Source organism: Lygodium microphyllum, chromosome 6 (assembly GCF_053477565.2).
Source record: "Lygodium microphyllum isolate KBCC chromosome 6, Lygodium_microphyllum_v1.1.10, whole genome shotgun sequence".
Taxonomy (NCBI): Eukaryota; Viridiplantae; Streptophyta; class Polypodiopsida; order Schizaeales; family Lygodiaceae; genus Lygodium; species Lygodium microphyllum.
In genome coordinates, this window is record NC_141140.1 from 99,919,631 (window position 1) to 99,991,719 (window position 72,089).

The 72,089-nt window shown below is 41.4% G+C and overlaps 1 pseudogene; it reads right to left on the reverse strand.

Annotated features, from left to right (window-relative positions):
- Positions 1-8,561: 8,561 nt before the first annotated feature.
- LOC148034865 (germin-like protein 8-2 pseudogene) lies at positions 8,562-42,797 on the reverse strand (annotated as a pseudogene).
- Between the last annotated feature and the right edge of the window lie 29,292 nt (positions 42,798-72,089).

The following is a 72,089-nucleotide window of genomic DNA, read 5'->3' on the forward strand; positions in this document are numbered from 1 at the left end:
TATAATCATCGTCCTCAATAGGCTCTTCAACATAGTGGACACGGGGATCACTAGGTGGGTGAGTTATGATAGGGCCCGGAGGCCGTGGGATGCTAGATGGGTTAATGTCAGCTCGAGGAGCTACAGGTCTATGGTCAGGAGGAGCAGGAAGAGCCATCTGCTGAGGTCTGGGGTATGGAAACCCACAATTTGCGTAGGGTGCAGCATAGGGAAGCCGCCAAGGTGCTCTACAAGTAGAAGCTTCGTGACCAAACCGCCCACAATTTGTGCAGGTCCTACTCTGTCGAGAGCATTCGGATGGCAAGTGATCACCGCCGCAATGTATGCACTGCACGTTTTGTCGGTACGGTCGAGGCTGCCTGAATGAGTCGATCATTTTTAAGAGCTCTTGCTGTTGTTTCATCACATCAGCCATGAGATGCTGAGTCTGGGTGTTTCCTATCTCAAGTTTGCCTCTACTAGATTGGGATTCAAATTCTAGGCTTTTTCCTTTCTTGTCGCGAGTTCTCTCCTTGTGTAGGTCTTCTATGCGGATTGCTTCATCTAAGACTCCATTGAGATTTGCTCGATCTAGCACGGAATTGCTAGCCAGTGCCTCATAGATCTTTTCATCACGGATACCCTTGATGAAAGCCTTCATGACTGCTTTAGCAACTGGTTTTTCAGCTAGTGGGATTCTCTTGTAGAGGCCTTTTAATCGAGACACATAGTCTCTCATGCTCTCTTCGTCGTGTTGTTCAATATTCATGAGTCGGACAATTAAATTGTCCCCGTAGCCTGCCTTGGCAAATCACTTTATGAAGAGAGTCTTAAGAGCTGCGAAGGAAGCCTTCTCAGCTGGATCGAGGCCAGTAAACCAAGTACGACCCTTCTCGCCCATGCAAAGCCCAAAGGCTTGAGCCTGCTTGGCATCGCCTATAAGGTTATTGGCCTCGCAAACTTGCTCAAATTGCTCTATGAAGCTGTATGGGTCGTCGCCAGCACGATACTTATCAATTTGCTTGGCCACTAGGGGAACTTTGGCTTGGTCTCGTTGGGCAGGTGTATTACCCATCCCAGTAAGCAGTGTTTGAGCCATGTGAGCTCCCACAGTGAGCAAGTCGGTATGATCAAAGAGCCTGCGTTGGACGAGGTCCGTTAAAGTATTAGTGGATGATCTTGATGTTCCAACATTCAGCAACATGTGCTTGATCCCATCCAGTTCGGTTTTCATGTTCAAAAGTTCTTGCTTTGTGTCGATGGTGTGTTCGAGGATCTTGCTAAAAGTACTAGTTCCTTGGTCTTTGAGGATCATGAGTTTTTCCTCAAGGTCTGCTGGGGAGAGTCGAGCACGATCAAAGCGTGCAGCTATTTGGTAGCTATCCAAGGACTCTCGGACATCTTGTGGAAGAGAGTTTAAAAATGTTGCTTCATCCATTGTGAAGGTTGTTGGGACAGTAAGAGTCTCGGGGCTAGGGCTCCGCTCCCTAGGAGGAGAGAGGATCACCTTGCCGTTTTGCAAGCGCATACAACTAAATCAATGAGAGGTTAACCTAGGTCTTAGCAATGGTCCTCAGTGAATGATGGTTCAAATGTTTCAGAACGTCCGAATTGGTTGTTTTGTTGAGTTGTTGAGTGGGAGTGAAAAGTACCTGAAGGGTTCTCTCAATATTGGTCAAATACACACATTCTCTTCATCGTTTCCATTTTTAAAGAAAAACACACGAAGTATGAAATCAAGCTTTCTTCCTTTCAAATACAATGTGCATGGGGACAAGCAATTCCGCCAAGTATCACAACCAGGTCATGATGACAATATGGCAAGTAAGGACGGCACTTGATACCAATACTTAAAGCAAGAGGTTCAAATTTAGAATGTGAGTAAAACAAGTAGGAGTGAAGCTTAAGGCATAGGTTAAGAGACTATGGGTGGGAATGTCAGTGAGAGTTAAGAGAGGATGAGTGAGTAGGGATGAGTGAGAGATGAGTGTGGAGAAGTAAGTGGGGGATTAGTAAGAGAGGAGTATAAGTGAGGGGTGATTGGTGCAAGTGATAATTAGGGTTTGTGAGGGATTAGGATTGGGGTGGTACTAGTGAGTGATAAGAGGTGGTGCGAGTGAATAAGGTGCTAGGTGGGTGCGAATGAGGTGGTGCGAATGAGTATGACCTAGGTGGTGCGAATAAGGTGGTGCGAATGTAAATGAGGTGGTGCGAATGAGTGTGACCTAAGTGGTGCGAATGAGTGTGACCTAGGTGGTGCGAATGAGGTGGTGCGAATGAGTGTGACCTAGGTGGTGCGAATGAGGTGGTGCGAATGCGAATGAGGTGGTGCGAATGAGTGTGACCTAGGTGGTGCGAATGAGGTGGTGCGAATGCGAATGAAGTTGTGCGAATGAGTATGACCTAGGTGGTGCAAATGAGGTGGTGTGAATGCGAATGAGGTGGTGCGAATGAGTGTGACCTAGGTGGTGCGAATGAGGTGGTGCGAATGAGTGTGACCTAGGTGGTGCGAATACAAATGAAGTGGTGCGAATGAGTATGACCTAGGTGGTGCGAATGCGAATGAGGTGGTGCGAATGAGTGTGACCTAGGTGGTGCGAATGAGGTGGTGCGAATAAGTGTGACCTAGGTGGTGCGAATGAGGTGGTGCGAATGCGAATGAGGTGGTGCGAATGAGTATGACCTAGGTGGTGCGAATGAGGTGGTGCGAATAAGTGTGACCTAGGTGGTGCGAATGAGGTGGTGGGAATGCGAATGAGGTGGTGCGAATGAGTGTGACCTAGGTGGTGCGAATGAGGTGGTGCGAATGCGAATGAAGTGGTGCGAATGAGTATGACCTAGGTGGTGCGAATGAGGTGCGAATGAGGTGGTGCAAATGAGTATGACCTAGGTGGTGCGAATGAGGTGGTGCGAATGCGAATGAGGTGGTGCGAATGAGTATGACCTAGGTGGTGCGAATGAGGTGGTGCGAATGAGTGTGACCTCGGTGGTGCGAATGAGGTGGTGCGAATGAGTATGACCTAGGTGGTGCGAATGCGAATGAGGTGGTGCGAATGAGTGTGACCTAGGTGGTGCGAATGAGGTGGTGCGAATGCAAATGAGGTGGTGCGAATGAGTATGACCTAGGTGGTGCGAATGCGAATGAGGTGGTGCGAATGAGTATGACCTAGGTGGTACGAATGAGGTGGTGCGAATGCGAATGAGGTTGTGTGAATGAGTATGACCTAGGTGGTGCGAATGAGGTGGTGGGAATGCGAATGAGGTGGTGCGAATGAGTGTGACCTAGGTGGTGCGAATGAGGTGGTGCGAATGCGAATGAAGTGGTGCGAATGAGTATGACCTAGGTGGTGCGAATGAGGTGGTGCGAATGAGTGTGACCTAGGTGGTGCGAATGAGGTGGTGCGAATGAGTATGACCTAGGTGGTGCGAATGAGGTGATGAACGTGCTCTTAAATATAAGAAAAAGAAGATTTAAAAAAAAAAAACAGAAAATGAAAGAGAGAGAGGTAGAGAGAGAGAGAGGCGTGACCTGCCGGAACGCACTAAGAGAGAGAGAGAGAGAGAGAGAGAGAAACGCCATCAAGCTGCCACCCCTATTGCGTGCTGTTCCGCCTCGCCACCTGCAGTTGAACTGCGGTCGCCAGCCAGAAGAAGCTGCCGCCCCTCCAGCTTTACACTACAGCTCACGTGGCAGTCGTCCGTCACCCAGCGGCTGCAGCTACAAGAGAAAAGGACACCGCCCCATCAGAGCTCTCGTCGACTGCAGTAGATGCTGCCCACGTCTTGAAGCACACGTCGCCTTACAGCCACCCTATAGTTGACGTCCAACCGGCGTTCAAAGCTGGGAGCGCCCCACCCACATTCCACAATGGCAGCAGGAAGCACTCAGCACACGACTGCTCGCCATGTGGCCATAAACGCAAACAACTACAGTGTCGACTAGGCTTATGACATGTGTGAATATGATGCTGAATGCCAGTAGCAAGGAGCCAACCTGCAAACACAAACACTGAGAGAGAGAGAGAGAGAGAGAGAGAGAGAGAAAGAATATATATATATCTCTTTCCTATTCCCCTACCGACCCTTCTGGCCGACTTCCCTACTTATTCTCGTTAATCCGCTTCTCCTTCTCAACTGCTTCCACTTCCCTTCTCTCCTAGTCTTCTTCCTCAACTTCTCATATTCTCCTACACTTCCTCTTCTTCGTACTCTTATCTTCTTCTATCCCCTTCTTCTTATTCTTCTTATTCACCTTCTTCTTCTTACTCTTGGAACACTTCTCTTCTTCTATCCCCTTCTTCTTATTCTTCTTATTCACCTTCTTCTTCTTACTCTTGGAACACTTCTCTTCTTCTATCCCCTTCACCTCCTACTTACACCTCTTTTTCCCTTCATCTACCTCACCTTCTTCCCCTCTTTCTTCCACTTCTCTTATTCTTCTTCCTCACTCCTTCTTACTTTCTTCTTCTCTTGTTTTTCTATCCTCCTCTTCTTCTTCTTCTTCTTCTATCGTTCTTCTATTTCATTCCTTGCATCTTCTTCTTCTTCTTCTTCTTCTTCTTCTTCTTCTTCTTGTATTCTTCTTCTCTTCTTCTTACTCTTCTTCTTCTAGCTCTCTTCCTCACTACCTCTTGCCCTTCCTTTTTCTCTATTTCACCCTTTTTTTCATCTATCTCTTCTTCTTCCCAACCATATTCTATCTACTTCTTCTTGGCCTTCTTTGCTTTCTCCTTCCTCTACCTCACAAGCCAAGAACTTTAGAAGACGAGTACAAAGGCAAGCAGTATATTTGGTTAGATCTCAACCATAAACATGTATGTAACCAATGATAAAAGCAAGAACGATAAACCCTCATCTCCCAACGTTCCCACACAAGATGTCCAACAACAAGAAGAGCGCTTTGAGTTTTGAGTTTTGAGTTTTGAGTTTTGTGTTTTCTTGTGTTTTTGTGTTTTTGAGTTTATGGTTTGTGTTTTCTTCTATTCTACCCTATTCCAATCTCAATCCAACAAACCGGTTCCTTCCGATTTGGCCCTTCCTAACCTAGCCGCATGGGTTTCGGAAGCTAGCCACAAACACGGACGATCGGAACCACATCGATCCTATCCACGCCCATGCACAAGCCTCCTATTCCGCCACACGGTGGGAGTGTGAGAACCTCGGCGGTTGCACCATCCTAGGTCCCGGCAACGGAACCAAAATGTTGAGGCAAACGCACCAACAGTCGGGACTTTGGATGGACTTCTATTCTTTCAGAAGCTGCAACTCACGTTGGCGACAATCTCTCACCTTGTCTCTCACGCTCCACTCTAACTAACCAAGCATTCTCCTCTCCAACCCAAGGAAGCAAGAACACAAGACTAGCTCGAGTTGTAGTGAACTCACCTAACTTACCTTTCAAAGGCTCGAAGATAGTTCCACGACCACGATCAACACGATCCGATGCCGTCGCTTCTTCGCATCCACCACCAAGCACACCAACGAGTCGAAAAGCTAGTAGAGACGACGAGAAAAACAAGAAGATGACGAAGAGCTTCACCTTCCCTCAGTCCCTCGCTCAACACACCTCTCACTCTCTCCCTCTCAGTCACTCTCAACACAATGGAAGCAAGATGATAGAATAGAAAGATTGAATGGTTGCACTGACAGAGCTTCCGCAGCATGAATGTGCCAAAGGGTCAATACAACTGAGACCTCCCACCCTTATATAGACATAGAATTAGGGTTAGGGTTGGGCCCCTCTCTTTTAGGGTTAGGGTTAGGGTTTGCGCCCCTTTTGCGTTTAGGGTTTCCACAACTGTGAATTAGGGTTTGCACCCTCTTTGGGCATCCTACCCACATAGTGGGCTTTAGGCCGGTCAATCCTTGAAACATACTTGAACCTTAGCCTAAATAGACCAAGCCTACACTATTCTAATCACAATTACATGTGCGCAACCCACGCAACACATGTGGGTGCGACAAATACAACTACGGGTGATAAATACAATGTGCACAGGAGTGAGCCCGGCTCTCACAAAATAATACAACCATAATAGTCTGATGATGTCCATGAGTAAAAAGTAATACACAAGTGCCCAAAGTAATACAATGAAGCTCCACAAAATAGTAATCCACCAAAAAATAGTATCCAGCACTTGCGCTTTCTGCAGCCTTCTCAAAATACCGTTAACACTATTTTACCCCCCTTTCAGAGCCAATGGAGGCATCAGATTGGCGGTTTGAGCAGCATAGAGGAAGGTATTTTTTAATGTACTTTTTTGTCTACAAAAGATTTATATTCTCATAATGGAGAAATAAACTGAGAGGCTTCATCTCTGTGAGTATTCTTCTACATCTTCTATTTCTTTGAGCTCCTTCTCTTTCATCTAATCCTCTCCTTGAATCTCCCTTCACCCTATTGTCTCTTACCCCCATGGTAGAATTTCGACCCCAAACGCTCTAACACTGCTCCTAGCTCCCACATATGACTCCACCCATCATCCTATCCTCTATCATGCCGTCGTGCCACTTGCTTTTATGCACCAACATTGCCTCTTGCTCTTCATGCCTTCCTTGACCTCCCTCTGGACATCACTATCTCATCACTTGCCACCTCCCTATGGCCACACCCACCACACTCTTGCCATTGCTACTAGTTGTGGCCTTGTGCTTACATGTGTAAGAGAGCATCAATCAACCTTCTCTATCCACTAGCCTATTCATATCTCCTTGCCTCCCATGTCGACAACTCGCTGTCCATGCATCCCATCTTTCCCACCACTTGCATGTGGCCTACAACCTCACAGCCAAGGCCTTCCCCTACATATCTTATCCTCCTACCATCATCCATGTTACCTTCCCATTTTCCATTCTAGTTGGCCACTCCTACCATGGTGCCAATGCCACACTCCCCACTCTTCTCCATCTTTGTCACTTAGCATTCTCCACCACCCTGCCAACAACTCAATTGGTGGCCTAATGGTCGTTGAATGGCTACCAGGCCCTCCATAGTGTCCTTCTTTTACCACTCAACATCATCTCCTATGGCTCCCCCTTGCCACTATTGCCAGTCACCATCGTTCTCCCCATACCCATCTTCACCTCCCTCAATCTCCACCATGACTAGTGCCTACTTCTCTTATCCACCTCCTCCATGCTACATGCCACAAGCCACCCATCCGCTATCTCAAGTAGCCACTATCATCCTCCAACCTCTTCCCACCACAAGTTTCCATTGCCCTTACCACATAAATACACAAACACACTCATACCCCACCACCCATATTAACACATAAACACATCACACACACCACACCACATGAACGTCATCCCATGTACACACATAGAATACACGTTCCTTTTTGTAGGGGGATATAAAGTAATAACTCATTTCCTTGCAATCATTTTTAAATCTGCCTCTTTTCTCCATTTAAGGGGGGATGTTGGAAGAATATTCAAATATCTTATGTAAGCCTTCCAAAGTCAACAAATATTATCTATTCAAACTCTTCTCATTTATGATCATCTTATCATGTAGCACATACCAAGTGCATATCGTTTTCCACTAACTGCCCACCTTCCACATTGACCTCTTTATGAGGCACGCTTGTATATAAACACTACTTGTACAACAATGAATACAATCAAGCTTCAATCAAGTCTTTTGTTTTCTTGCACTCTTTCATTATTTTCTCCATTTTCTTAGAGTTGGTTTTAGAGTGTGAAGTAGCCTGTGGGGGGGGGGGGGGGTTTACCTATAAGTAATCATCTATATAATGTGCATTCAAAGGATATTAAGAAATACCCTTTCTTTATATGCTATAAGACCTTAAAACGACTCCTTTTACTTTAGTAAACTTATAGCTTTTTTTAAATTATAAATTAAAAATCTAAATTTTAAATATAATCCTGTAAATTTTACGAAATATAATACCCTTTCTTTTGAACTTATGTAGTATCTTACATGTTCAATAAAGGAATCCTTGAGGAAGCAACAAAGTTAAATATGCATTAGTGCATTTATTCCATACAATTATAATTGCCTTTATTGTTTGAATGTGTCTGTCTTTTCTATATGGTGAAATTATGCTCGCTAACATAAAGACTTGATATGTGCCACATTGGCTAGTGACACCTAATCTAGTGGCTGTAGCACAAATAATACTAATAGTAGCAAAGCAGAAGGAGAAATCAAAGTAGTAGTCACAATCATAGTAGTGGTAGTAGTAGCAGTAGCGATAGTAGTAGTAGGGAAGTTTAAAATTTCCATAAGGTAGTAATAATAGTGATTATTGTGATATTTATGATAACTATATTGCATAGAAGGGTTTTTCTTGCGTAACGTTATTAGTGCTTCCCATTTCGATAAATTTTTTCATAAACAAACTTAGGAAGCATGGAACATGAAACCTCATATTTTTGTGACTTCTTGATGGTTTATTTTTTATGATTCTCAAATTTGTAAGTGTTGTGTGTAAAAATAAGGCACAGTATTGAAGAAAGGTAATGGCAACAATATGGATTCTTTAAGAATAATGCCTAAGCATATTGATTTGTATAGCAATAATGTGTTAACACAGTGCGACATATATCAGGATGTTTTTGTGACCTCTCGATCGATGGATTACTTTTAATGATTTCCAAAAGTGTGGTAGCGACTCTTAATGAGGTTGTAAACCTCGACTGTGTAGCAACGATGTGTCGAGAGGGTGTGACACGAATTAACATGATCACGGCAGTGTGGTGGCGACGCTTTTAATGAGGCTATAAACCTCGTCCTTGTCGATGGCGAAGGCGGTCTGGAGCACGTCCTCGGGCAGCGGAGGCTTGGCGGCGAACAGAGCGGGGGCGACCTGGGAGGTGCCCGGGTTCTGGCTGTTGAGCGCGGAGATAGCGAGGGCAGGCTTCTTCTTGTCCGGGTTGATCTGGAAGTGGACGAGACCGCGGGGAAAGACGAAGAGATCGCCCTTGTACAGGGTCTGCTGGAAGAGGGTGTTGTTGGTGGTGGAGACGAAGCCTACCACAAGCGTGCCCTCGGCAAGGAAGAGAACCTCGGTGGCACGCGGGTGGACGTGTGGAGGGTTAAGCCCACCATTGGGCGCGAAGTCGATGCGGGCCACGGACAGGCCTTGGGTGTTGAGTCCAGGGAAGGTGAGGGCCGACGCCAGCTGCACAGCGGAGCCGAGCGCCTTGTTAAACTGGCCTTGCTGGCGAAGCAGAGGAGAGGCGAAGTCCTTGGCCTCCACTTGTTGGAGATTCTTGCACAGCAGACCGTTCACGGTTGTGATTCCGGCCGCCTGCGCCCACTGATCAGCCACGCAGAAGTCCTGCAAGGGGTCCTCATCCGCCGCCTCAGTGCGAGTTATCGGGTCGACGAGCTGCTGCGCCAACGTGATAGCTACAATTAGCATAGCAAGCTTTAGTGATGATGCCATGGATACAGTATTGCGTATGGTGAGTGCAGGACGGTAGATATGAGAAAGCAGGGGTCCGAATGGTTCTCTAGTATCTAGTTAACCTCTTCCGATCAGTGAATACTGTATAAACAGATCACGCTTTTCAGCAAGCACAAATGGGGGTTTCTAACGTCTAGGAATGAACAACTGCTGCGCCGGTGATCGAATGGTGGGAAGATCGAGCCTTCGATTCCATATAAGTAGTACGAGCTAGATGCGTGGATAATCGTCCGTATACCAGGTCATGAGCTTGTTTACCAGGTCCTTCATGCTCTTGTGGATCCAATCACGCGTGGAGGTTTTTCGTCGCACAGCAGGTTTTATCCGGCCTGCATAACATTAAAATAAGAGACTTTACGTTTCAACTAAGTTGTATGCAAAAAGTATTTATCTTATGTAAAATACATATGAAGTCGTCCTTCACTCGTTCATGGAATGCTTCCAGTCGCTCCGGCCTACGACTTGGTCGTTAATCGTTTCTCATCGGCTTTCGTGTGACACGGGTAGTTTATTGAAGTTTTCCAACGTCTACGATGTTTTTCCAAAACGGATACAAAACATGTTTTCATGAGCGTGGCCCGTCTATGGCAAATGGCCGCTACAAGGTGTGAGCTTGGGGATTTTCATATTTATATCATTAACCCATCTAATAATATGATTGGTAGGATAAACTAATGCTATTCTTGTAATGTGTTGTAATAAACCCAAGGTCAAGTGTTCTATTCTTATGGGCAACAATATTCTACAATGTAACAAGGTGATGTAATCATAAGGGCCTACCAATGTAAAAGTGGAGGCTTAGTTCAGATATAATAACCACACCGGAAATTTACATAGGAATAGTTATAAAGGTGCTAAAATAATAGAGAAATTTGGATAGATCTTAAGAAATACCACATATCAAGTTCTTATTTTGCTCAGTCTTAAGTTTTTATTTCACAAGTTAATAGTAAGATATACATAAAGATCTCTTAAAAATTTATATATCATGTTATATTATATATATTTGATTTGGTTTAGGAATTTTCTCAACAACTCTATCTATGTGTGTGTACACGTGTGCATAGATATGTGCAAGTGGAGGATGGGCTTGAGGGATTCACTACATATATATCCTCTGTATCACATGCATTCAAGGCTTGTTTATAGATAACCTTATCGATGAATTTTTCTTGGATAAAACTGAGGGAGTTCACTTAATAGAACATGTAAGGTACCATGTGAATTCAAAGGAATTTGTATTTTACTTAGTAACATTTTTAGGATTATTTTTACAAAGGGATTTTTTCAATTATTGTTTGAAAAAACCCCTAATTTTAGTAAAGTAAAAGGGGTCATTTTATAGCCTTACAGCATGTAGAGAAAGGGTACTTATTAGTACCCCTTCAACACACGTTATATAGATGATTTTTTATAAGTGCACACTCGAAAATAGAACACAACCCTTATTTATTAAATCTATAAGTAACTCTTTTTATATGACACCCTTCTATATATAAAAAATGTATAAAAATAGTATTGTTAAAAGCACTTTATTTTGAACCCATGTGATACATACATATATTCTAGACTAACCACCTCGAGGGAATGGGCAATACATGTGTAAGTTACACATATATTCTAGACTAACCGCCTCGAGGGAATGGGCAATACATGTGTAAGTTACACATATATTCTAGACTAACTGCCTCGAGGGAATGGGCAATATATGTGTAAGTTACACATGCGTACATATTTATATGTGTGTGTAGACATGCATATGTATGGATGTTAAAGATATAACCTTTCCAAATATTTGTGCATATAGGGATATGTACTCATACATGCGTACTAACAAAATAGTTATCAAGGATGTTTAAAAGAAGTTCAAAAGATTTCTATAGCTAAGTTTAACGCTTGCAAGCAGGCATCTTCTAAAATAGTAAAGTACTTATTGATTGTAATGCAACTCTATTACACTACACAAACAAGGTTATTTGAAAACAAATAAGGAGGTAGTTAACTTTTGTGAACATCAACCATGTGTGCATTTGGGAAAGTGAAACAAGCTTAATAAACTTGTTTTATAGAGATATTTGCATTGTAGACTAATTAGATATCTTTTTCCTTGAAGATGATGCATTAGAATGATGATAACTATGAAATTTTCTTTATAATATCATATTTACGAGTGAACAAGAAAAGTAGCACCACATTATCATATGCTAATGAGATCCTTTAAGACATATTTTACTTGCCCTTGTGTGTAGTGTATATGAGAATGTAAAAGCAAACGCATACACAAGCGAGACCTCCTCACTACGACATATCCTTTGGCAAGTAACTAAAAGCTTGAATGCAAGAACTAAAAGCTTAACACCCATACAATAACGGAAGTGTATTTGCCACCGGTATGTGGCTTCTATGTCGGTTAGATTTCCTAGATAAAAGACCAACAATGGTAGCTCCTTTTGCATGTTTTAATAGCACACATTGTGGCATGGCATTCATTAGGCCCCTTATATTAGCAAATACCACTATGCAACTCATGATCCTAGTAGCTACTACACTTGCATGTTTGGTTGGATGGACAAAGACCCACATAGACTACTATGGTAATCTATCACTACAAGGATATAGGATAATAGTGACCATCATTTTCGACGCAAATCAGCGGCGTTGTTATTTGAGTCGCAAGTGTGACGTAAATAGCGATGGTACTCAAATGAAAAAATGCGAAGCGCGGCATTTTGCACAAAAGAGCGAAAGAGGGAGGAAAAGAGAGAGTGAATTGCATCTTGCGTTTGAGAGGGAGAGGGAGAGAAAGAGAGAAAGAGGGAGAAGGAGAGTTTCTCATTGCCACTGCTGCTGCCATTTGCGAAGAAGATGAGGAATTGCACGAAGGGCGAAGAGAAGGCGCCTTCGTGAAGAGGAGCTACCGAATCCATCCTCGGACCTTTGCGGTGAGTGCATTGCTCCCTCTTGGTTTGTTTTTGTTTTTTCTCTTTTTATTTTGCTTGTTTTTGTTAAAAATGATGTGTATTGAGAGAGAAAGAGAGGAAATGAGAGAGGGAGAGGAAGAGAGAAAAAGAAAGAAAGAACGAGAGAGAGAGAGGGAATAAACATGAAACATAATAAAGAAAGAGAGAAAGAGAGAGAGAGGAAGGAGAGAGGAGAATGAATGGATAAAAAACAAAGAGAGGGTAAGATCTTGTTCTTTAATTTCTTCTTTTCTTGTTTGTTGTACTAGTAGTAATTCTTTAATCTCTTCTTTTCTTGCTTGTAGTGGTAGTAGTAGTAGTAGTAGTAGTAGTAGTAGTAGTAGTAGTAGTAGTAGTAATTCTTTAATTTTTTCTTTTCTTGTTTGTATTGGTAGCAGTAGTAGTAGTAGTACTAGTACTAGTACTAGTGGTAGTGGTAGTGGTAGTGGTAGTAGTAGTTCTTTAATTACTTTTTTTTCTTGTTTTTTTTTATAGTAGTAGTAGAAGACAGAGAGAGAGAGAGAGATATATATATATATATATATATATATATATATATATTGTTAAAGGTGTACCTTGGGTGCATTCGATGTTTCGGGAAGGAGAGTAGTAATAGTAGTAGTAGTGGTGGTGCTGATAGTAGAGAGAGAGAGAGAGAGAGAGAGAGAGAGAGAGAGAGAGAGAGAGATTTTGTTAAAGGTGCACCTTTGGTGTGTTTGAGAAGGCGAGTACTAGTAGTAGTAGTGGTTCGGTGCAATACCATGGGACGGAAAACACTCCGACATAGGGTAGCTACTCCCTCGTCCCCATGTATAGCATAATAGACTTTACATACTGTAGGCATGAGCCTCGGAATACGGGTGCTACTCCTCGCTCTCTTGTAGGCTCGAGAGAGCGTGGCTCATGTGGTTGTTGTAGAGGTACCGACGTAGTGTCTCCATCTTGTCATGCTACGTCACCTATGGGATTTATCACACTGGTGGGAACATCTACTCTAGTCACTCTAACATTTGCTCAGTCGTTCGCAAATGACACACCTATGGGTGCTACTTCAAGAGATACTATCCTTGTAGATACACCAGATCATGTAAGGGTCTCATAGATATACCCAAGAGCATAGTCGTAGGTGGGAGAGGGCTAATCTTAGGCTTATCCTAGAGGGATATGGATACGTTGTAGATGATAGGACTGAAGCCATCATCATGAATGATGAGGGGAGGAGAGTGATGGCCCGTATGAGAGAGTTGTGCCAATAATTTTTTCAGCACAACGTCTTTGATAATTGGAAGAACATACCAGAGGGGAGCAAGGACTACATAGTAGCATCCTTGGATGAGGAGTTTCGGATACCCGCAGTAGTAGATAGGTTTTCCATAAGATGGATGATGGAGTGCATGCATGCGTACATGTCACACAAACGATCGGACGTGTACAAGGCACTTAGGAGTGGGGCTTCAAAGCTCGAGTGGCTAGACATAGATGATTGGCATCGACTCAGGGAGGAGGCTACAAATTCTCCAAGACATTGGAGACAACAACACATGAGGTGGCGAGGGCATGATTGGAGGCACGAGTGGTCCATCATCTTGGGAGTGGTGGCCGTAGGACTTATCTAGAGGACTTTGTAAGTTTTTCTTTTGTTCTAGTTACTTATTTTTTTGCAATATCCCTTGTACTAACAATCGTGTTCTTAACAATTGTATTTTTTTTCTTTATAGCACTCCATTACAAACCGTGATTCCATTGGCCTAGAGACTTGATATGTAGAGAGACATGGTCTCACTGCATTGATCGACCGATTGTATGGATGCGGTGGCCCAGTACGTCACTCATCTTTCTTGTTCGTAGTTACTAATTTTAAAATGCATTATTATATGGTGGACTAATGTGTATTTGTTTTTTTTTTGCAGAGTTTGTTTGATGCTCCTTTGTAGTGGGATGAGCTTTCAGATGGCGAGGATCTATAGCTCACCCTTTGATCCATGGAGCGCACATCCTCCTCTTCTTTTGTCATGTGATTTATGTAGGCATTTTCCATACACTATCTTATTATCATCCTTTGTAGCTTGCCATGATTGTACCGTTGCTTTCATTAGGTGATCTTATATTTATTTTATGTATCAGTCTTATAGATTCAAGTACACTTTTCCTTCATGGAGACGAGCATTGTATACTTGACTATAACTCTTTTGTATGGCCCAAATAAAGCACATAGTGCTATTTGTGGCATGGTAGCTTGCTGCCCTGCCACAAATTTTTTTCCCCTTTAACCGTTACTATTAGCGTCACAAATTTACTACACACATCGGTATTAGTATCGCAGTTAGTGTTGCAAATCATCGCTATATACTTCGCTAACTGTGTCGCTATTAGTATCGCATATGCGATGCTGATAGTGACACAAATAGCGATGCATATAGCGACGATAATAGCGACTGCTCTATGGCATCGCTAATACCAATGTTTTTTGTGACGACAGGGGCAAATTTTTTTATGAACATTTTCGTCGCTTTGAACGTTGGTATGAGGCATGTATCTTGTAGTGTATATGTTCTAATATGGAGATAGTCATCCTTTGTTGGAGAATCTCTATATCCATAAAGTATGTAACTGCAGTTAGATGATTACCAAGGCTAATTACTACACCATATTGGCCAACTTGGCACTTGTGAGGTGAGCTAGCCACTTCTTCACTCAACATGGTTGGTCTCTTCTTTTCTCTCAACTTGGTAGGATTGTTGAATTATTTGAGTCCCATGATATAATGTAGCTTTATGGACTATTTAACTATGTTTTTGCCTTGTCCTATGGCTAATTTATTACACCTATTAGAGGCAAAATTAATTTTTCTAGGCCATAAAATTAACAAATGCTATAGGCCAGCAACCTTTCCGTAGGCCACCTATTAGTGTGAAGAGGAGGGAAATCAGGAAGTCCCTCCACCATCTTCCTCCTAGAAGCCCGGGAAGAGAATCGAGGTTCAAATGACCATACCGAGCATGCCAAAGCAGCCCAAGCTCATGGGAAGTCCGCGCAGCCAAGGCTATGAGCGTATAAAGCCCACCCTCTTGTGTACCTGTCCAAAGAGCATCACCTGTAGAAGCATCCTTCACTGTGACTGCATCCTGTGTAAAAATGACTCGGGTACCTAGCTGAGTAAGGCCATGCACAGATAATAGATTAAAACCCAAATCAGGGACATAGAGAACTTTGGCGGAGGAAGACCGCCTGTCAGAAAACATAGGTAAGGTCCCCACGCCTCGAACAGGGACTGTAGAATTGTCACCAATGGTGACGGTACCCCCTCTGGAACGAAGATCCTGAAGCCAATCTTGACGGAAGGTCATATGTGAAAATGCTCCAGTGTCGACGAGCCAAGGCTTCTCCTATGTGGTAGAAGCTAGGGCTGTATCCTCCTCAACAAAGACATGCACAAACGCAGATTCTATTGTGGCTGGGGCCGCCTTCGAGTCTTTCTCCTTAGGCTTCAGATGGGGATACTTCTGCGAACACTTCTCCTCGGGATGAGTGCCCTTTCCACAATGGGGACACTTGGGCTTCTCCTCCTTCGCATCCTTCTTGTCCTCCTCCTTCTTGTCCTTGGCCTTCTCCTTCTTTTGTTTCTTCTTCTTGCCGCCACCTGTGCCGGCCGTAAATGCCTTGGTGGTGCCACTGGCTCCCACCTCTTTGAGTTGCTCGTCATGCTCCAAGACAAGCGGGGAAAGCTCCTCCCATAGGAGTGTCTCAGGGGTCCTCGAAGTGATGAGGCTGGTATAGAAGACATCATAACGGGGTGATGGCAGCTGAGTCAACAGAATCATCGCCATATCCTCAGACGATATCAGACGACCAAGAGAGGCTAACTCGCCTCGCATATCCTCCATCTTTGTGATGTGCTCCTTTATGGAAGGAGAATCATCAAGACTGAGCATCTGCAACTTCTTCTCCAAGGAAATCTTGTGGGCAAATGTCTTGTGCTAATACAAAGATGCAAGCTTTGTCCACACTTCCGCCACGGTCTGTAACCTGTGAACATGTACAAGAACAGAATCATGGAGACTCATAAAAAGAAAGGAACGGGCTTGAGAGTTGAGCCTATCCCATAAGGCTGCACGGTCCATAGAGGTGCCATCGGACGAATCTGCGGGGGGACGGTCGATGGGTGAAGAAACAAGTCAAATGTATCGAGGATGCAGGCCACCTTGCATGACCAGAGGGAGTAGTTGGAACCATCCAACTTATCTTCTTTCGGAAAGGAAGGGAGAATCGGCACCTGAATAGAGGGAATCAAGGAAGGCATCCGCACATCTGAAGCAGTCTTCACTGAAGAAACCTTCGCGGTAGATGGAACCCTCTGAGATGCATGGATTGAAGAAGGACGAGTGCGAGGAGGTTCTTCCCGACGTCGAACCTCATGATAATCCCGCCTCCGCTCAGAGGAATGATGAGAAAGAAGTTCATCCTCTGAGTCATCAAAGCCTGAAAACTGGTAAGACATCTTTCAATCTGCAAAATACCAAAGAAAGTTGTGCCGATGTCGAAATATGACCAGCAATGTGGTCACCAACCACCAAGACGTAGGCAGAGAATGCCTACAAACACCTGGATCTGCAAAACGCAAAGATAACTGATGACGATCACCAGAAAAGAGACCACCAGCACCAGGAAACAGCCCGAAAAGAAGTTGCCAGCAGGAAATGTGCCGCTTGGAGTGGTAGCGACCAGCAGAACAACAAAACGCAGCCTGTAGAGAGGTCGCCCAGCAGAAGGAGGGACAGCCTGGTGGAAAACGCAGGGTTTCTGCGTCGCTGGATGACGTGGCAGTCTCTGTAGACAGCGTGGACAGGAAAACGCAGGCTGAAAGGCCTCTTGAAGAAGTCGCCTGGCAATTGTTGATCAGATGGCAGCAGCAGTAAGGTATCTCACTCCTGAGGGTATGTCCTCTGTGCTCTCAATCAGGCGATGATACCATGTGAGAGTGCGCAACGGAAGAGGAACACGAACACAGAGGAGAGGAGAGAGAAAGCAGAGAATGAAGGAAGAAAGTCTGCACTGACTGAGATGAATGCTGAATACACTGAAATGGACAGAGCAGTCCCTGCACGCAGCTTGGAGCGTCAGTAAGGGCACCAGAACAGACTGGAAGCAATGGCAGCACCAATGCCGGAGACGGAGATGATAGAGACAGTGCTGAACCTGCAGAGTACAATGCTGGAATGACTGGGGGGGCTGCTATACATAGCCCCCAGGCCAGTAAACTGGCCGACCTGCCAAATCTGGCCGACCTGGCCAGATTTGGCCGACCAGCCAGATCTGGCCGACTTTAGCCCAGATCTGGCCAACCTGCCCAGAAACTGGGCCGACTGCAGAATAACAGCCCAGTATGGGCTGTATGACTCCCAAAGGCTGCAGACTGACAAGGACAGCCACTAAACAAACTGACAAAGCTCCTCTGTCTCCTGTCAGACTCTGACAGGAGCTCACAATCAGGAGATGACAGACTGAGAATGATAAAGAGCAGGCTAACAAGATGTTTTCTTGGGCTCTGAGCAGCAGTAAGAAAACTGATGAGCTCTTGCTGATGATTGTCGGTATTTTGTTCATCATTTGATTATTCTAAATGTTTCTTTCTTCTAGCTGATTTTTGGCTCTTCATGCTACGTTTCATATCATTTCATCTATATTACAGCTAATGCGTTGAAATTATTCCACGCTTTGTTTATAAGAAATGTTTCGAGCTGATGGGATGATATTTTATTTCATTCTTATTTCAGCTGTTGAAATGTTCCAGCTGATGTTTCATTATTATTCCAGCTGTTGAGTTGTTCTAGTTGATGTTTCATTGTTTCCAGTTGTTGTTTGTCTATTTTTAGTTGATTCGTCTGTTCAAGATTATGTTTATTCTACTTAATGTTTTATCTATTCTAGCTAAGGAGCTGATGTTGCAGCTAATGTGTGCTCACTTGATGCACTTCTAGGGTTCCACTTCCGGTGTCTCGTGTCTCTCTTCTCTTCTCTCTTCCTCTGTTCCTCGTCTCCCTCGCGCACTGTTCAACAGGAAGTCTGTAAGATGCTTCAAACGAGAAGGAGAAGTTGGTGAGCCCATAAAAGTATGAACAATGAATTCCTTGTTTTCACCTGCTCAATTTACTATCAGATGGTGTAAAGAACACGGCAAAAAAGGTATGCGTGTTTTGATGTTTTGATGTTTTACAAATGCGTGTTTTGATGTTTTACAAATGTCTCTTATGTTTCTAAACTTTGGTTTATTATGTGTACATAAAGGTAACAAAATCACAAATGATGGTACAAGAGATAATGGAACAATGAAAGCTAAGGAGGTCATTGGCCCTAATGTCTCTTCAAATCACGATACATGTATATGTCTTTATTTCTACTAAACTTTGAAAATTAAAATTTGTACATATTTTACATCTTGCTTTATTAGGTGATTCATTTTGAGATTAACTAGCTTTAATTAGTCTCTTTGTCTAATTTAAAATGTTCATAGTTATTCATATTTTTAAACTTTGAGTAATTGTGTGTATATATATAAATATAGATTAAAGAACAACAAAAGGTGGGAAAAGAGGTAATGTAAGAAAGGGAGATCAGGAGGTTACTCGCAATAATGTTTCTTCAAGTCAAGATGTAGGTACCAACTTTAAGGATCAAAAACTTGTACAAATTTGGTGACCCAAATTGATACAAAATATCTAATTACTTTCTTTTGTGTTATTGAAATTTTTCATAACCTTGTATTATCGTGAACTTTGGTTAACTCTATGTATATATAGGTAAACAAGTTACTAAAGATGACACAAGAGACAATGCAAGAAAGGAAGACATTGAGATTGCTTGCCTTAACACTTCTTCAAGCCAAGAATCAGGTATTACCAGCTTTCTTATGTTGATAATGAGTCATTTTTTGAAATGGTTATACTAACTAATGATATTTGATCACTTGAGTATCAAAAGGAGTGATACGCATACCATCATATGATGATATCTATAGGCCACCCATGTTGAAATTTAGAGAAGAGGGTAGACAAACATTTATTACTTTGCAACATATTGGAGATTTAATGGGGATGTCCATCATCAAGGCATGAAGAAGAAGATGCTCATTGTTTTCCAAGCAGTCATTATTCACGAACGCATTGGGCTTGTGCTACAACAAAAACAATTGTTAAAGTGGGAGATACAAAGACGCCTTGCATAGCTCTCTTGGATCATGGTTCCGAAATCCATGTTATGGCGACAGGCAACTTGTATGACAATGGAGGTTGGCCGATTGATGTAGATCCGAGATGGCACATGCGGATAGTAAACAATTCATCAGGGAATCTTTATGCGGCTTGTTCGAATGTACCCGTGAGTATTGGAGATGATAGGGATGAATTTTTTCTGTAGGATTTATGAAGATATCTGGTGATTTTGGGGCAACCCTACATTTCTAAATCAACGCTAGAAACAAAATGCTTGGATGATGGTTCTTTATATGCTCGGGTTTGGACTAAAGACAATACAAAGGCAATACAATTTCTCACTGTTTGTGTAAATCATCCCCGCAATTGCGATAGGCTACGAGATAATCCTATGCAACCTAATGCACAAGAGTTTAAGGGTTTTTAGACAACACTGCTGTAAGTGGAGACTATGGCAGTGCATTTAAGAAGATAATTATGCCTCCAAGAAAGGGGAAAACTATTTTTGTGTCTGGATTGCAGAAATGGACAGCATGTAGTCTTGGCAGTTTTAAGAATATTTCAACCATGTGCAGGGCTGAAAATAAATATGTAGGATGGGTTGAAAAAGAACTGAAGATATATGGTTTGATGACTGCAAATGAAGGTATTTAAAGGTTAGTTTCAGGTGTGGTTGATGTTGATACGGTGGCTAAAATTTCTCTAGCAATTAATGCTAAAAATAGGACAGAAAAAGAGGTTACTTCTGTCGACACTTTAGAGATGTATGAAGTCATTCAAGAGTTTGATGAGCATGAATGTTATGGGCTGCAATATGGGCTACAAAACAGGATTGAAGCAAGGGTGGACATAAAGTACAAAATAGTTGCAAAGAAGGTTAAGCCTATGGATTTGCCTTTACCACCTAAAAGTGATGGGTTGGCTGAAAAAGTGACTCGACATCCTAGTTTACGGGATCCACATGGAGTAGAACATAAATTTACAGCTAAAACTTTCCAAAAGTTGAAAATTGGTGATACAAGCTTTCTTTTGCCTGTAGAAATAGCTTCTTTCTTGGAGATGTTGGTAAGGCATGGGAAATCCTTTGCATTTCAGCCAAATGAAATTGGATGTGTTGATCATAGTTGCACCTTTGGTGATATTTGCAGTACCTCATGTGCCATGGAATTTAAAGCTTATTCTAGTACCTCGGGCATATTTGTCTAAGCTACTTGAGCTTCTAAACAAGAAGATCATGATGTGGATTTTGGAGCCCCCTTTAGCTCCATATTCCAATCAGTGGTTTACTATTCCAAAGAAAAATGGTTCTTTGAGGTTTGTACAAGATCTACAACCAGTTGATAAGTTCACCATAAGGAATGTTGAATCAGGCCTGATAGTGGATGAATTTGCAGGCAAGGCAATTTACTCTATTAAAGATTTATATTCATGATATGATCAGTTCTAGCTTGCATTGGAAAGCCAGAATATCACCACCATGAAGGCACCGCTTGGATTGGTTATTAGGATGTGTATGCTTCCACAGGGAGCAACCAATTGAGTGGTGCATATGGTGAATGCTATGCATAAAGTTTTGAGGGAGTATATTTCTCAGTCGACCTTACCCTTTCTTGATGATGTGCCAATAAAAGGGTATGATATCCATGAGAAGAATGAAGAGCTGAATAATCAAGGATGTAGAATGTGTGTGGGTGATCATATTATTGATTGTGACACGATTTTGAGCCATCGTGAAGAAGTGCATTTAACTCTATCTAGAGAAAAGTCTGTTTTTGGAATAGAGGAAGTATTAGTTGTTCGGCACATATGTGGACTGTATGGGAGAAATCCCTCACCAGTAAAGATTGAAGCCATAAGTAGGATGAGAGAAACATGTTCGAATGTATCCGAGGTGAGAATATTTTTGGATGCATGTATCTTTTACTTGATATGGATTCCACATTTTCGTCATGTGGCTGAAAGTTTATATCAACTCTTGAGAAAGGGGCAAAAGTTTTGGTGGGGTGAAAATCATACGAAAGCAGTTTAGAAGTTAAAACGCTTATTGATTTTAGCTCCAACACTAAAGAGAGAAAATTATGAGAATGGGTAGCCTATAATTCTCACCGTGGATACAAGCCCAATTGGCATTGGTTGGGAAGTGGGCCAAGATTATGCTGATGGGAATAGGTATGCCATTTGGTTTGGAGAAAAGGTCCTCAATGAACGGCAATGGCGGTATTCGCAGGTCAAAAGAGAGCTTTGGGACAACCCTTAACTATGATAGGGGGTATTTTATGGGAGCACATGTAGTGGTAGAGACTAATTGTCTACCTCTATTGAGCATGATAGTAAATTGCTGAACTCCTGATATTGCCATGTTATAGTTGATTGCATATATAAAGTCAGTTAATCCTGATTTTTAGCATATTGCAGGTAGAGACAACCCCATGGTTGACATGCTTTCATGAGCAAGGTTTGAAGATGAAGAGGATGATGTGGTAGGTGCTGAAAATGGCTTTATAACAACAGGGAATGAGAATGTTGTTACTACAAGTACAACTCTTGTAACAAGGATTTCAGTAGTAATTAGAAAAGAACTTACAACCATGAAGAAGAGATGGGCAGTAGAGAGAAACCATCATCAATGTTATGCTTCATTAAGAACACGATTTTTGGAAGAGTTGTATGAGGATGATTGGCTAAAAATAGAGGCCAATATCTTAGCCTCATGACAAACAAGGATGAGTGATCTAAAGCTGAATTCAAAAGGATTAAAAGAAAAGCTTATGGGTTTTTCTTGAAAGACCAATATTTATGGAGGCATGCAAAGAAAAAGAGAGGAGCTCTAGTACGTGTATTAGGAGATACAATATCTCAACGATAGGTGATGTAGGAGTTTCATGAAAGCTTATGGGTTGGACATAGAGGAGTTTGGGGCACATTTTCCAAGGTCAGAGAGAAGTATTGATGGCAAAACATGTATAAAGATGTGGAGCATTATGTGGAATCATGTAGCATCTCTCACATGTATTCCGTGTTGGCTATGGGTGTCAAATGCTCTAGTTGGATCTCTCTCTCTTTCTCTTCTCTCTTCTCTCAACCATTCTCTCTCCCTCAATCTTTCCTCTTTCTCTCTTCCTATACACTCCCTAAATCCTTCTCTCTTCCCCTATCTCTTTTCTTTCTCTATCTCTCTTTCTATTTCTACCTCTCTCACTTCTCTCCTCTTCTTCTATAACTTTACTCTCTCCCTAACTCTTGTCTCTCTTTTCATTTCTATATAAGTAGTCGTAGTCGTAGTTGTAGTTATGGTCGTGGTCCTAGTCGTGGTCGTAGTTGTGGTCGTGTTCATAGTCGTGGTCGTGGTCGTGGTCATGGTCCTAGTTGTGGCCATTGTCGTGGCCGTGGTCATGGTCGCGGTCATCGTAGTCGTAGTCGTAGTCGTAGACATAGACGTAGACGTAGACATAGACATAGTCATAGTCATAGTCATAGTCATAGTCCTAGTCGTGGCCGTGGCCATGGTCATAGTTGTAGTCGTAGTCGTGGCCGTGGCCGTGGTCATAGTTGTAGTCGTAGTCGTGGTCGTGGTCGTGGTCATCATAGTTGTAGTCGTAGTCGTGGTCGTAGTCGTAGTCATATTCGTAGTCAATTTGTGCTTGTGTTCTCCACGGTGTGTTATCTATGGGTGTCAAATGCTATAGTCGGATCTCTCTCTTTCTCCTCTCTCTTCTCTCAACCATTCTCTCTCCCTCAATCTTCCCTCTTTCTCTCTTCCTATACTCTCATTAAATCCTTCTCTCTCCCCCTATCTCTTTTCTCTCTATCTCTCTTTCTATTTCTACCTCTCTCCTCTTCTTCTCTAACTTTACTCTCTCCCTAACTCTTGTCTCTCTCTTCATCTCTATATAAGTACTCGTAGTCGTAGTCGTGGTCGTGGTCGTGGTCGTGGTCATAGTCATAGTCGTGGTCATGGTCGTCGTAGTCATAGTCGTAGTCGTGGTCATGGTCGTGGTCGTGGTCATGGTTCTAGTCATGGTCATGGCCATCGTGGTTGTGGTCGTGGTCATAGTCGTGGTTGTAGTCGTGGTCGTGGTCATGATCGTCGTAGTCATGGTCATAGTCGTAGTCCTGGTCGTAGTCGTGGTCATGGTTGTCATAGTCGTGGTCGTGGTTGTGGTCGTGGCCATGGTCGTGGTCGTAGTCATAGTCGTAGTCGTGTCGTGGTCTTCATCATAGTCGTAGCCATGATCATTAAATAAAATGAGAGAGGGGAAGGAAGAGAAAAAAAAAGAAGAAACGAGAGAGGGAGAGGAAATACATACAGCATAATAAAGAAAGAGAAAAAGAGAGAAAGATGAAAGGAGAGAAGAATAATTTAAGAAAGAAAAAAATAATGATAACAAAAACAAATTGTTTGTCATAACGTAGACAAAATGGAAAACGATGAAGATCTTGTTGTTCAAGATTGCGAGGCGTATCTTAATCAACGTGTCCCATGTCCGTGCTCTCAATGCAAGCTGGCAATTAGACAAAAACGTCGATTGTCTATAGAACAAGTACGAGCTTCGACGAGTTTCAATCTGAGATCATTGATCATGCGATTGAGGATTTTTAGCAAACGGTAAGAAAAGTTAATATCAATCGTGCATTGTACTTGCAAGCTAACTAAATATCATATACAAGAAGATTGGGTGTTGTTGAAAAATTTTCTATCCAAGGAGGTGACGTCTCGTCCCAAGGAGGAGTGCACCCTTTGCGACCAATTAGAAGATCTCATGGGCGTGCAATGGATAGAGTGCATGAGCCAATCCACCACTTGGAAGGCACTACCCAATCTATACCGTCAATACCAGAGGAGACAGGCAGCCTTCGAGACCTACCTATAATCTTGGAGCTTGAGATGGAGGCAATGATCGATGCATTGATTCCCATGGATATTGAGACTTCTGATCCGCGTAGAGAGGAAGTATCCATACCATTATATGATGGGTGCCAAGTATCTCGCCTGAAGACACTTCTTACACTCCTAAGTGTGCAAGAAAAATACGGGTTGAGCGATGCGAGTGTAATCGAGTTGTTCAAGTACCTTGTACGTATGCTTCGTTGATTTCTTTTCAGCACTATTATTAAAAATATTTGTGCTTTTTCAAGGTGTTTTATGATTTTTTTCAAGTTATTGAAATATCATATATTACCACCTGCAAATACCATGCCAATGTCTCGTGATGATACACAACATGTTTTACAAAAGCTTGGCATCGACTACAATAATATCCATGCATGTATCAATGATTGCATGTTGGTTCGAGGAGAATACAAGACTATGGATACATGTACAAATTGTGGTGCTCACAAGTATCGACAAGACTTGCAAGGACAAACCATCCCTCAAAAAGTTCTCAGACACTTTTCGCTTATCCCCCGTATAAACCACATGTTTCGTACGTTCGGCATGGCGAGCTTGATAACGTGGCATGCGCAGAATCGGTCCATAGACGGAGTTCAACAAATATCAGCGGATTCACCCTCATGGAGCCACATTGACTCTACCTTCCCAGTCTTTGCCCGAGAGCCAAGGAATCTTCAGCTCAATCTTGCAATGGATGACATGAACCCATTCAATCTGCGCTCAACTTCTTACAGTGTGTGGCCTATAGTCCTTGTCAACTACAATATCCCTCCATGGCTCTCTACGAAGAAAGGACATCTTATCCTTAGCTTACTCATTCCTAGCCCCTACAAAGTCAAAAATATGGACATGTACCTTCGTCCATTAGTCGGTGAGCTTCAGATTTTGTGGGAGGAGGAAGTCACCGTGCAAGATATGAGCAAGCGCGACGGTCGACGGTCTGCCAATATTCGAGCCATTCTCATGTGGACAATGCATGACTTTCCGGGATTCGGAGAGTGCTCAGATAAATAGGCTTCCATTCTTGTTGGTAATATCTATATTTTATCTCGTTCAAGTTTGTATTCACTGGATAGAGGTATTGGAACACGTCTGGTTACCTCATGTTATCATGCATGTCCATTGTGCGGGCCACAGTTAGACTCTCGAAGGTCATGAACCATGAAGAAGATGGTATATCAAGGACACACTGCTTTCTTGCCAGAGGGTCATGAACTCAGGGAAGGTTTTCTTGGATGACCTTCAACACGTATGAATGCCGCAAGCTGGTACGAGCTGAAAATGGTCCATGCGGAGTCACAACCAAACGGAATGTGGTAGTTCTCTGTTTTCTACGAGTTGCCATATTGGACCCACTTACAGATCAACCACTTGTTGGAACCCATGCATATTTTCAAGAACGTGGGCAACTTGCTATGGGACCACATCACAGGAAAGAGAGACGCTATAGGGGCATGAATGGATTTGAAGGAGGTAGGCAAGATGGAGGCGCTTTGGCCGCAGTCGAGTGCTGATGGTCACCAATACCTACCTCGCGCTCCTTGGGTTTTGTCCGCTAAAGAAGAGCGCATTGTGAAGCAAGTAGTCAAGTCTATCCACACTCCGACGGGTATGATGCGTTCTCTCAAGTCTGCATTTTCTAAAGACGACCAATTATTAGGGATAAAATTTCGACGTAGTATGTGCCATCCACCAATTCGATATCCCGAGGGCATGGAGGAGATGCTGCGGTTCATGTCAATGCGATGGTTGGATGGAGCTTTGACCGCAACGTTGTCGTACTGCTGCGCATCTGAGGTGTGAAATCCACCCAAAAGTTGTGTGTGTGGGATTTGTTACTTTGTATATACTTAGTCATTATGCTTGCTCTTTTATTCTACGTGGGTAATATAGTGAAGAAGGGTTTGGTGCAAGGGAAATTTATCCGTAATGCTCTAGTTGACATGTACGCTAAATGTGACATGCTTGTAGAAGAACAGGGAGTTTTTGATAGATTGGTAATTCGAGATGCAGTCTCATGGGCTACACTTATTTCAGGATATGCCAATTATGGGCTTTTTGAGAAAGTACTAAACTGTTTTAAAGAGATGCAGATTGAAGTACAATAGTGGATATGTATGCCAAATGTAGGAGCTTGCTTGATGTTCAGCACACGTTTGACTGCGTGTCACAACGTAATGAATATTCTTGGAGTTCCCTTTATCCTTGGCTATGTTGACATGGGGAATATGACAGTATTTTGGGCTAGCAGCTGATATGGATGTAGTCAATTATTTGATGCTTGCCAATGACATGATTCATGCCCTTTATCCTAATGCTATAATAGTTGGAGAAGATGTGAGTGGAATGTCCGTTTACAGATTCATATCCCTATTTGGCTCTGGCTTGCTACTTTCTTCACAGGGAGGACATTTTAATGCATTGGTGCAGTTCAGATGGATTGGAGTTGTGTATAGAATAGCTCCTTTCAAGGGAGGGATAGTTTTGTGCATATTTCACAAGCTGGTGGATAATTTGAATCCATTGGGGAGCGCTGGTCTATACGATGTATGCGTGCAGTATTTACATGCAATGTATGTGAAGTTCGGACAACTTGTGTAAGGAATCCTTATTCTTTTCTGAAGGAAATTGTATTTCTAGAGGAAGAACGCAAAAGCATTGGGGAATGTTGGAAAAAATAAGGATGCACGGAGGGCTATTTTGTGAAAAGGGCTTTTTGGGGGGAAAAAGCTTAATGGAGAAGAAGAGCAGAAAGTAGACGAATGAAAAATGGGAGGAGTTCTGCAACTTTGGGGAGGAGGGAGGATCGTCAAGAATTTCTCAATGGGCTGGTTCATGAAGGCCATATGTTCCCTAAGCAGCGATCAGGTCTGGAAGCTTCCTCCGCCGACTCCATTTGGCATAACTAAACCAGGCAAGGTCTGTCTGGTTCTCGACAACGGACAAGAGACCTCTGCAGTCATAGAGCTTCCCACCACAAAAGAGACGCCGAAGTCCAAGCCAAATAAGCTCGTGGCATTATCCAAAACAAAAAAAGAGAGGGCAGGAGCAGAAAGAATTGCTTATAAGCACTGTTAGACATTGCCTAGATGATTATTCATCCTTGTACATATTTTCGTTTGAAAACATGCGCAATACAAAATTTAAGGAGTTCCGTGATTAGCTGAATGAAATCAGAGAGAAGGACGGGGAGCGCTACTGAGGAAGAGAAAAGATGATATTTTTTTTCGCAAATCGAATGGAGCTCGACTATGCCTGGGCGGTGCAGGAGAAGAAAATCGACATGGAGGAGATGAAGAAACAGCTTGTAATGTCGACTCATCAATTGGAGGGAGACGAAAAGCTTCTTTTTGAATCAACGAGAGCAGCATGATTAATTAGTGCTTAGAGGATGAGGACCAGGATGATGAAGCCGCTAGGGATGCCATACGCCTTGCCGCTGCACCAGCGATTGAAGAACCCATGATGTTCTGTTCCTCTCTTTTTTTTGCGCTACTTTTTCTCCCCAGGCAGAGTTTCCTTCCACCATTATTTCCCTATTTTTGTTTCATTTTCTTCACCAAATTCTCTGCCCGTAAGGTGTCTTCAAATCTCAGATCTTCATCTTGCCTTCACAAACAATGGTTCAGCCGACTAGTTCTCCTTACTAATCTCAACAACACAATTGAAGAAGGATGGAGCTCCAGGTCCAATCTCTAAATCATGCCAAGGGTGTGTACCACACAAAGGGAAGCCCTTTGATTTTGTATCTCAATCCTTTTTACATTACTTGGAGGCTTTATTGGCACAAGAACAGAGCATATTCAGTACCCTGTACACACTAATCAGATTTCAAGGGATATTCTGAAACAGAAATACCCTTCATGGCTCTTGTCTCTGTGGTACTCACATACATGCATCTATGCGTGGAGGATAATCATCATTACAACATAAAATTTTTTGAAACATAACAGGGGTGCAGAGAAAGACCATACTAGAGTGTGTAAGAGCTGGACACTATGCAGCTAGTGTGATAATGTTGGAATTGGCTGTAAATATCTAGAGCCAAAATTTTCATAAAGAAAATGAGAAGAGTTTGAAGTTCTGAGCAGGAAATGCATTTGTTGGAGGCTTTCAACCTGTTTTTGGGATTCAAGCATAGTTGCTATGGTCTATGTGCAGACTGTTTTTAAGAAGATGTTGCAAGTTTTAACCAAACAGAGTGATATATTGAATTCATCTCTTTGATGCGAAAATAAGGATTGCCAAGATTTGGCTGTAATGGGCCTGGAGCATCTTTGTTATTAAGGAGTTTTACAACAAGATATAATTGCTATATTTCTGAGAGACTTTGACTATTGCTAGAGTTGTAATGTCAATTCTGACAGTTGCAAAAAGTCTTCAGCTATTGAGAATTTTGCAAATTGAGATAGGTATAACTGTGACATGAATTTTATTGTCATCATCCTAATCTCTTCTAACACCTAAGAAAGTAAGCACCTGCATTTGAAGACCTTCGGAATTGAGGAATCTTCTGTCTTGGAATTTCTTAAGAACCTCTGTGGTTGGGACTTTGCTTTCGAAATCCTTCGACATCTTTGATGAACCCGACGTGAAAGCGTCGCATACATTTCAGGATGGGAGATACTTTAGCATCCATTTCAGCCTCTTCTACAATTCCTGCTGTGTCCTCTACTTCAGCTCCATCATTGACTGCTGCTTCAAGTACTTCAACGGATGATCTAAAACAGATTTTGCAGAATATGTCTATGTATATGCAGCTTCAAAATCAGCAGACACAATTGTATATGCAGCAGTAGCAACAATTGCATCAACAACAGTTGTCTCAACAAAGGCAACTATATTCGGAGCAGGAAAATGCAATCAGTGCACTAAGGCGATTGAAGCAGTTGAGAATGAGAAGAAGCTATTTGATGGCCGTAGTGTTTCAGCATATTTGAAGACATATGAGATCAAGATGGGATTTTTTGGAGTACCAGCTGGACTTATGAGTAAGTATTTCCTTTGTCTTGTCACACCTGCCTTGAGGGAAAAAGTGACTGATCTTTTTATTCAAAATTCTCACTGGCAAGATTTTAAGAAGGCCTTGAAAGAAGAGTATTTCCTTGAGGACTTTGGGATGGCTACACGGCGGTCATTCCGAGAGTGGGTCTACATGCCAAACAAAGGTCTAGCTGCTTCAGAGTTGATACGAGAATTTGAAAAGAGGTATAGTCAGCTTGATGCCATTGAACAAAGAGCATTGGATGTTGAGAAAGTTGAGCTTTTCTTGCAAGCTGCAGATCCTGCTCTTCAGGAAGAATTAGGAGAGCTTCTTGAGGATCGCACGAAGCCTATGGGTCTTAAAACGGATTGGCAAGATGCCCAGGATGCAGTCTCGACTTTGACCAAGAGGAGGATATGGAAGACCCGCCTACAGAATGGATCTATGACACCAACGCCGTCTTCTGCTCCTATGCTTGCTTCTATCCCTGTTATTTCTTCTCTTCCTTAGCCAGTTTCTTAGCCTATGCTAGTACCTACTATTTCTACTCCTCCCGTTCCTCCTGTTCCAAGACCGATGCCAGCTCCTTCTGCTCCAAAACCATCCACTCCGTCGGTGCCTTCCTCTCTTGATGATATAATCAAAGGCATAATGGATTTGACACTAGAGTCAGTTAAAGCAGAATTGGTGGGAAAATTGAAAGAGCACTTTGCTTCGACTGCGCCTACTATTTCTTTTAGTGCTCCTAGTGCACCTAGGAGTGCTCCTAATGCACCTAAGAGAGATCGAAGACGTATTTGGTGTGATAGTATGGACCATCAGCATTGCAGGGATTGTGAATCTTTTCAGAATGCAGGAGGAAGAATTTGGTACTTTGGGGTCAAGATGGTAAGATCTGGTTGACTGAAACAAGAGCTCCGCTTGCTACGAATTTTGGGAAAAGCGGAATGAAGAAATTAGTAGATGACATGGCTGTGCGTACTTCTTATGTGGCAGCTAGAGGAGATGCTTTTGCATATGGAGTGCAAATTGAGAAAGGATCACAGAATCAGTCAACATTATGGACTTATGCTATGGAGACGGCAAACAAGGGAAAAATTCAGCAAACTGTTTTGACTAGTGCAGGCTCTAGCATCAGATCTGAGACAGGTTGGGATTCGCCTCTTGACAGGTACACTATTTATGCCTACTTGGCTAAGTCTCAGGGAGCAGATGTACTTGTTGAGGAGAAGCGTAAGAGGGATGAAGAAAATCCAAATGCAGCTAAAAAGACTAGAGGGGGTGAGTTTGTTACTCCACCTACTGCAGGACCGTCTTTGAGACCAGGGCCAGAACGACAGATGAAAAATGCTCAAAAGAAAGAAAAGAGACAAGAGCCTAGAGAGAGAAAGCAGCCAGGGTTTAGATTGATGTCCGATATTGAGACATCTACAGACATGAAGAAAATCTTTAATGACAAGATACTTGGCAGTGAGGTGACTTTTACTATTTCTGAGGTTTTGGGCATCTCGAAAAGAGAGTTTCAAGATCAGTTCCAAGAGGTCCTGAAGAGGAAAAGATATGCATTGTCTACTACTGATTCATAGGGAGTTTTGATTGGGGAGTTGGATGAGGATGAGGATGAGGTTATGGTTGAGAATGCTTCTGTTTTTCCACAGATAGAGAAGAGGGTTCAGCCTATGCATTATGCTGAAACTGATGAGCCTGTCTTGATACCCCATAGTCACTTTTTGTGGAGTCATTGGGCTAGGGCAACTACAGAGACGATGGTAAAAATTGGAGAGAGACAGGTGCCTTATGTTGCTTTGGTGGATCATGGTTCAGAGATTAATCTCATAGTTCGTGGAGTTTATGAAAGTAACAGATGGCCCATGGATGTAGAGCATGGGTGGCGTATGAGAGCCGCCACCAACACTACAGGTGATTTGTATGCTGCCTGTCCTAGTGTTAGGGTTTCTATTGGAGATGTAGAGGAGGATTTCCATTTCTTTGTGCAGGATTCATGCTCTTATCCCATAATTCTTGGACAGCCATTCATCACAGAGATGTGCATGGAGACAAAGGTAATGGATGATGGATCTACTTATGCACGGATTCGCAGTAAAGATGGCATGAGAGAAGTTCAGTTTATGACTGTGTATGTGAACCATGTTAGAACCAGGGATACTCTTAGAGATGCACCTTTGCCCACTGTGAGGTACCGCTGTTTCGCGAGATGACGGTGGTACAGAGCACAGGAGATTGGAGTTCTCACCTCCTGGCAGCAGTGTTTTCTCCTCCAGTTTTGTTGGAATTTCAGCAAACAGTTCGATGAGTTATCAGAAGACTTCTAAGTTTCCTAGAGCTGCCAGGTAGTACATATGTAGGAAGGAGAAAAATTTGAAAAATGCAGGTATTTTAGAGGATGATGAGCATATAGATGGGATGTATGATAGTATGATTTGTGCAGATACGATGATAGAGATGGAAAATATGCTGAAAATTGATATACAGAGTTGTCACAGTAATGTATCAGTGCAATCCCTGGACATGTTTCATGAAATTGCAGATTTTGTATTACAGATAGAGTCAGAGGCTGAGGTGACTCAGCAAAAAGTGTTGAGTGCTGAAGAAATTCAGCAAACAGAGTTTTCGGCTGATTATGATAAGCTTACAGAGACACAGAGGGCTGAAAACTTTTAGCCAACAGAGTTTACTGCTGAAATATTTCAGCATCCAGAGTTTAGGGCTGTTCCTATGCAGTCCATAGAGCAGAGGGCTGAGGATATTCAGCCACTAGAGTGCAGAATTGCTGATTTACAGCAAGATTTGAGTAATGCAGAGAATCATAATGAAGCGAGGGTTGACACCAAATACAAGACTGTGGATAAGAAGGTGGATGCTATAGGCAAGATTACAGAGTATTGTTTTACCACTTCAGAGGTACGGAGATTTATTGGACTATGTGTGTTTTATACGATTCGGATACCCCATTTTGCACACATAGCAGATTGTTTATATCAGCTGTTTCGAAAGGGGCAGAAATTATTTTGGGATGAGCGACACACTAGAGCCATGCGGAAAATGAGGAAGTTATTGCAGATTCTTCGGAAGATGGTGAAAAGCTGGTTTGGGTCATACATAGTCAGATATGTCTTTGACAATGCAACATATGAGCTAACAGAATTGGATGGGACAGTGCTTAGAGTGCCTATTGCAGGAAAAAGGATCAAGATTTTCAAGAAAAGAGATGATGAGGATTATGCATTGGAAGAATTTGCAAGAGAAGAGCAACAAGAAGAAACTTCAATAGAAGAGACATATGATATGACAGATAATCTTGCTGAAGTACCGGAAATACATAATGAAGAGGTTGATCTGTTCATGGATCTTGATGATAATGATCATGGGTAGTTGGCCCATCCGGAGGATGCGCAGGATTAGAGGGGGTGGATGTCGTACTGCTACGCATCCGAGGTGTGAAATCCACCCAAAAGTTGTGTGTGTTGGATTTGTTACTGTGTACATACTTAGTCATTATGTTTGCTCTTTTATTCTACATGGGTAATATAGTGAAGAGGGGTTTGGTGCAAGAGGAACTTATCCGTAATGCTCTGGTTGACATGTACGCTAAATGTGACATGCTTGTAGAAGAACAGGGAGTTTTTGATAGATTGGTAATTCGAAATGCAGTCTCATGGGCTACACTTATTTCAGGATATGCCGATTATGAGCTTTTTGAGGAAGTACTAAACTGTTTTAAAGAGATGCAGATTGAAGTACACTAGTGGATATGTATGCCAAATGTAGGAGCTTGCTTGATGTTCAGCACACGTTTGACTGCCTGTCACAACGTAATGAATATTCTTGGAGTTCCCTTTATCCTTGGCTATGTTGACATTTGGAATATGACAGTATTTTGGGCTAGCAGCTGATATGGATGTAGTCAATTATTTGATGTAAAATAGTAAACTGTATACGAATGCAACGAAACTTCACACGCATACTCGTTAGGTGGCCAAGAGCCCTTTTTTTTTAAGAAAAAAAATTCATGTAGACCCCTAATTCGGGGTCTGGCATCTGGAGCCATTTTCTAGCCAAGAAAGTGGCTCCAAACGCTAGACTTTGAACCAAGGGTCTGTAGTGGCAGAAAGTGGCTCTAGATGCTAGACTTTGCATGTACTTTTTTTCCAAAAAAGAAAAATTTGGGCTCTTGGCCACCTAATGAGTGCGTGTGTGAAGTTTCGTCGCATTCTGATAAAAGGTTATGGATTTATGATCACACGATGGACAATGTGTATGAAATTGCATCAACCCGATTTTCACACCCCCAATCTCTATCTCTTCTCCATCTTGCTCTCCTCGAGCTTAATGACATGCACTAAGCAAGCATGTCATTGTTTCAGCCATGGAAAGGCCTCATGCCAAGGCCTGCCACTTGGAGCACAAGGTGGAGCTTCCTCTAGTGCAGCAGTAGGCGCTCCCCATAGAGCACATTGACTACCACAAAAGAAGAGGAGATGGAAATCGGGCACTGTCACCCTTTGTGAGACAAGGAGAATCCAACGCGGATACAAGCTTCTCATCTTGAAAAGATCTTTTCATAAGGTTGTCCAGGAAGTCATGCAAGACTTGGAGCTGAAAGGGATGGTAAGATTTTGGGCGTGAGTGTGGGATGGCCCACCAACAGGAAGGTAGACTGTTGTAGCTATGGATGCCCTAGAAACGGTTGTAGAGGGGTTTCTCATCGACTTATTCGATGATACACAACTAGCGGCCATCCATGTAAAGTGTGTCACAATTAATTCTATCTCTGATAGGTGTGATAAATTAGCTATAGGAAAAGGTAAAGACATAGCTAAATATTCCATAAAGGCACATTATATCATGGGACTCAAATAATTCATCAATCCTACCAAGTTGAGAAAAGGAGAGGCCAATCATGCTGAGTGAAGAAGTGGCTAGCTCACAAGGGCCATGTTGAGCAATATGGTATGGTAATTAGCCTTGGTAATCATCTAAGTGCAACTACATTCTTTATGAACATAGATATTCTCCAACAAAGGATGCTTATCTCCATAGTAGAACATATAGATTACCATAGTAGTTTACGTGGATGGCGCTTTGACCATCCAACCAAACATGCAAGTGTAGTAACTACTAGGATCATGAGTTGCACAATAGTATTTGCTGATACAAGGGGCCCAATGAATGCCGTACCACAATATGTGCTATTAAAACATGCAAAAGGAGCTACCATTGTTGGTCTTATATCTAGGAAATCCAACCAATGCCATAGAAGCCACATACCAATTGCAAATACACTTCCATTAGTGTATGGGTGTTAAGCTTTTAGTTTGTGCATTCAAGCTAGGAAGTGAAACCCCACTAACAAGAGAAAATTCTTACAAGTAAATAGTAATTACAATCTATACTTTCCAAAGGATATGTTGTAGTGAGGAGGGTTCGCTTGTGTGTGGGTTTGGTTTTACATTCTTGTATGCATTGCGCACAAGGGCAAGTAAGACATGTCTTAAAGGATCTCATTAGCATGTGATAATGTGGTGCTACTTTTCTTGTTCACTTGTAAATATGATATTATAAATGAAATTTCACGCTTACCATCGTTTTAATGCATCATCTTCAAGGAAAAAGATGTCTAATTAGTCTACAATGCAAAGGTCTCTATAAAACAGGTTTATTAAGCTTGTTTCACTTTCCTATATGCACACATGGTTGATGTTTACAAAAGTTAAATGCCTAATCATTTGTTTTCAAATAACCTTGTGTGTGCAGTGTAATAGAGTTGCATTACAAGCAACTACTTTACTATTTTAGAATATGCCTTCTTGCAAGTGTGAAAACTTAGCTACAGAAATCTTTTGAACTTCTTTTAAACATCCTTGATAACTATTTTGTTAGTATGCATGCATGAGTATATATCCCTATATGCATAGGTATTTGGAAAGGTTATATCTTTAACATCCATACATATGCATGTCTATACACACATATAAATATGTACCCATGTGTAGCTTACACATGTATTGCCCATCCTCTTGAGGCGGCTACTCTTGAATATATGTGTGTATCACATGGGTTCAAAACAAGTGCTCTAAAAATACTATTTTTATATAAAGATTGGTGTCATATAAAGGAGTTGAATAAATACAGGTTGTGTTTTATTTTCAGGGATGCACCTATTAAAAATCATTTGTATAATGTATGCTAAAAGGGTATTAAGAAGCATCAATTCTCTCCATGTTGTAAGGCTATAGAATGACTCCTTTTACTTTACTAAAATTAGGGTTTTTTCCAAAGTATAATTGAAAACACCATTTTGTAAATATAATCCTTTAAATTTTACTAAGTAAAGTACCAATTCCTTTGAATTCACATGGTATCTCACATGTTCTATAAAGTGAACTCCCTAGGTTTTATTCAAGAAAAATTGATAGATAAGGCTATGTATAAACTGTTGAGAGAGAGAGAGAGAGTACGAGAGAGATACACAAGACATGCTCCCAAACAATGATTCATATTGATGTAGAGTTAGTATATATAGGTGAGACCCAAGTCAAGTGAGAGATGATATATATAGTTGTAACATCCCCACTCAAACAAAGGTCTCTGGCTGCGAGTGAAAAAACCCTTGGGGAGAACAAGGGAAAAACCCGAGCCCCTACACATACCTACGATACAAAAATGATTTACTATAAAGTTTTCTTGAATACAATGATACATGCCTCAATCAGTGAGACAAGAACTTGGAACAATACCAAGTGCATGTCTTAATGAGCTAAAGCGAGCTTCACTAAGAGCTTTTGTGAAGATGTATGCAACCATTTGATCACTGGGACAATGCTCCACCATAATGGAACCTTTCTTGACTTCATATCGAACATAATGATAATGAATAGAAATATGCTTTGATTTACTATGTTGTATATAGTCTTTGGTAAGACTAATAGCACTTTGGTTATCGCATCGAAGAGGTGTACTAGATGATGAAGGATGTCCCAAATCTGCAAGTAGTTGTCGAAGCCAAACTAGCTCGCGAGCTGCTAATGATGCAGCAGCATATTCGGCTTCAGTTGTAGAAACTGCAACACATCGTTGTTTCTTGCTGGACCAAGAAACCAAACATCCATTTACAAAGAAACAATTCCCACTTGTAGATCGCATGGATAAGTGTGAACTTGCCCAATCAGCGTCTGTATATCCAATAAGGTCAAGAGAAGTTGAAGAAGATAAAGAAGAATCCTCTCGACGACGATAAATAAGACCAAATTCCTTAGTACCCTTGAGGTACTTAAGAATACGTTTTGCAGCACTCCAATGAATAGTGGAAGGAGAAGAAAGATACTGTCCCAAAAAGTTAGCTGCAAATAAAATATCTGGTCTTGTGTTTAAACCAATAAATTGAAGAAAACCAACAAGATTAGCAAAAGGTTGATGAATGGCTGATTCTTCATTGAGTGTTGTAGATGTACCCTTGGTAGAGCTTGAAAGAATGGGAGTGTTAGCAGAGTGCGCATTTGTCAACCCAAACTTCTTAACAATATCATTAATAAACTTTGTCTGGCGAAGAAGAAGAATGCCTTGTTGTCGATGTCGTTGAACTTGAATACCCAAACAAGAATGTATCTCACCAAGATCCACCATTTCAAATGCAGTCGATAAAAGCTTCTTCATAGCATCCAAGAAAACAATATTATTTGACACAAGAATAGTATCATCAACATATAGAGCAAGAATAATAAAATATTTGTCCTCCCTTTTGATGTAAAGATTTGGTTCAGCAAAACATGCAACAAAACCTTTAGATGTGAGGAACTGATCAATCTTAATATACCAAGCACGAGAGGCTTGCTTCAATCCATATAATGCATGATGAAGCTGGCATACAAGATGCTCCTTTCCTGCAATCATAAAACCTTCAGGTTGCTCCATATAGATTTCTTCTTCAAGATCTCCATTGAGAAAAGCCATTTTAACATCCATTTGGTGAATTTCTAGATCAAATAGTGTTGCAAAAGCCAAAATCATACGAACAGTTCTGGAGCGCACAACGGGAGAAAATGTTTCTTGATAATCTACTCCTGCAATCTGTGAGTAACCTTTTGCAACAAGTCGTGCTTTGAACTTATCAAACGAGCCATCAGCTTTGGTCTTGGTTTTATAAACCCATTTACATTTGATAGGAACACGATTTGGGGGGAGTTCAGTAAGAATCCATGTACCTTTGGAGATTAAAGAATCGTACTCAGCTTGCATAGCTTCTTGCCATTAATCCCTTTGAGACGAATTGATAGCTTCCATATACGATGTTGGATCCTCTTGGACAGACATAGCATTATCAAAGACATCATATTCAATAGAATAGAATCCATGCTCTATCTCAATAGGAAGATCTACATAGATCTCCAAATTTTCATCAATCTTCTTTGGAGGTGAAGGAGGTTTATGATCATCAGAATTAGTAGAATCACAAAGCAAGTAAGGAAATGCACTAAGCAAAGATTGTGTATCATCTGAAACATCTGACGACCATGTGCCACCCATAGTCTTCTCATCAAATATAGCATCACGACTAATGATAACCTTTTGAGAAGAAGGATCATAAAATTTGTAACCTTTGGAATGATCTGAATAACCAAGAAAAATAACCTTCAAACTTGGAGGATCCAACTTATGTCGAGTGTCCTTGGGCACATGAATATAAGCAATGCAGCCAAATGTGCGAAAGTGAGAGACTGAAGGTGTCTTCCCTGTCCAAATTGTTATAGGAATTTTACCAGTAGGTGCAGTAGTTGGAAGATGATTTTGAATAAAAACAGCTGTTAGAAGTGCTTCAGTCCAAAACTTTCGAGACAAACCAGAGTGTATAAGCATGCAATGTATAGCATTAAGAATCGTGCGATTTTTGCGCTCAGCAACACCATTTTGCTGAGGAGAATAAGGAACTGTAAACTCATGATGAATACCTTGATCCTTACAGAAGTCATCAAATAGATTGGATACATATTCACCGCCATTGTCACTGCGAAGCGTCTTTATAGAGAATCCAGTTTGAAGCTCCACACTTATCTTGTATTGTTTAAATATAGGTAAAGCCTCAGACTTATGTCGAAGAAGATAGACATGTGTGTACCATGAGAAATTATCAATGAAAGTCATAAAATATCAATATTGAGACTTTGAGGCAGGAAAAGGACCGCAAATATCGGTATGAACCAAATCCAAGAGAGCACAGGAATGTGATGAAGTAGAAGTGTGGAAAGGCGAACGATGGTGTTTTCCAAGTGCACAGTACTCACATATTCCCATACGTGGATGAGATTTAAGATCCATACCTTGCACAAGAACATGACGATGAAGATCAAGAATTTTGGCAAAATCGGGGTGTGCAAATCGTTGATGCCATAATTTGCAATTTGCATCTCCAGGGGCAGTAACAACATTTGCAACTGTATTATTCAATGATAGCTCAAATAGATTACCATGTCGAGGAGCCACTGCTGTAGTATGCCTGTCTTTCTCTATACGACATTGATTATGATCAAAGCCAACAAACAAACCAAGATCAACTAGACAAGCAACAGAAAGAAGATTTCTTTGCAAATCTGGAACATGAAGAACTCCTCTTAATATTCTAGTGGATGAAACAGTCCCCAGATATAAATCACCCACTCCTTTGACTTGACAAGTCGTATCATCCGCAGGGTAAACAAACTTCTTGACAGGAAGAGAATGATAATTGTGAAGCCACTGCGATTGGTATGTCATGTTTCCAGTGGCACCTGAATCAATGATGAATAGAGAACCATCATGAACATGAAGTACCTTTACTGGAGAGATATCATAATGGACGAAATTGAGCTCCTGATGAGTATGATCATCATTAGTTGTAGTTTGTTGAACAATATAAGCTCGAGAACGTTCTTCATCATATCTGCGTTTATAACAACGATGAGATGGATGATCTGTATGTGCACAATAATCACAAGGAGGAAAACTTTTGGACGAGCGAGATTGCTTTGTAGTAACTCCATGCTCCTCATCATATTGACGTACCCAGCAATCAGAAGCCACATGACCTTTCTTATCACAATAAGAACAATGTTTGTTAGGATAAGCAAGACGAGAAGATTTACTACCTGGATTAGGGCGTCCACCCTGCTGAAAACGTGAAGCAGGATGCTTGCGAGCAACAAAAGCAGCATCAAAATCCCTTTGTTCGCGAGTGACCAAAACAGCATCAGATTTTTCCAAATGATGCTCATGACGTTGAGAATATTCAATAAGAGATATACATGCTTTGTCAAAGTGGATATCATCCTTGTTAGACAAAATAGTGATGATATTGTCATATAAAGGATCTTTGATGGTATGAAGAAGTTGAGTAACAATCTGATTTTTAGCAACAGGAGCGCCGACAGCACCAAGCTGATTGATAATGTCTTTAAAAGCCTCGATATGAGAGTGCATAGAAGTACCAACCTTATATTGAAGATTCTTCAAACAAGTTTGGAGATATAAAATTTCAGTGACTGATTTCTTCTCAAACGTTGAGATAAGATACTCCCAAATAGCATGAGAGTTTTCCAGATGAAAGACATCCAACATAAGTGAGTCAGGAAGTGCAGACAATATATAACGACGAGCCGCTTTGTCAAGACGAATCCAATCAGTATGATCAATTTTCCATTGTTCAAATAATGGACCATCAGTAATCACAGAATTATTATTCATCACATCAATAGGTTGAACTGGGCAAGACAGGTCGCCCAAAACAATATCAAATAATTCGTCACCTTCAAGAATTAGCATCATCTTTGCTTTCCACCCAGGAAAGCCTTGTCCTTGGAAGAAGGGAACCGAACGTTGGCCAGACGGATATCCGTTAACAATTACGCAATCGGCCATGCCTGTATGTCGAGAGAAAACAAATAAGATAAGATTGCAGAATCTGCAAACCATGATCAAGACGAGCGTAGTTGAGACGCATGACAATCAAAATAGGGATATGCACGTAAGAACGATGAAAAGTATTAAGTGACTAAAAAGAAAGCCCGAAATAGAGAGGCGTAACGTGCAAGACGAGATGACGCATATAAGAAAAGTGCTATTTCGATCGAGCAAAGAACGTGAACGATAATAAAACATCACTAAAAATAGCAAGATGTTTGCTTGTCGTAATCAACATCATTAACGAAAACGAGCGATTAATAAACTGTAATTGGAGATTAACAAACTGTAATTAGAAATACAGTTTTAAATAAAGAATCACAGATTCGAGCAGAATTGCTGTCTGGAATCCTGAACTGTCATAACTTTTGATCCAGAACTCCGATTGACAAGCGGATTTGACAGGTTTTTAAAGACAAAATTAACTAATACTTCTAATTTGAACAAGTTCATGTATCAAATCATCACTTATGAAAGGAATTCAATCAAGTATAAACAATGAAACAACTTATCTTCCTTGTTGTTGCTATGCATCCATAGCTCTGATACCATGTTGAGAGAGAGAGAGAGAGTACGATGTCGAAGGGTTTGTGAAAGCAATGTCGTAACCACAGAGGACCTTGACTAATTTCAGGATAGAAGATCAATCAAGCAAATAATCAAGATGAGAAAATGATACCAAGATTCTATTTTATTTAAGTTCAATGAAGCATAACCAATTGTCCTGTGAATGAAGTTCCAAGAATCTTCCTCTTACAAAATCCAAATGCTCTTCTTCTTGTTTTCTCCAAAGATTCAGACTGTTCAGTTGAAAGAGTTAAACCAAAGCAAGTTACCCTTCAAGGACTCTTACTGAATATAAGAGTTTTAGTTTATGCTCTCTTTCTCCTCTCAACTGACTGCTAATATAAAGCATGAAATCTCACTTCAGTATTTGAGCCTACTGTTATGTCAATTGTTTATTCAGAATTGTCATGAATGGATAAACTGGAAAATACATCGTTTCTGGTGGACATATCATTTAGGTCTCCTATTTCTGTTTCTTTATTTTCTGTCATGGAATGCACTTACAAAATGTCAGCTTCTTAAGTTCATCTTCTTTGTTTTACTCTTGGCATTTCGTTGCAGAATACAGTCATCAAAGATTCATCAAGTAAAGCTGTACTAACTATAGAGAGTGTTTTCAGAGAGGTTCCAAGAGGAACCGAGGGAATTGATCTCCTTCCTCCCTACAATTCCTCTTTCATAAGCGCTGTACAGCCCCAAATCTATTAAACCTCCTTCGTTTGTGCAGAATGGTAAAAGTGAAGATTATCAGTTCCCTAGTTATTAAATTCCCTTCATTCACAGTCAATCCTGATGTCGAAGGATTTTCAATTCTCTATAAGTCCTCTTTGCATCAATGTTGTTGTCGAAGACATTGCATATTCTCTTGATAGCAACAGGCTCATTGGTCTCAGAATTGAGCGCAGAGCAGACAACACCGTATGCACCTCTCCCGATGGTGGCAAATTTACCGAGTACGATGTCTATGGCAATATCTTCGAGGTCACAACAAAATACAAGTATGGATTGTTGTTCTGCTGCTGGAAGAGGGCGACACCCACCTGTACAACAGCAACTTCTTAGTTAAGTGCTTGAGCCGCCAATAGCACCGCTCGACATCATACATCAGGATGTCTGAGGGTTGTCGATGCGGAGATGGGATGCTGTGGATTCCACTGAATTCAAGGTCGATGGCCACAAAGTCTGCGGATTGGAGGTGGACTTTGAAAGTTTTTCCTGGTGATGACTCCCAGCTATGGTGGGCCTCATGTGCTCGTCGTGGTCGAGAACGCTAGCCCTTTGAGGACCTGCACCACCAGCTATCAACTATTTATCCTCCTGACAGTCGATGGAATTGAAACCAGAATGCATCTCTCCACAGCAGCGAGATATGCTTCGCTTAATTGATCCTCTCTTCATCCAGTCGAATCATTCTGTTCATCGAAGTTTCAGCCGCAATGCAGATGACGACGAAACCTTTAAATCGAAACCTTCTTCTTCTTCTCGAGTAAAAGCCCAATCCTAATCAAGTTCCTGTCTGCCACAGAAAAAAAAAGAATCCTCTTTTTCTTCCCAGAGAAAAGCTTCTTCATCCCTCCTCAGAGCACCCTGTGTCCACCTTTCTTATTTCGTCTCTGTTTTCTTCGTTCGCTGTAACTTGACCATCGTAGAGCTCACACTCTACACTCTTCATCATTATTACTGCCGGTCGGCTTGTGTCTCTTCGACTTCTCCTTCGTCTCACCTTCTAAAGAGCTCATTGATCATCGTCAGCTTTGGTTCTTGTCTTTGACTTTCTTCATCTTCAACTGCATCACCATCCATCTCTTCGTACTCCATTCCATTCCTCCTCCTAAGCTCTGTTCCTCCCTATCTCTCAGATTCCGTGTCATACTCCCCTGTTCTCCTATGCTCTGTTCGTCCCGCACTCCCCTCGTCTGTTTCCTTCTCGTCCCTCCTTTTTCCAGTAATTCCCTCCTTTTTCTTTTGAAAAATCCCTTTTTAGTCTCCTCCTTCCATGTTTTCTGCGCCTCCCTTTCCCAATTCCTCTCCAAAAACGGCCCTTCCTTTTCTCTTGCTTTTTCTCCCCTTCCGACTAGTAAAGCAGCCCCCAAATTAGCTTTTTCTTGAAAATAGCCGACTAATTAGTGATATTTCGGACATATTCGGCCGCCCCAATCTCTAGTGCCTGTGGTTTCACATGCTTTCAAAGCTGTAGAGAACATGAACTCGTCTGGTTTCACGCCATGTTACTGCATTTTCTCGAAGAGTTTGAGAGCCAGTATCTCCTGCCCACGTTGAGCATACCCTGCAATAATTGAGCCCCAAGAGACATTATCTTGTTTAGGCAGTCGATTAAAACATTTCGTACATCTTCCATCCTCCCACATTTCACATACATGTCAACCAATGCATTGCCAATGGCCAAATCAGATACAATACTGTCCAGTGTCAGCTGAATAAATACTAGGTTCCCCTGCTCAATGGCTCCAATGTTGTCACAAGCTTTCAAACGAACCCTTGGTCACAATCAAAGTGGTCCATGAGATTGCATCTCGAGTCACCAATCTACCAAAATTCCTTATTCTTCTCTGTCTTCGGCATAAAATGAAAGAGCAAACATAAAAACTAAGTATGTACAAAGTATCAAATCACACACATGGCTTTTGGGTGGTTTTCACACCTCGAATGCGCAGCAATACGACATCCACCCCCTCTAATCCTGCGCATCCTCCGCATGGGCCAACTACCCATGATCGTTATCATCAAGATCCACAAACAGATCAATCTCTTCGTTATGCATTTCCGGTAGATCAACAAGATTATCTGTCATATCATCTGTCTCTTCCATTGGAGTTTCTTGCAGTTGCTCTTCTCTTGCAAATTCTTCCAATGCATATTCTTCATCATCCCTTTTCTTGAAAATCTTGATTCTTTTTCCAGCAATAGGCACTCTAAGCACTTTTCCATCCAACTCTATCAGCTCATATGTTGCATTATCAAAGACATGTCTGACTATGTATGGCCCAAACCATCTTTTCACCATCTTCCGAAGTGCAGTATGCTGATTTTCAAGGCTGCTATCAAAGACCAATACCCAATCTCCCTCTTCTATTGCTCTAGGCCGCAAGCGATGCCTGCTGTCAAACCTGTCCTTGTTCCTTAGTCTAGCAACCTTCAACCTGTCAATAGCTAGCTGAATATCCTCTGGTCTCCTCTCCAACTGTCGAATCCGAAGAGCTAAGACCTCTTCTCTCGTCAAATCCTCCTGCCAAGGTAAAACTGACCAAGTCAAAGCACAAGTCTCAATCGGCATAACAGGTTTCTGACCATACATCAACTCTACAGGCATATATCCTGTGGTAACACTATGAGTCGTACGATCAGCCCATAAAGCAAATGGTAGAAGTCTTGGCCATTCTCCAATCCGTCCTCTGCATGCTTTGGCTAATGCTTTCACTATCGGCGGATGCCCTCTTTCACTCTTTCCATTTCCCTCTGGATTGTATGCTGTTGTTAGAGCCAACTTGATTCCTAGCTGAGAGAAAAACTCCCTAGCTTCATCTGCATCCAATTCAACACGATCTGCAGTGATCTTACCCACACAACCATACCTGCAGAAAATTTCCTCCAATAAGAACTTACACACTGCACTAGTGGTCTTCGTTCTCAAAGATCTGCCCTCAACATGATTAGTAAGATCCTCTCTAGCCAAAACAATGTATCTCATCTGCCATAGACCCATAGGCATGGTAACCAAATCAACTACCCACTTATAATGAATGCATAGCGGATAGGTCGAATGGAGCTCATCTCGATGACGCACTACTGAATACATCTGACAGTCTCTGCAAGTCTCAACAAAGTGAGAAACATCTCTGTACATTCCTTTCCACCAATATTTCTCCTTGATTTTCTCATAAGTAGCCCATACTCCTCTATGACCAGCCCAAGGACTCTCATGAAACTCCCTCATCACCTGTAACTGTGTCTCTCTATTGCAGACAACCCGTAAAGGTAATCCGCCTCTTTTCTTCAGATGCTTCCAAAGAAATCCATCCTTGAGAAAATAACCATAAGCTTTCCTTCTGATCTTCTTGAACTCTTCATCTGTCCATTCATCTCTTTTGCTTAGTGTACTAAGGTACCTGCTAATCTGCAACCAATCTCCAACATAGAGTTCTTCTGTGAAAGCCACAATATCATAGACATGACAAACATGATCAACCATAGTGGCTGAAATTTCTGCATCATCCTCTTCTGCAAGTAGAGTCTCCTCATCATCATATGTGGCTCTAGACAACATATCTGCCATTGGATTATCCTTCCCTGCTATGTGTTTAAATTCCGGATTTAATGACTTGATGTATGCAATCCATCTCAACATAGCTATATCCGGAGTAGAGCAACTCGTGATTACCAATCAATGGCAAACAATCTGTCTCTACCACAACTGAAGCTCCAATAAAGTACTCCTTGTCACATTTGAGAGCCGTGACAATCCCCAATAACTCCCTCTTGATTTGCGGATATCTCCTCTGTCTCTCGTTTAGGACTTTCGCCCCAAACCGAATAGCATACCTATTTCCATCTACATCATCTTGACCCACAGCCCAACCTATGCCAATTGGACTAGTGTCAACAGTCAATACAATAGGCCTATCACAATTATAATCCGCTTTCCTGAGAGTAGGAGCATTCTGCAATAACTTCTTCAATTTCCGCATGGCTTTAGTGTGGCTCTCATCCCAATAGAATTTCTGCCCCTTTTGAAGCAGCTGATACAAACAATCTGCTATGTGTGCAAAATGAGGTATCCAAATCATATAAAACACACAAGCACCAATGAATCTCTGTACCTCCGAAGTGGTAGAACAATACTCTGCAATCTTGCCTATAGCATTCACCTTATCAGGTGAGGGTTTCCTGCCATAATATCCACACATATGCCCAACAATGACAACCTCATTCACTCCAAAAACAGATTTTTGCCCTGAAAGTGTCAAGTTCACTTCTTCTAACCTGGCCAAAATCTTCTCACATGCTGAAATATGATCAGCCACAAAGTATCTGCATTCCTGCTCATTTAGGCTCTCATTCTTCTCTTCTTCTGTACACCCCTTAATGGGCACATCATCCAAGAAAGGCATAGTAAGCTGAGGTATGTAATCACGAAAGACCTTATGCATGGCATTCATCATATGCGCAATAGAATTACTGGCACCTTGAGGCAAGGTACACATCCTGACAAGCCCAATAGGAGTTCTCATGGTGGTTATGTCCCTGCTTTCCAAAGCCAGCTGAAACTGATCATATCCTGAATACAAATCACCCAAAGAATAGATGGCACGTCCAGCAAATGCCTCTGCAAACTCATCCACAACTGGACCTATACCAACATTCCTAATAGTAACTCTGTTCACTGGCTGCATGTCCTGAATAAATCGAAGAGTACCATTCTTCTTTGGAACTGTAAACCACTGATCCGAGAAAATCACAAAAAATATTTGTCTAACATTTTATTGATTTTTTGTACATTTGGAGCTTTGAAATAAAGAAGAGGGTGGGAACAACCTCTTGGGAAATCCAAGAAATCACTGGATGAAAATATTTCATGGACCGGTTTACCAAGGGGGGGTGAAGAGTAAAGATCAATGGAGGAAGGTGAAGGAAAAATGTATAATGTGAAAAGGAAAGATATGAAATGGATTTGGATCCATCCAAAGGGCATGTGAGGCTCATAATGTCATGACTTTGGAGCCTTATGACAATTCAACCAAATGGGACCCTTCTTGGAAGCATTAGTGGAAGAAAAATCAGGCACATGATTTTGTAAGTTTTTTTAAAAATACTTCCACTCCGATCCAAAAAAACTTTTCAACATGAAAGTTGTAGCGCGTGAGCTGAAGTTTCGGCTGGTATTTTTTTATAATTTTTTGGAGCTACGAGTCGGGAGATATGGCCAAAATGGTGGATGCCAACTTTTTCCAACTGCAGTGGAGACCACCTCCCAATTTAATACACATCCATACTTTCTTCCCCACACTTAACACTTCCATAAAACATCATTCATTAGACACCCAACCCTCTCCCCTCTCTTATCCTCTCTCTCAAGCTAATAAACCATTAGAATTCCCCTCCTAAATCACCCTCAAATCATCCTTAGTTGTAGTAGTAATGTATGAACTCTCATTACTCTCTCTCTATTATTGCTAGATATGATCTTATTTTATGAAGATTCTCTATATTTTTTTATAGGAGAGCTCTTGGACTCAAGCTATGGGGGGGAGAATGGAGACAACTCACCTATGATGGAGCTTGATTAAGTACAAATTGGTCAACAAAACATCTAGATGGAGCTTCCATATTGGTGGAACCGCCTTAATGCAGCTTTGGTGGTGTTAATTCCTATTACATCTTAACCTCCTCCCTAAACACCCTCAAGGCCTATATAAAGAGGCCTTCTCCTTTGTAATTTGTAAGAGAGGAGAGAGAGCAAAGAGGCCTCCTTCAGCCCTATTGAGCCTTCCCCATCCTCCTTCATGAGCTTATGGAATTCCTTCTCTTACTATAGCTTATGTATGCTCTACAATGTAATAAGCCCAGGATATTGGTGTCCATATTGTGTATATTGGTTATGTCCCGAGGGTTCTCCATCTCTTAAGTTTATTGATTCATCTATTTTTTCGTAGTTCTCTCATTCTCACTCACTCTCTCTCTCTCTTCCTCTCTTAGTTTTCATCTCTTCTCCCTTACAATCTCCTCTCCCTCTTGCATAGCGTCCTAGTCCGCTCTTCCATGACTAGGTGGTGCCCTTATCTCATTCACTTTGTGGCAGAAGGGAGTTTGGCATAGTATAGAGGCTGCCATACCGAATTTCCTTCGTCATAAATTGGTGCCCCCGCTGAGGACATTCTCATCCATGCGGGACGATACAACACATGGTGGTGCATCCTCTAAAACAAGTACTCCAAGTGGCTCTTCTCCAACGCCTTCACCAACTCTTTTTGAAGGTGATCGAAGTCCACGACTCCCACAATGGTCTCCCAAGGAAGCCCAAGAAAGGAAGTATGCCTATCGGATGACGGCACGTATGCGGGTAAAAGGTGTTCACCTCAGAAATTTCTCTCACAATGGAAAAAATCATGTTGCCATCAATTGCTAGGTTCTCATAATTGTGGTGAGTGTTTTGCAAACAAAGTAAAGGCTCTTCCGGAAGGTCCTCGTCTCCAAATCATCAAATCCCTCTCTCTCTCTGGCCTAATCCACATCAAAGGAGGACAATTATGCATGAACGGTGTGGAGTTTTGTAGAAGTGCAAAGTATGAAGACTACCTTCAACTGTTGTTAGCTCGAAGGTTGGGTGTGGTTGAAAAGGTGGCCATCACACCTTATGAAATATATGTCGCCGAGGATGGACACACTAAGGCAAGAACAATCACTGGTGAGCAAATTCTCCGTATAACAAAGTTGGTGGGATCCAAAAAGAAACATTCTGGGAAAAATCCTTCATAATTCAAGAAAGTGCATTCCCTCTACTCCCTTAAGTAGTTTCTACTCATGAATAATAATAATGGCCCGAATTTCTACACCTTCCACTCTGTACAAAACATCCAAGTTAATGTATGCATCAGTAGGAAGATTTTCTTCCAACAGCGTCTTGTCATGTACTTTGGAGCTGAAAGATTAAGGGAGATTCTTGTATCACCAGAACCTATAATCTTCCCAATGCTAGAATACAATGCATCCTTCAATGTACATGTCTTTATCCTATTATAATAGTTTCTCATGAATCACAACGAGTTGTATGGACCTATCCGTCCACTTGCTATGCAAACTGTGCATATTGTAGCTAGCACAAAGCTTAGATTCCAAGGCATTATTAGAAGCATATTGGGGCCTAGACGTCTTGCTGAAATCAATGCATCTGTAAACCCATTCATCCTTCCCCTCATAAAATACAACTTAAGTCTAGACGTGTTCATCTTTGTACTCTACTAAGGCAACATGGCATTTCCAAGCTTCTTTGGGCGCAATGGAGAAAATGCATTGGATTTTTTGGACAACCTTGAGATGGCCTTCCTTGTCTCTGGGAGGGATGATGAAGCATTAAAGTTGAGGGCTTTTCCTTTGGTGCTCAAGGAAGAAGCTAGAATGTGGTTCCAAACTCTAAATCCGGCCCAAAGAGCTGAATGGGAAGGATTGAAGGCAGCTTTCTTGCAGAGATTTCAACAAACTAACTCAGCTGAAGAGTTATGGCAACGGCTTTTGGCCCTCCATCAAAGTGATCCTTATGGTTATGCAACTTATGAGGAAGGGTTTTTGAAGCTTTGGGGGCAGTGGTCAGACTCACTAAACCCTGGAGAGAGAGCTCCAAACTGCCTTCAAAAGGATCGATTTATTTCAGGTTTGTATCCCTTGCTTAGGGAGAAGGTAAAGGTGAAATTTCCAAACACTTTTGAAGATGCTTTGAGAATCACTAGGGAAAAGAATCGAAAGATTCTGTACCAAGCCCAAGCTAGCCAAATAGGTTTGGGAAACAACATCACAACTATGGAGGCCTCTCAAGTTTCCCCAAATGTATCTAATGCACCAGGCCTTGTTAGAGGTCAAGAAGACATGATCCAACAAATAAACAATCTTACTAATCAACTAGAGGGTTTGAGAGTGAATCTTGTGCAAGGTGCAAGAAGACCTATCGAGGGGAATGGTGGGAATCGACCACAAATGCGGCGACAAGCAAGGGAGATGTTGTGTTACAACTGTGGAGAAAATGGACATGGCATGTACAATTGTCCTCACCCTAGAAGATATGATCACCCTGCCAAAGGTCCTCGACAACAAGTAAGCCCTCCTCGTGCTAGGACTCAAGAGCAAGAGCAGTCACGACCTGCAATCTTACAACCACCTTATGTTCAAGCTGAAACCCCTGTTGTTCAACCAAATGTTAATGTCATAAAAATAGAGGAGGTGGTCAGGGATAGAAGGCTCCAAGAAGAAATAGCAAGAGGTAAGATGAAGGTAGATGTAGTAGAGACCATGCCTATCAAGCGGGTACGTGTCCAGACTGAGGCAAGCAAGGAAGCAACCAATGAGGCAAGTACATCACGGGCACCTGGAGATGAAGGGAAGAAGAGAAAGACTCGAACTAGGTCTAAAATTGATATCTCTGACTTCCCTTTGGGTTCTCGGACACAACCTTATGATCTGGTAGCAGACGTGAGCTCTCAAGGGCCAAAAATTACTTGGCCACAACTACTTCATGCCTCTCCAAAGCTACGACGACAATGGTAAAAAATGGTAAGCACAAGGGCAAGGCAAGGTAAAATGGTTAGTGCAATCAAGGCATATGGACTCAAAGATATAGTGCCTATAGTGGAGGCTCAAATTAAAGGTCAACGGATTCGAAAAACATACATTGATAGTGGAGCAGAGGTTTGTGTCATGACAGAAAAACTTATGCATCAATTAGGTTTAGAAGTAATGGAATCCTCAACCTTCAGGGCAAAGATGGCCAACAATGATGCGGTCACATGTGTGGGTGTAGTGAAAGCTTTGAGAGTATCTGTTTTTGGAATCACTGCAGCAGTGGATGTTTATGTGATGCCAGTAAAGGGGGAAGGATATCCCCTCATCCTAGGGAGACCTTGGCTTATGGGCATCGGAGCTAGGCAAGATTGGGCAACAGGAGATCTGGAGTTGAGGCCACGTAAGGTGGGTGGCCACGATCAAAAGGTGGTTTACAACTTGAAGAGTGGGCGTCAAGAGAACCTTGAACTAGAAACGTCTGCCGATGAGTGGAGCTCAAGTGGATGTTCCTCATCAGTAGAAGAGGAAGAGAGTTCAAGTGGAGAGAGTGATAGCACTCTCGAAGTTATGGGCGTCACCTTAAAGGAACCTACCTTATCAGAAGACAACCCAAGAATCCAAGGAGAAGATGTGTGGGATGCTAGCCTAGAGAAGATGATATCCAAGGATATAAAGGATGAAGAAAGGGAGGGTTATGTGAATGTTCTCAAGAAGCATGCATCATTGTTTATTTCTGATTATACTCACATTACAGGTGTCACTGCAGTGAAGCATCACATCCAACTCAAAGAAGGAAGCAAACCTATAGTACAAAGATTGAGAAGACTGGGAGTTGTGCAACAGGATGCACTGTTGATGGAGGTGAAGAGACTCTTGAATGCAGGATTCATATACCCAGTGGAAGATTCAGAATGGGTCTCCCCAGTAGTAGTGAGGCCAAATAAAAATGGTAAGTGGCGAGTATGCATAGATTACAAGCCACTAAATGCTGCAACAAAGAGGGACCACTTCCCTCTCCCATTTCAGGATGAAATCTTGAATGAAGTAGCGGGACATGAGCGGTATACGGTGTGTGATGGCTACTCTGGCTACTTCCAGATTCGCATTGCAGAGGAGGATCAAAAGAAGACCACTTTCATCACACCATGGGGCTGTTTTGCCTTTCGGGTCATGCCCTTTGGTCTCACAAATGCCCCAGCAACCTTTCAACGATTCATGAATATGGTTTTCCAACCTTACTTTGGTAAGTCCATAAGGGTTTTCATAGATGACTTTTGTATTTACAGCTCAAGGAACATACATCTACGCAAGGTTGATGAAGGATTTACTCGCTTAGCTATGTTGGGTGGACAACTAAATAAGGATAAATGTCACATTGGGGAAAGCAAGGTTACACTACTAGGGCATGTAGTGTCAATTGAAGGAATTGAGGTAGATCCAAATAAGGTAGAAACATTGCTAGCTCTACCTTCCCCAACCTCCATCAAACAATTGGTCTCCTTCTTACAAAAGCTAAGATATTTGGGTAGATTTATACACTTACTCTCTCAGGCCATATACCCCCTGCAGCAACTGACACGCCAAGAAACACTTGTATGGAGTGAACAAAGTGAAGGACATTTTAAGGAGATAAAGAAAATGTTGGGGTCACTTCCTATAATCCTCCAGCCTTGTTGGGAAGAAACATTCTTTGTAAACCCTAGTGTGGGAGAAGAGGCCATTGGTGCTGCTCTCCTACAAAAAGATCCAAAAACATCCTTCATGAGGCCTGTGTATTTTGCCAGCCGCCTCATGAAAGCCTCAGAGAGGGCTTACACCTCCATGGAACAACTAGTGTTGGCCCTCATGTTTGCAGTAACCAAATTTCGGCCATATTTACTTCCAAAGAGGTTTGTGATCATCACTGTGGAGGATATGTTTCCCTATGCACTACAACATATGGAAATCTCTGACAAAATAGCAAAGTGGGTGGTCCGACTTCAAGAGTTTGACTATACAGTGCAGGTTGAAAAAACAACTCGGGCATGCTTGGCTGATATTTTGACAAATAGGTGCTATGAGAAAAATCTCGTGGTGAAAAGAAAGAACCTTCCACCACCCCCATCCATAAAAACTCTTGTAGATGCTTATAGCCTCTACTTTGATGGTGCATACAAGAGAACTAAGGATAAGGCAGCCGCAGGCATCGTTGTTTTCTCTCCTTTAGGAGAGAAAATCTATTGTGAAGGAATCATCTTGGAAGGTGTCCACTCTAACAATGAGGCAAAATATCAAGCTTTAATTCATGGTCTTTGTTGGTGTCTTAGTAATTCAATCGAGAGATTGAATGCTTTTGGAGACTCCATGCTATTGGTAAGGCAGATGCAAGGTACATGGGCATGCAAAAATACAAACCTCTCTAGTAAAATGAGAGAGGCCAAATCTCTTATGAGAAGATTTAGGGAGGCACAAGTACATCATGTGCCAAGAGACCAGAACAAAGATGCCGACCATCTAGCATCATCAAAGCTGAATGAGTCAATGGTGGGAGCAGTGGCTATCAAACCCCCACTTCGACAAGGCAAGGAAGACTTAGAAGATATTCTACATCTCTTAGAACAAGGAGAAGCTCCCAAACACCTGACTAAGGGAGAAAGACAGTGGCTAGCTCGGAAGGCTACAAGATATCGCATAGTAAATGACAGTTTGTATTGTCTTGGTAAGGATGGTGTGCTTAGGAAAGTGCCATCAAAATGGGAAATTGAAGAAATCTTAAAAGCTTGCCATGATGATGTGTGTGGAGGCCACTTTGCACACGACATCACAAGTAGAAAGGTTCTACAAGCCGGCTTTACTTGGCCCAGTCTACACCGAGATGTCAAATATTGGTGTCAAACATGTGAAGAATGTCAAAAATCAGGACCACGACGGCTCATAGCAGAACCCCAAACCCCAATCAAGGTCTATGGACCCTTTGAGAAGTGGGGAATTGATGCCATAGGGCCTCTACCACGCACTCCATCAGGAAAAGAGTATATTATCATGGGGGTAGATTACATGACTAGATGGGCCGAGGCTATGCCAACTAGAAGAATCACTGCTAAGGAAGTGAGTAAATTCATCTTTGACCACATTTGTTGTAGGTTTGGTACCCCTCTTGAAATACTATCAGATAGAGGACCAGGGTTTAGAGCTAATGTGGTGGGTGAACTCATGCAAAAGCTAAATATTCAACGACGACACTCTACCCCTTACTACCCTCAATGCAATGGATTGGTCGAAAAGGTAAATGGAATGATTTGTAAAATCATCAGCAAACAGGTACATTCAAGGCCCCGGGATTGGGACAAGCACCTTAGTGGAGCTCTATGGGCTTACAGAACCTCCTTCAAAACCATGTTAGGGTTCACACCTTTTCATCTAGTTTATGGACAAGAGGCTCTTTTGCCTATTGAGGTAAAATTAGCTAGCCTTCGAGTATTAGGTGGCACAGTAGGCTCTCAAAAGGAGAAGTTACATCAAAGATTACTGGACCTAGAGAGGCTACAATTGGATCGTGAAGAAGCCATCAACCACTACTCCCAGGAAGCTGAGAAGCGTAGAGAAAATTTCAACAAGAAGCTAACAGATAAAAACATCAAGGAGGGATCTTTAGTGCTTCGATATGACAATCGCTTTGATAAAAGAAAGGATGGCAAGTTTCTCTACCGGTGGGAGGGACCGTTTTGGGTCACAAAAAAATTCAACAATGGCTCCTACAAACTTCAAGACATTGAGGGAAAAGTTCACAAGACCAGTGTAAATGGATGGCGCTTAAAACCCTATCACATCAGGGTGGGGTTAGCTCAAGATACCAAAGAGTGTCTAGAGGCATAAATACCTCTAGCCAGGTTGGGGGGGGCTATATGATCCGAGAAAATCACAAAAAATATTTGTCTAACATTTTATTGATTTTTTGTACATTTGGAGCTTTGAAATAAAGAAGAGGGTGGGAACAACCTCTTGGGAAATCCAAGAAATCACTGGATGAAAATATTTCATGGACCGGTTTACCAAGGGGGGGTGAAGAGTAAAGATCAATGGAGGAAGGTGAAGGGAAAATGTATAATGTGAAAAGGAAAGATATGAAATGGATTTGGATCCATCCAAAGGGCATGTGAGGCTCATAATGTCATGACTTTAGAGCCTTATGACAATTCAACCAAATGGGACCCTTCTTGGAAGCATTAGTGGAAGAAAAATCAGGCACATGATTTTGTAAGTTTTTTTAAAAATACTTCCACTCCGATCCAAAAAAACTTTTCAACATGAAAGTTGTAGCGCGTGAGCTGAAGTTTTGGCTGGTATTTTTTTATAATTTTTTGGAGCTACGAGTCGGGAGATATGGCCAAAATGGTGGATGCCAACTTTTTCCAACTGCAGTGGAGACCACCTCCCAATTTAATACACATCCATACTTTCTTCCCCACACTTAACACTTCCATAAAACATCATTCATTAGACTCCCAACCCTCTCCCCTCTCTTATCCTCTCTCTCAAGCTAATAAACCATTAGAATTCCCCTCCTAAATCACCCTCAAATCATCCTTAGTTGTAGTAGTAATGTATGAACTCTCATTACTCTCTCTCTATTATTGCTAGATATGATCTTATTTTATGAAGATTCTCTATATTTTTTTATAGGAGAGCTCTTGGACTCAAGCTATGGGGGGGAGAATGGAGACAACTCACCTATGATGGAGCTTGATTAAGTACAAATTGGTCAACAAAACATCTAGATGGAGCTTCCATATTGGTGGAACCGCCTTAATGCAGCTTTGGTGGTGTTAATTCCTATTACATCTTAACCTCCTCCCTAAACACCCTCAAGGCCTATATAAAGAGGCCTTCTCCTTTGTAATTTGTAAGAGAGGAGAGAGAGCAAAGAGGCCTCCTTCAGCCCTATTGAGCCTTCCCCATCCTCCTTCATGAGCTTATGGAATTCCTTCTCTTACTATAGCTTATGTATGCTCTACAATGTAATAAGCCCAGGATATTGGTGTCCATATTGTGTATATTGGTTATGTCCCGAGGGTTCTCCATCTCTTAAGTTTATTGATTCATCTATTTTTTCGTAGTTCTCTCATTCTCACTCACTCTCTCTCTCTCTTCCTCTCTTAGTTTTCATCTCTTCTCCCTTACAATCTCCTCTCCCTCTTGCATAGCGTCCTAGTCCGCTCTTCCATGACTAGGTGGTGCCCTTATCTCATTCACTTTGTGGCAGAAGGGAGTTTGGCATAGTATAGAGGCTGCCATACCGAATTTCCTTCGTCACCACGTGTTTGAGTATGGTGCAGATGAAGGCTCAAGGATTTCCATCCTGATTTTCTCATTCAATAAATCAATCAGCTTTGGCAAGTGTGCTTTAGGCACTGGAATAGGTCGGAGATTCCATGGGATATGAGGAATAGCAAAAATGACCATAGGAGCAACAATATCAAGATTCACACATCCAATCTCATGTGGGACAAAAGCAAATCCCCTTCCATGACGCTCAAGCATCTCCTGAAAGCATTGCTTCTCCATGGGTAACAAGAAATCACCATTTCCAATTTTCAATTCAGCAAGTGTCTCTGCTGAAAATTTATGACCAATATGCTCCGGATTCCTCAAAATTTGTTGTTTAGCAGCCCTCTCTATTTGCTGATCACTGTCAGGTGGAAGCGGTACAGCAACCGGCTTCACCTTCTTATCCACAGTTTTGTATTTCGTGTCAACCCTGGCTTCATTATGCTCTTCTGCATTACATAAACCTTGCTATAAATCAGCAATTCTGCACTCCAATGGCTGAATATTCTCAGCCCTCTGCTCTATGGACTGCATAGAAACAGCCCCAAACTCTGAATGCTGAAATATTTCAGCAATAAACTCTGTTGGCTGAAAATTTTCAGCCCTCTGTCTCTCTGAAAGCTGATCATAACCAGCTGGAAACTCTGTTTGCTGAATTTCTTCAGCACTCAACACTCTTTGCTGAGTTACCTCAGCCTCTGACTCAATCTGTGACATAAAATCTGCAATTTCATGAAACATGTCCAGGGACTGCACTAATACATTACCATGACAATTCAGCATATCAGTTTTCAGCATATCTCCCATCTCTGTCATCGTATCTGCACAAATCACACTGTCATACATCCCATCTATGTGCTCATCATCCTCCAAAATTCCTGCATTTTTCAAATTTTTCTCCTTCCTGCATATATACTGCCTGGCAGCTCTAGGCAATCTAGAAGTCTTCTGATAACTCATCGAACTGTTTGCTGAAATCCCAACAAAACCGGAGGAGAAAACACCGCTGCCAGGAGGCGAGAACTCCAATCTCCTCTCCTCTGTACCACCGTCGTCTCGCGAAACGGCGGTACCTAATGAAAACCCGAATCCCTCACAGTGGGTAAGGGTGCATCTCTGAGAGTATCCCTGTTTCTAACATGGTTCACACATACAGTCATAAACTGAACTGCTCTCATACCATCTTTACTGCGAATCCGTGCATAAGCAGATCCATCATCCATGACCTTTGTCTCCATGCGCATCTCTGTAATGAATGGCTGACCAAGAATTATGGGATAAGAGCATGAATCCTGCACAAAGAAATGAAAATCCTCCTCTACATCACCAATTGAAACCCTGACACTAGGGCAGGCAGCATACAAATCACCTGCAGTGTTATTGGCGGCTCTCATACGCCACCCATGCTCTACATCCATAGGCCATCTGTTACTCTCATAAACTCCACGAACTATGAGATTAATCTCTGAACCATGATCAACCAATGCAACATAAGGCACCTGTTTCTCTCCAATTTTTACCATCGTCTCTGTAGTTGCCCTAGCCCAATGGCTCCGCGAAAAGTGACTACGCGGTATCATGACAGGCTCATCAATTTCAGAATAATGCATAGGCTGAACCCTCTTCTCTACCTGCGGAAAAACAGAAGCATTATCAACCATAACCTCATCATCATCCTCATCCAACTCCCCAATCAAAACTCCCTGTGTATCAGTGGTAGCCAATGCATGTCTTTTCCTCTTCAGGACCTCTTGAAACTGATCCTGAAACTCTCTTTTTGAGATGCCCAAAATCTCAGAAATAGTGAAAGTCACCTCACTGCCAAGTATCTTATCATTAACGATTTTCTTCATGTCTGTAGATGTCTCAATATCGGACATCAATCTGGATCCTGGCTGTTTTCTCTCTCTAGGCTCTTGCCTCTTTTCTCTCTTTTGAGCATCCTCCATCTGTCGATCTGGCCCTGGTCTTGAAGACGGTCCTGCAGTAGGTGGAGTAACAAACTCACCCCCTCTAGTCTTCTTAGCTGCACTTGGATTTTCTTCATCCCTCTTATGCTTCTCCTCAACAAATACATCTGCACCATGAGACTTAGCCAAATAAGCATAAATAGAATACCTGTCAACAGGCGAGTCCCAACCTGTCTCTGATCTGATGCTAGAGCCTGCACTAGTCAAAACAGTTTGCTGAATTTTCCCCTTGTTTGCAGTCTCCATAGCATAAGTCCATAGCGTTGACTGAGTCTCTGATCCCTTCTCAATCTGTACTCCATATGCAGAAACATCACCTCTAGCTGTCACATAAGAAGTACGCGCAGCCATGTCCTCCACTAACTTCTTCATTCCACCTTTACCAAAGTTGGTAGCAAGTGGAGCTCCTGTCTCAGTCAACCAAATCTTACCATCTTGCCCCCAATATACCAAATTCTGCCTCCTTGCATCCTGGAAAGAGTCACAATCCCTGCAATGCTGATGCTCCGTACTATCACACCAAATACATCTCCGATCTCTCCTAGGAGCACTAGGAGCACTCCTAGGTGCAGTAGGAGCACTAGAAGAAGTAGCAGGCGCAGTCGAAGCAAACTGCTCCTTCAACTTACCCACCAACTCTGCTTTGACTGACTCCAGTGTCAAATCTGTGATGCCTTTGATTATGTCATCAAGAGAGGTAGGCACCGATGGAGCGGATGGTTTTGGAGCAAAAGGTGTAGGCATCGGTCGTGGAACAGGAGGAATAGGTGGAGTAGAAACAGTAGGCACTGGCATAGGCCAAGAAACTGGCTGAGAAGGAGAAGAAATAACAGAGATAGAAGTAGGCATAGGAGCTTATGAAGGTGTAGGTGTCATGGAACCATTCTGTAGGCGAGTCTTCCATATCCTCCTCTTGGTCAAAGTCGAGACTGCATCCTGAGCATCCTGCCAATCAGTTTTAAGACCCATAGGCTTTGTACGATCTTCAAGAAGCTCACCCAATTCTTCTTGAAGAGCAGGATCTGCAGCTTGCAAGAAAAGCTCAACTTTTTCAACATCCAATGCTCTTTGTTCAATGGCATCAAGCTGACTATACCTCTCTTCGAATTCTCGAATCAACTCCGAAGCAGCGAGACCTTTGTTTGGCATGTAGACCCACTCTCGGAATGACCGCCGAGTAGCCATACCAAAGTCCTCAAGGAAGTATTCTTCTTTCAAGGCCTTCTTAAAATCTTGCCAATGTGTATTTTGAATAAAAAGATCAGTCACTTTTGTCCTCAAAGCAGGTGTGACAAGACGAAGGAAGTACTTACTCATAAGTCCAACAGGAACTCCAAAAAACCCCATCTTGATCTCATATGTCTTCAAATATGCTGAAACATTACGCCCGTCAAATAGCTTCTTCTCACTCTCAACTGCTTCAATAGCCTTAGTCGCGCTGTTTGCATTCTCCTGCTCCGAATAGAGTTGCCTTTGCTGAGACAACTGCTGTTGATGCAATTGTTGTTGCTGCTGCATATACAATTGTGTTTGCTGATTTTGGAGCTGCATATACATAGACATATTCTGCAAAATCTGTTTTAGATCCTCCGTTGAAGTACTTGACGCAGCAGTCATTGATGGAGCTGAAGTAGACGCAGCTGGAGTTGTAGAGGAAGCTGAAATAGAGGCTGAAGTATCTCCCATCCTGAAATTTCTGCGACGCTTTCACGTCGGGTTCACCAAAGATGTCGAAGGGTTTGTGAAAGCAATGTCGTAACCACAGAGGACCTTGACTAATTTTAGGATAGAAGATCAATCAAGCAAATAATCAAGATGAGAAAATGATACTAGGATTCTGTTTTATTTAAGTTCAATGAAGCATAACCAATTGTCCTGTGAATGAAGTTCCAAGAATCTTCCTCTTACAAAATCCAAATGCTCTTCTTCTTGTTTTCTCCAAAGATTCAGACTGTTCAGTTGAAAGAGTTAAACCAAAGCAAGTTACCCTTCAAGGACTCTTACTGAATATAAGAGTTTTAGTTTATGCTCTCTTTCTCCTCTCAACTGACTGCTAATATAAAGCATGAAATCTCACTTCAGTATTTGAGCCTGCTATTATGTCAATTGTTTATTCAGAATTGTCATGAATGGATAAACTGGAAAATACATCGTTTCTGGTGGACATATCATTTAGGTCTCCTATTTCTGTTCCTTTATTTTCTATCATGGAATGCACTTACAAAATGTTAGCTTCTTAAGTTCATCTTCTTTGTTTTACTCTTGGCATTTCCTTGCAGAATACAGTCATCAAAGATTCATCAAGTAAAGCTGTACTAACTATAGAGAGTGTTTTCAGAGAGGTTCCAAGAGGAACCGAGGGAATTGATCTCCTTCCTCCCTGCAATTCCTCTTTCATAAGCGCTGTACAGCCCCAAATCTATTAAACCTCCTTCGTTTGCGCAGAATGGTAAAAGTGAAGATTATCAGTTCCCTAGTTATTAAATTCCCTTCATTCACAGTCAATCCTGATGTCGAAGGATTTTCAATTCTCTATAAGTCCTCTTTGCATCAATGTTGTTGTTGAAGACATTGCATATTCTCTTGATAGCAACAGGCTCATTGGTCTCAGAATTGAGCGCAGAGCAGACAACACCATATGCACCTCTCCCGATGGTGGCAAATTTACCGAGTACGATGTCTATGGCAATATCTTCGAGGTCACAACAAAATACAAGTATGGATTGTTGTTCTGCTGCTGGAAGAGGCCGACACCCGCCTGTACAACGGTGACTTCTCAGTTAAGTGCTTGAGCCGCCAATAGCACCGCTCGACATCATACATTAGGACGTCTGAGGGCTGTCGATGCGGAGATGGGATGCTGTGGATTCCACTGAATTCAAGGTCGATGGCCATAAAGTCTGCGGATTGGAGGTGGACTTTGAAAGTTTTTCCTGGTGATGACTCCCAGCTATGGTGGGCCTCATGTGCTCGTCGTGGTCGAGAACGCTAGCCCTTTGAGGACCTGCACCACCAGCTATCAACTATTTATCCTCCTGACAGTCGATGGAATTGAAACCAGAATGCATCTCTCCACAGCAGCGAGATATGCTTCGCTTAATTGATCCTCTCTTCATCCAGTCGAATCATTCTGTTCATCGAAGTTTCAGTCGCAATGCAGATGACGACGAAACCTTTAAATCGAACCTTCTTCTTCTTCTCGAGTAAAAGCCCAATCCTAATCAAGTTCCTGTCTGCCACAGAAAAAAAAGAATCCTCTTTTTCTTCCCAGAGAAAAGCTTCTTCATCCCTCCTCAGAGCACCCTGTGTCCACCTTTCTTATTTCGTCTCTGTTTTCTTCGTTCGCTGTAACTTGACCATCGTAGAGCTCACACTCTACACTCTTCATCGTTATTACTGCCGGTCGGCTTGTGTCTCTTCGACTTCTCCTTCGTCTCACCTTCTAAAGAGCTCATTGATCATCGTCAGCTTTGGTTCTTGTCTTTGACTTTCTTCATCTTCAACTGCATCACCATCCATCTCTTCGTACTCCATTCCATTCCTCCTCCTAAGCTCTGTTCCTCCCTATCTCTCAGATTCCGTGTCATACTCCCCTGTTCTCCTATGCTCTGTTCGTCCCGCACTCCCCTCCTCTGTTTCCTTCTCGTCCCTCCTTTTTCCAGTAATTCCCTCCTTTTTCTTTTGAAAAATCCCTTTTTAGTCTCCTCCTTCCATGTTTTCTGCGCCTCCCTTTCCCAATTCCTCTCCAAAAACGGCCCTTCCTTTTCTCTTGCTTTTTCTCCCCTTCGGACTAGTAAAGCAGCCCCCAAATTAGCTTTTTCTTGAAAATAGTCGACTAATTAGTGATATTTCGCACATATTCGGCCGCCCCAATCTCTAGTGCCTGTGGTTTCACATGCTTTCAAAGCTGTAGAGAACATGAACTCGTCTGGTTTCATGCCATGTTACTGCATTTTCTCAAAGAGTTTGAGAGCCAGTATCCCCTGCCCACGCTGAGCATACCTTGCAATAATTGAGCCCCAAGAGACATTATCTTGTTTAGGCAGTCAATTAAAACATTTCGTACATCTTCCATCCTCCCACATTTCACATACATGTCAACCAATGCATTGCCAATGGCCAAATCAGATACAACACTGTCCAGTGTCAGCTGAATAAATACTGGGTTCCCCTGCTCAATGGCTCCAATGTTGTCACAAGCTTTCAAACGAACCCTTGGTCACAATCAAAGTGGTCCATGAGATTGCATCTCGAGTCACCAATCTACCAAAATTCCTTATTCTTCTCTGTCTTCGGCATAAAATGAAAGAGCAAACATAACAACTAAGTATGTACAAAGTATCAAATCACACACATGGCTTTTGGGTGGTTTTCACACCTCGAATGCGCAGCAATACGACAACGAGAGAGATACACAAGACATGCTCCCAAAGAATGATTCATATTGATGTAGAGTTAGTATATATAGGTGAGACCCAAGTCAAGTGAGAGATGATATATATAGTTGTAACATAAACAAGCCTTGAACGCACGTGATATAGAGGATATATATGTAGTGAATCCCTCGAGCCCATCCTCTAGTTGCACATATCTACGCACATGTGTACACACACACTGATAGAGTTGTTGAGAAAATTCCTAAACCAAATCAAATATACATAATATAACATGATATATAAATTTTTAAGAGATCTTTACGTATATATTACTATTAACTTGTAAAACAAAAACTTAAGACTGAGCAAAAGATGAACTTGGTATGTGTAATTTGAGAAGCTCATTTCTTAAGATCTATCCAAATTTCTCTATTATTTTAGCACCTTTATAACTATTCCTATGTAAATTTCCCATGTGGTTATTATATCTGAACTTAGCCTCCACTTTTACCTTGGTAGGCCGTTATGATTACATCACCTTATTACATTGTGGAATACTCTTGCCCATAAGAATGGAACTCTTGACCTTGGGTTTATTACACCATCTCACTACAGTCTATCTAGCAAGTCTTGAGTTATATTGCATTGCCTTGCACATTACAAGAATAGCATTAGTTTATGTTATTAATCACAATATTAGATGGATTAATGATGTAAATATGAAAATCCCCAAGCTCACACCTTGTGGTGGCCATTACCATAAACGGGCAACACTCATGAAAACATGTTTTCTATCCATTTTGGAAAAACATCGTAGACGTTGGAAAACTTCAATAAACTACGTGTGTGACAAGAAAGCGGATGAGAAAGGATTCTCTATCAAGTTGGTCGGAGCGACTGGAAGCATTCCATGAACGCGTGAAGGACGACATCGTAGGTATTTTAAATAAGATAAATACTTTTTGCATACACGTTAGCTGAAATGTAGAGTCTCTTATTTTAATGTTAACCAGGCCGGATAAAACCTGTTTTGCGACGAAAAACCTCCCCGCGTGATTGGATCCACAAGAGCATGAAAGATCTGGTAAACAAGCTCATGACCTGGTACACGGATGATTATCCACGCATCTAGCTCGTACTACTTATATGCAATCGAGGGCTCCATCTTCCCACCATTGGATCAGGTCGCAGCAGTTGTTCACTCCTAGATGTTAGAAAGCCCCATTTGTGCTTGCTGAAAAGCGTGATCTGTTTATGCAGTATTCGCTGATCGGAAGAGGTTAATTAGCTAGTAGAGAACCATTTGGGTCCCTGCTTTCTCATACCTACCGTCCTGACTCACCATACGCAATACTGTATCCATGGCATCATCACTAAAGCTTGCTATGCTAATTGTAGCTATCACGTTGGCGCAGTAGCTCGTCAACCCGATAACTCGCACTGAGGCAGCAGAAGAGGACCCCTTGCAGGACTTCTGCGTGGCTGATCAGTGGGCACAGGTGGCCAGAAACACAACCATCACAAGGAACTTTAGACACCTATTCATATAGAAAAAAAAGAGAAATTTTCTAGATACTCTAGAAAAAGTGTCAACTAGTAAAAGTGGAACACTTTATAAGTTAGTGATATAGTAAAATATTCTTATATAGGAATTTCAAAATTCTCTAGTTATTCATGTAGTGAAATTTTGCTATATAAACAGACTAGTTAGAACTAATCATATAGTATTTTTTATATATAAAAAAACTAGTTGGAATCATGTAGATAATTTTAAAAATTACTATTATGGTAAAAAATATAAATTAAAATAATAAAAAGAATTAAAAGATGTTATCTTCATTAATAAAGAGATCAATTCAAGATGCATATATCATCAATACTCAAAGGTTTATTGTAATTTTTTGTGACATGAATTTTCTCTCTATAGAGTAACCAATCCAGGAGAGCTTTTCTCATGGCTGACAATGTTTGCTCATTGTGTCCTCCTAAAAAAGTAGGATCTCTCTTTATAATACCATATGTAGATTTTAACGATGCATATAGCTCATCAATGGATTGGATGTCTAAATATTTGAGGAGAATGGTTTCTTGGTCTTCCCCTTCAAATGCATTAACAACTTGCATTTTAAAAATACATTATAGATTACTGTGCTACTACATCATAAGTTAAATAGCTACTCTATTCTCTTAATATTTAATAACATTGAGTTACCGATGAAGTTCTTGATGGCAATTCTATATTAGAAGGATCCACACTTATTGACGACTCAACATGGTCGAGATCCTATAGTATAGACAAGAAAATAAAGTTAACAAAATTAAATTATGCCACATTTACTTTAAAAAAATGCAAAGAAGTATCTTAGAAAATTTCTTATTTTTTTCCTTACTCTCCTTTTGTTGTTGCTTGCTTTGCTGCATTTTCTCGCTCATCTTATCACAATAAGTTTGTAATTAGATATAATTTATTAAATACATATATTAAAATAAAATATCAAGAGATGGCTAAGCATACCTTTCGTACACGAAGACTTTTCCGTGCTACTTCAACCTCCTCAGGATCTTGGATCATATCTTGTGGAAGAGAGTGTTCACTACTACATGAACCCTATAATACAAGAAAAGTAAAACTTAAAATGGAATATCTTTTAATTTAAAAGTATACAAAAATTAAGAATATATGTATATATTCCTCATACAGATGGAATTCCTTGTAGTAGCTCCATACAACTATGATGTGAGTTTAAATAGTCCTGAAACATAGGTTAAGTGTTAGAGACAATCAAATGGAAAAAGACTACAAACAAAGGTATACTAACCATTTCATTATTTTTTTGACATTTTTTGGAAGCAGAAATTGAAACAAGAGGCGAACCATCATTGTGAGATTCCAACTAGTACAAGCAAGAAAATTGAAGTCAATATCAAAAACTAAAAACTCCAAATATTAAAATATTTAAATGAGTGAATGATGTACATACATGTGTTACACTATTCTTAGAAAAGATACATTGTTCTTCCACCATAAGTTGTGGATAATACACCTCGTCACTAAAAATTACACAATAGAAAAAATAAAACTTGAGATGAAAATTACAAATCTTACCAGTTTTTGTTGCATATCTACTTGCTCGAAGCTATGATTCTTCTATTAAAAAGTATAGTTGTGCCAATCAGTACCAATTTCTTATGTATATAATCTATGGTGAGAAAATTTTGATAAATAAGTATGCTTACCAAATATATATCCACCAAAGATGATCTTTTCCTCTTGAGTTTCTTTCTAAGATTTTGAGCAATAGAAAGATAGTACAGATATACATCCTCCTTTTTCCAAAGGTAAGTAGCACCACGAAACTCAAGGGGTAAAAGTTGATCATAGCTTTGATCTATGATCTCTAAAATTCTATGTTTGTCATCTTTAATATTATGAAACCGCAAATCATTGCCAATCTCATGGCTCTTGACCCAATTATACACTTTTCTGTGATTAGCACAATACCTAACATTTTGCGTATCTCGATAGTATTTTAGTAAAAATGGTTTTCCAAACTCATCTTGGTCTTCTCGACTAATCCTTTTAGGTGGTTTGAAAATCGGGTCATATGTAGGAGTCTTCATCAGAGATACATCCCCTATTTGTATACTCTTGATTTGCTTTTGAGGTGGCAACTGGACTCTTTTACTTTGTATTGAAACTGGTTTGCTCATGCTCACCCTTTGTTCGGAATTATCATTCTTTGATTTTAGTTCCTCAATTGTTTTTTGCAGAGTGATGATAGTTTGCATCATTGAATCTAGAGTTTGTTGACTTGGGGAGGCCATGAGACAAGCTAAAATTAAATCAAGAAACTATGTTAATATTCAACCAATAAAGAATCAATCAATCATATAAAAAGGATACAACAATGATCGCACTCTCTTTTCTCTCTCTCTCAATGATTTTAATGGGCTTTTAATTTTTAAAGAAAAACACCATACAACAATGCAATATACAACTATACAAACCATGAGACAAGCTAAAATCAAACAAGATACAAGCTAAAATCAAATTTACAACTTTATATGCTAGTATTCCTCAAACAAGAGATTATATCCATACATTAATCTTCTTCAAGCAAGAAATTTTCTCATTCTTTAATAATCACACATGCACACATACACACAAAGATCCAACTACCTATACATGAGACACAACATGAGCTATATCCACGAGATACCGTCCTAATATACAAACACCCATAGATAAAGCATTATGATATACACAATGGGATTGCGATCAGATAATGATCCATTATGACCAATGCTACTAGCACCCATTTGGATCTCTAGCTTACTTAAACTTGGCTTGCACTCTTCAACTCTTTGAGTCCTAGCCCTTGGATTTCCCATGTCTCCAAATAATGATTGGAGCATCTTCTCTTGTGTACTAATTGATATTTGGTTCTCATCCCAAAGAGCTTGAAGCTCAATTATTTTTTGTATAGTTTGTTGATATAATGATGGCCCAGTAATAAATATGTGATTGTCTATAGAAGGATCTATTTGAGGAGCCTCAACATGGTTAATTGATTTGTTGTCATGACTAAAGGGGGGACTTATAGAAGTATTGATAGTTTGATCATTGCCTTGTTCATGTTGCCTTTCATTAGAAGGAGTAAGACCAATTTGCATACTTAGTGCATCATATTTGGCCTTCAACTCCTGGTGCCTAATAAAAGTTTGTGGACCAACACTCCTCCCACCATTACAATATGCAACGCAATCACACCACCTACGTCATCTATTTAATTCATCTATGTTAGTTTCACCATGCATTAGAGATGATTCTTCGTGCCTTCGGTTCTCAAGATGATATCCTTGCACATTTGAGTCCCTTGGTTCACTAGGATGTGATCTTTGTAGAGAAGAATGCGTAATCCCAAGCATGTCATTTTTAGCGTGTCTAAAATAAGTACTACGATTCACTAATTGCCAACCTTCAATACAATGTGCAAACTTATAGTTACATGTGCATTTTCTTAATGTGCTTGTAGAAGAAGACATCCCTTACTTGAGTATCTTCAATCTTCAATCGAAGGTTGATGAAATTATGAGATCCACAATTAAAACTCCAAGACTGCAAAAAAACGGCCCATAACATAGTTTACGTTAATAACATATTTTAGTTGCGCAGTTAATATCATAGTCTATACTAGTTTAGCAATAGAGCTACATTTAAAACCATACTTTGTAGTTGATATCATAGTCTATACTAGTTTGTTATTCTCAAACACTTACTTAAAAACAATTAAAAACAATTAAAAAGAAGCAATATTTCTCGAACACTTCCCAAACACTTGTTAAAAAACAATTAAAAACAATTAAAAAGAAGCAATCTTTCCTAAACACTTCCTTAAAGTGATGGGGTCAAATTTTGTAAACATTGGCATTAGTTGATGAGCACATAAGTGGGTATGAGGCCAAGATAAGGGATTGGAAAGTCGAGGAAAAATGAGGGAAAACAAAAGGATAGGAAGAGTGAGGAAGACTAATGGCTTGGAGCTAGGTGTAAGCTTGCTCTTTCTTGTGATGAAGAGTCCAAGTGGGGCTCTAGAGCAACATACATTGTGGTTATCATAGAGGAATCACTAGAGCTACTTGAGGGAAATAAAGGAGGAGAGGTATGTCCTAAACATTGTTGGAGACCTCGAGACAGTTGCAATAAAGGAGGAGAGGTATGTCCTAAGCATGAATCATGATGTAACAGACACGTGGCTAGCTCTCATGCAGGATGTCTTCACATGCACGCTATAGTTAGTGTAGTACTACTGCCAAAAGACTGGGACTGACCAGGCATTATAATTAACCCACAATGCGCATCAGGAATTACAATGGGTAGCTGCACAACAGAGTAGCCATTGCACAGAGCATCCATGGCTTCGAAGAATGGCAGGCCAGGCATGGCGCTGCTACTGCTATACTGCTGATTTTGGTGATTCGATCAAGAGCTCACTACGATCGATCAGCTGACCAGAAGGCTTTCAACCAAATCAAGAAGGGTGAGCTCAGTAAGGATAAGGTGGTTCTCAAAACACTTGTTCCCTTCTCTCTCAAACAAAGGTATGCTGCGAATTCTAGCTGTGGTATTTACATGTTCTTTTTGGGCAAGCCACTTTATCTAGTCCATAGAGTCCAGCCCACTGGATGATAGGAAAAAACGAGATGTGCAGGCCATGCAACAAAAGGACCCGACATGCAGAAGAAGGAGGGCAATGGCAGACATTAGGATCATTCCCTAGTCCAAAAGGAGGAGCATCCATGGCTTCAAAGAATGGTAGGCCGGGCATGGTGGTGCTACTGCTATACTACTGATTTTGGTGATCCGATCAAAATTATCTCACTGCGATCAGCTGACCAGAAGGCTTTCAACCAAATCAAGAAGGGTATAGAGCTCAGTAAGGATAAGGTGGTTCTCAAAACACTTGTTCTGTTCTCTCTCAAACAAAGATATGCTGCGCACTCTAGCTGTGGTATTTACATGTTCTTTTTGGGCAAGCCACTTTATCTAGTCCATAGAGTCTACCCCATTGGATGACAGGAAAAAACGAGATGTGCAAGCCATGCAACAAAAGAACGTGACAGGCGAGAAGGAGGAGGGGAATGGCAAACATTAGGATCATGCCCTAGTCCAAGAGGAGCATAAGAAGGCCCGAGAGGCGCATGCAGGGGGTACAACTAATCAAAAGATTGAAGAAGCATACAAAGAGAATGTGCATCTATCAAACAAAGCCAAAGGCAAGAATAGGAAGAAGGTATCACTCAAAAACTCACCCACAAAGCCACTGATTGATAGAAACAGGTATGTCGTTCTCGATGAGAACCATGGGGAGAGTGATGAGATTCAGATTTATGAGTGAAGCTTCAATGTCCAAGGTCACAATGGTAACATGGGATGTTAGAGGGTTGGGCTGTGAACCCAAGAAGGATGTATGCATGAGACTCCTCAGATTGAGGAAGCTAGACCTACTTGCTATTCAAGAGGTCAAGGTGTCCACTGAGCTTTAGCTCCTGCGACTGACAGGCCATGGGACCTACGCTGACATCAATCATCTATGAGCTCTAATTCCAACCACTTAGGTTAAAGCCTGATAATCGATCTTTAGGCTATAATCTCATACTGATCAAGTCTCATCGATGAACCCGAACTCCAAGACAGTACAGATCAGAGGCTTATGTGCTCAAATGGGGTTTCTTGTGAAAAGTGGAAGCTCTCTGGAGGCTGTTGGGAAGCTTAAGGTTATGGCCTTAGACAAAATAGGAACTTTGACAAAGGGACAATTCCAAGTGGTAGAGGTGATGTTCATCGACAATAACACAGACTTATACAGGCTCCTGTAGTGGAATTTGACAAAGGGACAATTCCAAGTGGTAGACGTGCTGCCCATCAACAATAACACAGACTTACATAGGCGCATGTACTGGTAAAATAATTAGTTGTGGCTAACAAGTCAGTACCTTGCACTTGTTGAAACTAGATTAGAATGGAAAATTGTAAAACTTGTCTCTCTCATTTTCACTCATTATTTCAAAACACCCAAATACTTGTTACAGGATGTCATGTGTCGAGAGCAAATCAAGCCACCCAATGGCCTCGGCCTTGGTTTCATATGCAAAGCTGCAATATGGAATTGAGCCTTCGGGTCAAGTTGAGGACTTCACAATTATAGATGGGGAAGGCGTTAGTGGTGTGCTTGATGGCCACCAAATACACATTGATAATGAGAGACTAGCAAACCGGTTTCAATGGACTGATCACGGTATGTATGGATATAGAACAGGGCCATTTGGTAGAGGCTCGAGTACATCTATAAGTGTGTTTCTTCATTTGTTTGTTGTTATATGTAATGTAACATTTTGGTTTGTACTATTTGCAGACATAGAAGAGACCATAGAAACCTGGAAGAGTCAAGGATGGACAATTTGTTGGATAGGTGTGAATGAAAAACTGGAAGGGATTTTATGTGCTGGTGATCAGCTTCCCACTAAAGCACTTGAAGTTGTGCATAACATAAAGGTGAGAAATTTATTTCTAATCATTTACCCACTCTAAATGTATGATTGTGCCATTACCTAATGAGAACTAAAATTTTTCTTCCGATCTATTCTAATCAAAGAGAGATAACTGGGAGATATGTGCAGAGGTTGGGCCTCCACATTGTCATGCTTATCGGAGATAGTCTAACTATAGCAAATGCTGTAAACGTGAAGGTGATGCTCATTTGACATTTTTAGCTCACCTACAATACAATTTACTAGGCATCTCTTGACATCTATTATATGTATGCTCAGATAAATAGTAATCAGCAAAATCACTGTGATCATCTAATTAATTTGGTTAAAATGCAGTTCAGTACCAATTCTGTCAAAGTGCACGCCCAACTACTTCTTGAAGAAAAGGTGAGTGTGCTTAGGCAACTCAAGAAAAAGGGGTTGACTGGCATGGTGGGAGATGGCATAAATGATGCACCTGCTTTAGCAAGAGCTCATGTTGGCATTGCCATGGGTGCTGTTGGTTCAGCTGTGGCCATGGAGACTGCAGATGTTGCTCTCATGACCAATAATCTTAAGAACCTTGCACATGCTGTGGAGTTAGCATGCAAAGCACAAAAAAAAATCCAGCAAAACATATTCCTGTCAATCACAGTCAAGCTACTAGTTATTGTGCTTGCAGCAGCTGGATATGCATCCCTATGGGGTGCTGTTGTTGCTAATGTGGGCACTTGCCTACTTGTGATCTTCAATAGCATGTTATTGCTAGGCAGACAGACTAGATCTAATGGCTCTTGCAGTACAGGTCAACATAATCATGATCACCATCACAGTGGACATAAAGATTGTCATGATCATCTGCACCAGAGGCATGATCACAGCCATTAGCACAAGCTGTTGCAATCATGTGTTGTTGGCCATTCAAAGAGGAACATCTTTGGACATCCAATGTTCTGCTGCAGCTCAACCAACTTGGATGAATTTAACCTTGAATGCTACACATCGAAGGGACCTACAGATCAAGAAGAGGACCTCAAGAGCTTGCATCATGATCACCATCATCACATTGCTGGACAAAAGCACTGCACTGGATCCAACTCAGGCTGCATCAACATCAACTTTTGTAAGGATTCCAATCCATGCCTTAAGAAAGTAAGGAGAAGAGCAGGCCATAAAGATACTTGTACAAAAGACTACGCAGAAGATCAATTAAGTAGTTTGTGTGAAGGACTAGCTACAACAACAAGTACTGGGCATCGAGATTCCTGCCTTGAACCAGCTACTACAGTTTTGTTTCACCTCTTGCCTCTGTCATCCATAGCCAGTAGCTGTGGCAGTGATGGTGGCAATCGTGCTTGCACATACCAAGCAATCAACTTGTCCAATAACTACTGTGGTGTTGAAACCAAAATAGTTGGCTCCGTGGAAAACTATTTATGCTCTGCCTATTGTTGCTCCGAGAAACCAATCAGTTTATTTTCAAATACAGGCCATTTGTAGATGATTATACCTTCTGGTAATTCGAGATCTTCTGCAGCGTAGATGGAGGTACACAGCCATGTGGTACTAGAAGCCCAACGGATGACCCACCTGACGTCGCCCAGAGAGACCACTAGGACTTATAAAAGCTAAGTGTTCTATTCCTCTATAATCGATTTCATCCATTTTGATTCTGCTCTGTAGCATAACAATCGAATATCAAAGTTCCATCAACTAAGGTTGATCTCAGAAAGGAGATTAATGATCTTTCTTGATCATCCGAATCCATTAAATCCATCATCAATTTTGTACCTTTCTTTTGATCATCTTGCATCAAAAGCTTTATAATCTTCACCATCAAGACTATGTGCACTATGTTTTGATTATATTGAATGTTGAAAGGTGAGTCCTTGTAAGTGAAAGCTCTATATTAATGTGATGTTTCAAGCTTTTACTGCAAACTGGACTTACATTCGCTTTCATGGATATAATTATCAGAGATACTACCAGCCTGAAGAGTTGCGAACTTATGCCTCATGGATAAAAGAGAAAATGAAAGCTGGATTGGATGTTTATGCATATTTCAATAATGATTATCATGGTTATGCACCATTCAATGCCGTGGATCTCAGAGAAATGGTGTTGGATGCAACGTAATG